We start from the raw sequence: 72,089 nt of genomic DNA, 5'->3' as shown, positions 1-72,089 counted from the left end.
TAGAGATAGAGGTGAATAGTCAGGGGTAAGGATGAGGGGGATTCCACTACATACAGCTATGGGGCTGCCTGCCACTCAGAAACAAATGTTGCATCTATCTTGGCCATGGCAAGTGTATCCAAAAACAGGAGAACTTGATTCCAGCCCCTCACTCCCCACATATGTTCTCTCTTGACCAGGAAAGCAGACCAGTAGAATTTCTGGACCAGTCCAAGTTTCCACAATTGATTTGGGGACTCAGGGAGTAAGGGAGAGTAGTAACTGTAATTTCTCCTGAAGCTGGTTTTAAGGCAGTATCCCTGGACAATTACACTAACAGAGTTAAACACACACACATACACACACATACACACACACACACACACACACACACACACACACACACGCGCGCGCGCGCGTGCAACTGTTATACCAAAAGGTATTTCCAACAAATACTGCTCAATTATCTATTTCACACACATCAATGGGGAAAGGCAACAAAAACACAATAACAAGTCTGGAAACCCTAGAGTCAAGTTGAGATTCAGGAAGCAAACACAAAAGGTCTCTGAGTCTCCATAATAAATGTGATAAAATTGATCTTCTTCAGACGTTTCTCACACCCTTGATCCTAGCAAATCTACTCTTAATTTGTAAACAGTTTCAATGAGTTGAACTCTAGTCTTCCAGCCCACAGGACATTGAAAAGAAGAAAAAAATATAAAGTGTGAAGGAGTAAGAAATGACAACTTATAGATGAGGAAAACACAATAGTATTATGAGAGTTTAAAAGTCAAAAGTCGAAGACCACTAAGAAAGAATTTGTTAACATTCCTTAGTTATCTAAGAAGGCAACAAAATGTCTAATAGGGCTTAGAAAATTTTCCTACCAAAATGATTCAAATAATAATAATAATAATAATAATAAAAAGAGTGTTTCACTTATGAGGAAAGGGTATGAAAGGAAAACGATTGGTTGTTTTGGAAGCTAGAAGCCCTAGGTTTAAACCCCAGATTTACTATTAATTGGCTTTTTTTACCTTGGGAAGATGTTTTTTTTTTCCCTTTCTCTGGACTCAAGTTTGCATCTCTCTTTATAGACAACTAGGTGACATAATGGATTGAATGCTGGGCCTGGAGTTGGAAGACTTGATTTCAAATCTGGTCTCAGATACTTTAGTAACTATCTGTTTCTGGACAAGTCAATTAATCTCTATTTGCCTCAATTTCCTCAACTGGCTATGATAATAGCACTTATCCCCCAGGACTGTGGCAAGGATCATATGAGATCATTATAAATTGTACATGATAAGTGCTCTAAAATAATAGCTATTATTAATTTCTGTGCAATGAGATGGTTGAACTATAGGACCTCTAGATCTCTTCTAGTTCTCAATCTCTGACTCCTAGAACAGCTTGTTTTCCAACCTCATGAGATGAATGAACTGTTTCTTTCTGATCCAAACTAAGAGTAGTCTTACTGAGATGGTGATGATAGTGGTTGGTGTTCTCCATTTGCTATCTGTTCTCCAGTAGCATGGTCTTGTGTTCTACAGTGAGAAGGGATGTGACATTTCCTAAAGCTTTATAAATATCTTCTCCTTTGGGTGATGACAAACATAACAAGGGGCAGAAGAACTACATAAGCTACCCATAGCTTTCTTGTGTGCACTCAAGGACACATAATTTACCAGGTAGGTGACATTTCACTGTATCTTCCAGAAAATAAACCATCAGTTTGTGAACTGATAGATGGAGCCCAGAAGCTAGACTTAGTGAAGAACACAGAACAGAAGGAAACTTGTGATTCCTATCTCTTGACCTGGTTTCAGGTCAAAATGAGTTTGCATCATGAAAGATATATCTTCCTATCCTTGCCTACCAAATTAGACAGTTTTCTTTTATGAAGAAAGGATGATTTTTCCTGTTTGTCTTTTTCTGACCCTCTAGAATTTTCTGCTCTTAGGAGCCAACATCCAGTAAACAAAAGTGAAGACTGGCTGTGGAACATTGAAGGCATATCTGAAAATGAAAAGGTCACATTCCCACTTCTGTGAACTTTGGTCATATTTCTCCTGCCCCTTCATTTTGGTGGATACTGGACATTGTGATTCCTGCTAAGCAGCCTTTTAACATAGCACAAGACACTTCCAGAGTATACTTTCTTTTTCTCATTTCACCTTCTCCCTACCCAGGGTCTAAACCATCCTCTAGTGTCCTTGAAAGGGGAGCTCACAAAGTTTAAAGGGGTAGAGATGCTTATTATTTCACTATTAAAACCATTAAATACTTGTTGCATCAATTTTGGTGTCAGAATTGATTTTGACAGGAAATATTTGCTCAGACTTTGGAAAAACAGAATTATAACTTCCAAATTTTAATTTGATAAATTCACTTTGGAAAAGTTCACAGGTGAAATCTGTCCTGGTCACATTCAATTGCACCCAGGCAATTCAATGGAGAGACAGCCAATGGACAAGAGAGACAGAAACTTTGTGACATGGTACAAAGCAGTATAATATCATGATATATGTAGTTGTTTGATTAAATGAATGCTATGGGGGGAGGGGGGATGTTTGTGCCAAGTTGTTGGCTCTTTGGGAAATATCCTTATTCATTTTTCCAGGAGTATGCTGGAGTCAGATCAAACTGACTTATAATACTCAATTATTAAATTTTAAATGAGAACTTCTACTCTTCAGAAATCAACAAGCTACAAGGCTACAAGGCTTGAATTATTCTTTTGATTGTTATCTAGATAAGAAAATGATGGAGAAAAATGTGTGGCCATCCTGCTATTGGGATACTAGCTCAAACTACAGAGAAATAAACATAACAAGATTGAAATATTGCCACAAAATCAGTCTCATTGACAATCTAATTGATTTTTGATTCATTCATTCATTTATTCAACAATATTTACTGAGTGTCTACTTTACAATGAGGTGAATAAGGCAAAGCCTTTCACCTGAAGCAGCTCACAGTTCATTCAGAGATGCAGTATACAATTCTCCTTCCGAGGGATTCCACCCTCACAGTCCTGTGTCTTTCTTTACTTCTGTCATATTTCCCATCGCATCTTTCATTTTCATTATTTGGTTAATAAGTTCAAGAATTTAGAGCTGGAAGAGATATTAAAAATCACTGAAGCCAATCTGTTCTTTTGCACAAACGTTCAGAGATGCTAAGTAATTTGCCTGAGCTCTGAAGGATCATAATTAACCAGGGGACATCTGAACCACAGTCATTGAACCAAATTCAGTATTCACTTTGCAGGCAAAGTCTGTGCCATATTCATCCCTGCCTCCCTTGCTGCACAGCTCTGCATATGACCCTGTGAATTTTTTGACAACCAACTAAATATCAGGACAGAAATGATAGAACATAAGCAGAGGACGTAAGTCCCACATCCAATTAAATACAAGACAGATCATGAAGTTTTAAATGTTCAATGAAGAATTTTTATAGTAAAGGACTGAGGGGAAAGCAGAATTAAAGAAAGAAATCAATGTGATTTAGCCAAGGGAGGTCTCTTGGAGGAGATTATGTTATATATAAGCTGAGCTTTAAAGTATGCCCAGGATTTAGAGAAGGCATTCTAGACATTCACTCACAGAAGATCCTGCTTCCAATACCACATTATTCACCATTAGTCAATGTTTTTTCGACCTGGTCATAAGTCAGTTCAGTAGGAATTTGAAATATCAGAATTGGCAGTAGGGAGGTGAAAGAGAAAGGCAGAGAGGTTAGCATTCCATAAAATCCTGCTCTTCTCCCTCACCGGATCTGTTATTCTCACAATCCTGCCTTCACAGCACTTATCCCTAAAGTAGCCCTCTTGGTACTGAAGCTCCTGGAGTCCAGAGACAAGGCCCACTGTTAAGTAGAGTCTTGGGCAACCTGCTGCAATAGGAAGCTGTGGTTTCTAATTTTACATTTATAATTTGGAATCTATGACATAAGAGAAATGAAATGTGTGGACTTTCCATTCTAGTAAGACTAGGGGATTTTTTCCTAGCAACTTCATTGATCTGGATATCACTTCCTTATGGTAAGAATGTGGCCCTAAATTCTCCATTGCAGTTTTCCCTTGTATCTTCCTTTGAATGGTGATAAACACTCATTTGAGCACTATTTGCTTAGTTCAACAAAAGATCATAAGATTATGTGATTTCTTTACACCCTCCCCCCATTTTATAGAGAAGGAAATTGAGACCCATAAATGGAAAAGGGATTATCTAAAATCACAAAGATGGAAAGTAGCTATTCTCTTTTTATCTAATAACTAAAAAAGTTTAGATTTTCATATATTCACATATATATCCCTATATTTTTAAGTTTTTACAGTTTTAGGTTTCACTATATATATATATGAAACCTAAAACTTTAAAAACCTTAAAATATATAGTGAAATTTAAAACTGTAAAAACTTAAAAATATAGGGTTGAAATAAAATGACAGAAAATATAGGTTAGACAAATTAAGTTTTATTCTCTAAATCAAGAGAATGAGAAACAGGGAGGGATTAAACTTCCTAGTACTGGCCTCAAGACTGTCAGATCAGAGCTTAAAGAAAGTTAGGAAAAGAAAAACACTTTTTTCTCCTTCAAAAACAACATGAATTTTTGGAAAATCTGTTCTGTGATGTTGAATCATGAGTTTTTAGGAAAGGAAAAAATCCAGTTTCTCCTATTTCCTTGCTGTGAAACAGAAGAGGGAAGACACAACAGCAAGATGCTCACCCAGTTGAGGAGGGGAGTGAGAAGAAGGAGCAGACGACTCAATCAGGTCACTGAGACAGAGACATGACAACAAACCCACCACACAAACACAGTGGAAAATTTGGTTCTGCCTATACCAAAAAGAACACACAATTTAAACAGACCTACAAAACACATAATCAGAGTACCTTGAAACAAATTCTCAAATCAGAGAGATGGCATAGACTCCAGGGAAAACCCACTTTGTTTTTATACTAGATGGTTCCAAAAGTACAACCCAGACAAAGACAACAGGATGCCAGACAAAAAATCCCTTATTACCAGACATTCTCCCGAGGTGCCAAAGACCTAATTAATATACAGGGCCATTTTCCTCTGCCCCCCCCCCCCCCCGCAAAAAGTGTCACATTTAAGTCTAGGGACAAATTTTCAACAACCAGATGACTGAAAACAGACAATCATCACCAAAAGAAGTGGTAATTATTAAAACCAGAGATAAAATACAGAGAATATTTAATTTCAAAATAAAGTAATTGAGTTGAAAAGTGGTAGCTTCACCTTATTTCATGGCCAGTTTTGAACTAGGCTCAAAACGTGTCCTAGCTTTTTTTTAGGGACCCAGTATCTAGCATTGTTAAAACATAGTCTACCTCATTTCTGTTTTTTTTTTAACAAGGCAATAGGATTCAAGTCACTTAATCCCAAGTGCTCAAGGTCACAGAAGCTATGTATTAAGTGTTTGAGACTGGATTTGAATTCAGATCCTCTTGACTTCAGGGTTGGTGCTCTAATCTACTGTGCCACCTAGTTGACCTGTTTACCCCATTTCTAAGTCAAAATTGTCTAAACCTGGGGTGGCTAGGTGGCGTAGTGGATAAAGCACCAGCCTTGGAGTCAGGAGTACCTGGGTTCAAATCTGGTCTCAGACACTTAATAATTATCTAGCTCTGTGGCCTTGGGCAAGCCATTTAACCCCATTTGCCTTGCAAAAAACTAAAAAAAATTGTCTAAACTCATATCAGTTGACTAAAAACTCGTTTGGAATAGAGTATGATTTGAAAAGTTACAGAACTTTCTTCTAAGGAGCATGGCTGAGTAGACAATGAAGATCTGTCCCTTCTCAAAATTTTTGTTCAGGGGGGTAGAGCCAAGATGGCGACAAGAGAGGATCTTCTCTTAGGTGCTCTGTCATAAAACTTATAAACTAAGGACTCTAACTAAATTTTCGAACCCACAGAGGGACCCAGTGAGGCAATTTTCCTACTCAAGGTAACCTGGAAAAGAGGAGAAAGGCTCTGCTCCCCAGGTTGGAGGGGTGGCCCGCCAGAATGAAAGAACTTCAGCCTCCCAGAGGCAGTCCCAGGGCAATGGGAGCCGGGGCTCACAGCAGTGGGGGAGTTTCCTGACCTATGCCCCAGGGAGCACTGGGCACAAATCAGAAGAACAGTGGGGGGACCTTGCCGGAGTAAGCACATGAAGCCCAGCCCTCAGGGCATACAGCAAGCAGCATGGTTGGTGGCAGACCAGATCCAGGAACAGGAAGCAGAAGCTGGTAAGCAGGATCCCCCAGGGCATGAGCACTCTGAGCCTAGGGAGGGAGCAGAGAGAGACTGCCCATCTCTTTCCTCTGTCCCTGGAACAGGATGTTGGGGTTCTGACCAAATTTAGATCCTGATTGCAGGCCCCCCGCATAAAACAGGAGGGGCCCCCCACCTCAGCCCCATGGCAGAGGGGGGTGCTTATGGTCAGACCAGGAAGGAGGACAAAGCCTCACACACTGAGATCCTTGTGGAGGTATCCCAAAAGCTCAGGAAACACCCCAAAAACGGGTTCAGGTTGGGAAAATGAGCAAGCAGAGAAAAAAGAAGAACACCATTGAGAAATATTTTGCCTGTGAGCCCAAGAAGGATCAAAACACTCAGTCTGAAGATAAGGAAGCACAAGCTCTTGCATCTAAAGATTCCAAGAAAAACAGAAATTGGGCTCAGGCAATGACAGAGCTCAAAAAAGACTTTGAAAATCAAATGAGGGAGATAGAAGAAAAATTGGGAAAAGAAATGAGATAGATGCAGGAAAAACATGAAAATGAAGTCAGCAGCTTAGTCAAGGAAATCCAAAAAATGCTGCAGAAAATAGCATGCTAAAAACCAGCTTAGGTCAAATGGATAAAACAGTTCAAAAAGTTATTGAGAAGAATGCTTTAAAAAGCAAAATTGGCCAGATGGAAAAAGAGGTAAGAAAGCTCTCTGAGGAAAACAAATCCTTCAGACAAAGAATAGAACTCCAGGAGATTGCTGAATTTATGAGAAATCAGGACTCAATTCTTCAAAACCAAAAGAATGAAAAATTAGAGGAAAATGTGAAATATTTCATTGAAAAAACAACTGATATGGAAAGCAGATTTAGGAAACATAATTTAAAAATTATTGGAATACCTGAAAGTCATGATCAGGAAAAGAGCCTTGACATCATTTTCAAAGAATTACTACAGGAAAATTGCCCTGATACCCTAGAAGCAGTGGACAAAATAGAAATGGAGAGAATCCACCGATCTCCCTGAGAAAAGGATACCCCCCAAAAAACAACCCCCAGGAATATTATAGCCAAGTTCCAGAACTCCCAAGTCAAAGAGAAAATATTACAAGCAGCCAGAAGGACACAATTAAAATACAGTGCAGCTGCAATCAGGATCTCACAGGACTTAGCAGCAACTACATTAAAAGCTCGTAGGGCTTGGAATATAATATTCCAAAAGGCAAAAGAGCTTAGAATGCAACTTAAAATCAACTACCCAGCAAAACTGAACATCCTCTTCCAGGGAAAAAGATGGACTTTTAATGAACCAGGGGAATTTCAAATGTTCCTGTTAGAATGACTAGAGCTGAACAGAAGGCTTGATCTTCAAATACAGGACTCAGGTGAAGCACAGAGTTTGGAGGAGAAGGGGAAAATATAAGGGACTTAATTATGATGAACTGCATGTATTCCTATATAGGAAAATGACACTGTTAATACTCATATGAACCTTCTCAATTAACAGAGCAGGTAGAAGGGGCTTCTATAGATGAAGCATAGGAGAAAACCAAATTTGAAGATAAAATGTGGTGTAAAAATGGAGTCAATAGGAAAAAGGGAAATGTAATGGGAGAAAGAAAAAGGAGAGGGGGAATAGACCAAGATATTTCATATAATAAGATTTTTCTTTATTACACTGAGCTATTGCAATGATATGGAAGGGGGAAAGGCAAGGGGGAATGAGGGAATCTTCACTCTCATCAGAGGCGGCTAGGAGAGGAAACAGCATATATACTCAATGGGGTATAGACATCTGGAGTAAGCGGGGGGACAGAGGGAAGGGGTGGGGATGTGAATGATGGAGGAGAGGATGGACCATGGGGGGAGAGTGGTCAGATATAACACATTTTCCTTTCTACTTCTTGCAAGGGGCTGGGATTGGATGGCCTGTCTGGGACCATAGAGCCAGGTGGATGCTGGGCCTAAGGGGTGGTATGGGAGCTCAGGGGCTTCTTGACCCTAGGTCCAGGGATCTGTCTGCTGCGCCACTCAGTGACCCTACAGCAGAGTCAGAGTGGAAGGAGAGAGAAAATATAGTACATGGTAGTGGAGAAATATGAAAGGAGGGAGTTGCAATCAGCAATGGCAACAGTGGAAAAATATGGAAGTAACTTTTCTGATGGGCTTATCATAAAGAATGTGATCCACCTGAGACAGTTGGTGGTGTTGGAACACAGACTGAAGCAAATTTTTTATTATTATTATTATTATTATTATTTTTGGGGGGTGCAGGGCAAATGGGGCTGGTGGCTTGCCTGGGGTCACATTGCAGGGTGATCATTGGGTGTCTGAGGCCAGATTTGGACCCGGGTGCTCCTGGCTCAAGGGCCAGTGCTCTGTCCACCACCTGGCCACCCCTACTATTATTACTATTTTATTTTATTTTGGGTCTTTTTTTTTCTTTTTTAGGGTTTTGCAGGGCAGTGGGGTTGGGGTGGCTTGCATGCCACACAGCTGAGTGATTGTTGGGTGTGCAGGGCCGGATTTGGGCTTGGGTGCTCCTGGCTCCAGGGCTGGTGCTCTGTCCACTGTGCCACCTGGCCATACCTGCAATTATTACTATTTTTTTAGTTTTAATTTTAATTTTTTCTTTCCCCTTTACTTTATTGTTGGGGGCGGGGGGAAGAGGCTTGGCGGTTGCTTAGAGGGGGAAACATAATCACCTTATAAGGGAATGTTACAGAACTCGGCCCCTCATTGGGTAAGAGTTCATGGGAGGGAGGACAGAGGGGATAAAAGGGTCTGCTGAGAGGTGGGGGGGGAGCGGGAATGTGATCACAGAAGAATAAAGACTGATTACCCACCTCAGGCGCTCTGTCTGGTTCTTCCCCCATCAAAGAGTGGGGGCCGGAGGTACCCCGAAGACTCATCACGCGTTGGACTGGTGAGTAAGAGGACGGACTAGCATAAAGAAGCTGGCGTTGTAAATAAAAACCCGGCAAGTGGCGCCCGGAACAGGGACCTGATTTTGCTAGGGAACGTCTGAATCCGCTGGTCGGATTCTCCAGACAGCCTCGGTCGTTTCTGACCGGGAGGAAGGAGAGGGCGTTTACTCTCAGATATTGCCTGAAGGACATATCCCTATTGTGTTGACTATGCTTTCTTTCCCCTCCCTTTCTCCTTCTGCTCTAATCACGCTCCTTGCCGTGCTGGCCTGTCTGATTGTGCCCTGCTGCCTCCTTCTTTTTTGCCGAACGGGAACTTTCCAGTTCTGCCACCTGTTAGGATTGCAGCCTCGGCTAGTAGACAGCATGGGGGGCCGGAATAGTATTCCCGCCTTTGAGCCGGAGGAAAAAGAGGTCGTTGCAGTGCAGCTTTATAAACTCTGCGCTAAGCATGGCCGTAAATTACCTATCAAGACGTGCCGTGCTTTTGTTGAGAATATCTGGAACATCTGCCCTTGGGTGCAACATAGTGGGATCCAACCAGATAAATGGAAGGTGGTAGGGCAGCAGATGGCCTCCTATAATGACACCTGCCCGGGAAAACTGACCCCCAAGGATTTTACAGTGTATAAGATAGTGGATGCAGCCCTGCATCCCCAGAAGGTGACTTTGGCACGAACAATCAGCACTCAGGTGGGTAGCTCGTTGGCGGGATCGGATTCAGAGAGCTCACAGGAAGAGGGAAGGCCACCCCCTCCCCTGTATCCGTGGGAGGAACTTAGAAGAAACAATGGGGGAACAAGGGGCCCCCAGGGAGAAGAAAATGCCGCATGCCCCTCCTTACCGAGACAGAATGAAAAGGGGGAGGGCGATGAATGTGGCGCACTTAGAGATTCAGGGCCGGAAGTTTCCGAGCGCGGGAAGGGAGGGGTGCAAACAGTCCTCAGGGGTGGCAGGAAGAGGAGCGTGAGTAGGTGGGACCGGGAGGCTGCTGACGAGGAGGGAGAAGTCCGCGCTGATTGGACAGCTGCCGCGCCCCAGGCTTGGCGGCCCAGCCAGGAAACAGAGGCAAAAAATCCCCCGTGTTCCTTGTCCGCCCTTCAGAGATCCCCTCAAGGGCTCCGCCCATCCGGCCTACTTGCCACCAGTGCCTCCATAGCAATAGAGAAAGGGGAGGAGGTGGACTGGGATGACTGGGGCCTCTACCCGGTATTTATGGACCCCCTTACCGGAGCCCGAGACTACCGCCCTGTCCCTTTTAAGATGCTTAAGGAACTTAAGGAGGCCGTGACTAAATACGGCCCAAGCTCCCCTTATGTAAAAAGACTGATGCAAAACCTCTTTGCTACGCACCCTTGGACCCCTGCTGACTTTGACGAAATTGCAGCCACGTGCCTAGATGCCTCCTTATATTTAGCTTTTAAGGCTCAGGCCCGCAGAGAGGCCTCTAAGCTGGCAAAATCCCGGGGTTATACTCCCCTGGATTTAGCCACTGACCTCCTGTGTGGAACTGGAGCCTATACTGACCCTGCTGTTCAGGCCCAGTATGGCCAGTTTGAGCTAGAGACTGTTAAAGAAACACATGTTGCAGCTTGGGATAAGATTGGAGCCATGAAAGGGGGGAGAGCCACACAGAAGTTGGTTGGGCTGAAGCAGAGAGCAGATCAGACACCCCTCTCATTTGTGAACGAGGTTAAAGAGACAGTGACTCGTATAATGGGAGACACCCCGGGATCTGATCTACTTATGAGACAATTGATTAAAGAGGGTCTTCGCCCCAAAGGGATCGCAGCCATTAGCAGCCTTCCCCCCGACGCTTCATTAGAAGAAATTGTTGACAAATTGCTGGACATGCCCAGCGAGGATTCAATTCAAGCCTTAGTGACTGCCATGGAGAACCGGGAGGATAGCCTCCTGACCGCCCTTCACGGTATGCAGGTGAGACCCACCTGTTTTGGGTGCGGAAAGCCAGGGCACCTCAAAGCACAGTGCAGGCAGCGGCCCCCCTCCACTTCAGTTCCGACCTGTTATTCCTGTGGAAAGCCAGGTCATATAGCCAGGTTCTGCCAATCCAAAGGGAAGTCGGGAAAAGGGAAAGGGAGGGGCCCGGCCGCGGGGCCCCCCCCCGTGCTCGAAGACAGCGGCCCCATTACTGTGACTATCCCCGTGAGGGTTGACTATAGAGAAGGGACACAGCAGAGAGAGATCGGGCCTTGGGAAACCTCGATGATTCCCATTGAGCTAAATATTTTCCCAGCGCTTATCACAGGGGCTGAGAGATGTGTGGACTTAGTCACCCATACCCAGGTCATTTTTGGTCCCGGAAGTCCCACATCCATAAGGGTCACAAACCCCCACCCCTTTCCCACCTTGGTAAAACAGGGCCAAGAGGTAGGAAAGGCGCTGCCCTTGCGGGCCCCTCCCGCTCATGTGAACTGGGTCCACCCGGTCAGCTCTGGGCGACCACTGTTAACCGTCACGGTGGAAAATCAGAAGCTCGAAGGGATAATTGACACTGGAGCCGATTGCTCTGTCATAAATAGGGGACAGTGGAGGCGCGAGTGGCCACTCCTACAGAGCCCTCAAGCAGTGACGGGGGTGGGGGGCAATAGATCTGCCACGAAAGCAGCACACGCCTTACGGTGGTCAGCTTTGGAAGAATCTGGACTCTTCACCCCACTGTGCCTACCCGACCTCCCTTATGCATTATGGGGTAGAGATATCTTGAGCCAGCTTAACCTGACACTTGCCACCCCTGATAGCCTGCGGGGAAATTAATTGGGGCCACTCTAGAGATGAGCTTTTCCCCCAGAATAACATGGATTAATAAGAAACCTATTTGGGTTGAGCAGTAGCCCCTGACAAAAGAAAAGCTCATCGCCCTCACAGACATAGTAATGACCCTCCTGCACGAGAACAAAGTGGAACCGTCCCTTAGCCCGTATAACTCCCCCGTCTTTGTCATAAAAAAGAAAGGGGGGAGTTGGAGAATGTTGATTGATCTTCGGGCAGTAAATGCCAACATGGTACCCATGGGGACCCTCCAACCTGGTCTCCCTATGCCCACTGCAGTCCCGCAAGGGTGGACTATTATAGTGATTGATGTTAAAGACTGCTTCTATAGCATTCCCCTCCACCCGGAGGACAAAGAAAAATTTGCCTTTTCCCTCCCCGCGATCAATTTCCAAGCCCCCAGTAAACGTTATCAGTTCACCGTCCTACCGCAGGGAATGGCCAATAGCCCCACCCTGTGCCAGCTTTACATGGATACTCTGCTACATCCTATCTTTTTAAACAGAAAGGGGGAGTTGGCAGGTCACTGACCCATTCAGACCTGTCTCAGGTACTATTTACCATGAATTTCCTACAAGTCAGGGATGACGGCACTACAGCCGCCCAGAGATTTTTCTCCCCAAAAGGACATGCTAAGAAAGAACCAACGCTCCTGCCCTCTCCCACCAAGGCCCTACCAGGCTCTAAAGTCATGTGGAGAGATGAAGAGGGAGGTTGGCATGGCCCTGTAACGGTAAAGAACAGAAGACAGGGCCACCTGTCATTTCATCCCGAGGATAAGATAGAAGAGCCAGAAAGATGGCTCCCTGTTTACAAGATAAGAGACCTTGATTAATGCCCAACCCTACGGGGTGAGAGGAATTTCTTTCTTTTTCAGGCCTTCTGATCATCGTAGGGATCCTTGGAGGTGCTCCATCTGAAGGAAATCCGACATGGGGAATACTCCGAGTTATTCCCTCTCCCCTTCCGGTAGCACGGAACTCCCCGATCTACCCTCGCCTGCTAGTGACCAATACATCGATGGGGCTCCCTTCTGCCTCGGTGGGGCCCCTCATGTGTGGCCACAGGGGAAGACATCGAGGATCCCATACCATGGAGGGATTGCCAGATGGCGGGAGGATACCCCCTTGAGGGTGAACAAGGACGCTGATTCTGGGAATCACCCTACTTGTTGTCTGTTTCTGCCGCCTAGCTAGGCGACAGAGGGGCTATATGCTTCTTACTCAGAAAGCCTTCATGGCCATGGAGACGGGGGAGGATCCCCAAGTCTGGCTAGCCGCCATGCATGACATGTGACACCTAGGGGTAAGACGAGGTAAACCCCAAGACGGGCAACTTCTCCTGACCCAGCCACCTAGGACGGGCAAGGTCCTGGGTTGAAGGAGATGACCTAAGACAGGGTTCCTCGCCCCCGGCGGATCCCCAAGTCTGGCTAGCCGCCATGCATGACATGTGACACCTAGGGGTAAGACGAGGTAAACCCCAAGACGGGCAACTTCTCCTGACCCAGCCACCTAAGACAGGCCCTGAGGGTGTCGGGCGCCTAGGACGGGCAAGGTCCTGGGTTGAAGGAGATGACCTAAGACAGGGTTCCTCGCCCCCGGCGGATCCCCAAGTCTGGCTAGCCGCCATGCATGACATGTGACACCTAGGGGTAAGACGAGGTAAACCCCAAGACGGGCAACTTCTCCTCACCCAGCCACCTAAGACAGGCCCTGAGGGTGTCGGGCGCCTAGGACGGGCAAGGTCCTGGGTTGAAGGAGATGACCTAAGACAGGGTTCCTCGCCCCCGGCTATCAGAGGCCAGTAGAAATGACACCGCTTAAGGCTAACCTCAGCACCGCTTAAGGTCACACCAAGTGATAACCTTGTAAAACAGAAAGGGGGAGATGTTGGGGGCGGGGGGAAGAGGCTTGGCGGTTGCTTAGAGGGGGAAACATAATCACCTTATAAGGGAATGTTACAGAACTCGGCCCCTCATTGGGTAAGAGTTCATGGGAGGGAGGACAGAGGGGATAAAAGGGTCTGCTGAGAGGTGGGGGGGAGCGGGAATGTGATCACAGAAGAATAAAGACTGATTACCCACCTCAGGCACTCTGTCTGGTTCTTCCCCCATCAAAGAGTGGGGGCCGGAGGTACCCCGAAGACTCATCACGCGTTGGACTGGTGAGTAAGAGGACGGACTAGCATAAAGAAGCCGGCGTTGTAAATAAAAACCCGGCACTTTATCACTGAAGCAAGTCTATATTTTGGGGAGCAGGGGGTATTTTGTTTACTCTTAATCAAGAATATTTTATTAATGTATAAAAAGCATTATTTATACAAAATGAGAATAAATAAATATTAAATAAAGCAAACTGCAAAAAAAAATTTCTGTTCATATCAGAGTCACAGAAAAAAAACTGTTAAAAATCTTAAAAATATAGGGTTAAAATGAAATAACAGAAAATATAGGTTATACATTTTAAGTTTTATTTTCTGTGATCTTACCTCTCTAATCTATAGGTGATAGTTATTAAGAAAATGATCACACCTGAACTGGGAAAAAGTTGAATTTTTATGGAAAAACAGAGAATAGGGAAAATCAGTAGCTTCCTTTGTGGCCTGACCATGAAAGTCACACATTATTAAGTTGCTCAAACTGCTCCCTAAAGACTATTATCCTTGTATAATATTATCTGATTTCATCTTGTTTCTTCCTGGCAGTACAAGTCTCCCAGCATCCTGATCATTGTCTTCCTGAGTTTTCTTACTAAATTGACAAGGTGACTAATATTTGAAGGCAGAGCACTCTAAGAATTTAATCTTATTATACTTAACATAATATATATATACACACACACATACATGTGTGTATGTAGATGTGCTTCATTCTAAGTAAATTTGTATATGAACATCTATATTTTTATAGATATTAATCATGTCATCTCTTTTCAGTATCTCATTTTAGACTTGGAATCATAGAAACTAATTGAGCTGCAGAAATACACGCACACTGTTCTGAAGTTGTATTTAACAATCCTGGGAAACAATAAGATGTTATTCTGAGAAAGAAACAAAGATTTCCATATTTATGACAGAGTTCTAAATATGCATATTTGTGTGTGTGTGTGTGTGTGTGTGTGTGTGTGTGTGTATCCTAAAGAAGTTAAAGGTAGAAAGAAAGGTTATATATGCTCCACCCCAAATAAACAGATTAGCACTAATGTAGTACCTGAGGAATGGAAAAAAACAGATATCCATCAACTGAGGAATAGCTCAACAGATCCTGTACATGAATAAAATGTTAAAGTTATATACTATAACATAAGAAGTCATTAGTGTGAAGGATTTAGAGATGCTGGGAAAGACTTACATGATCTAATGCAAAACCTATGCAAATAATGACTACAGCAACGTAGATGGAACAAAAACTTCCAAACTAAATATTGTATAATTATAATAACAAAGCTCAATGGAAACTTTGAAATCGTCTCATCTAACACACCCTCATTTTACAGATGAAGAAATAGGCTAAGAGATTCTTCTTTCACTTTATGGGGGAGTTTATCCAAGTCACATTTTTATTTAGTTCCTTCCAATTACTTAAGTGCATTTACGTATTTATATTTCTCTTGATTCCTATGGCTGCATTTTACATTTTCTACTCAGCTTTGGTCTTTTTATTTAATCCAGAATGTTTATATAAGATATAAGATATCCCATATAATGGGATACTACTGGATAATGAAAGTCTAATTCTTATAAGATTATATGTACACATTTTTATATGGGTTAGACCATCATTGGATGATTCCCCAATATATTTGAAAGTCTGCTATTTTAATTAAAGTTCCATTCTCCCTACCATTCCCCTGACTCATAGTCCTCTTCTCAGTTGTTGTTGCTATTTGTAATCTAATTTTGTTGTCTTTTTTTTAATGCCATCTTAGAAAGTCAGTGAGTGGTAAGATGCTTCTGAATAGTGATATTCATGCTTAAAAAATCATAAATGAAATGCTAGTCAATAGACAATAATGCCTTCATAGAAAATTATAACAAAATGAGATATATGTTCTTGATTGTGTTCTTAAGATGTGTTCTTAAGATTGATGACTCATCAGTATGTGACAATTTGATGACAAGCTTTCAGCAAAGCTAACCTGTCACTCAAAGATCTATGCTGCTCAGCTTGGCAACTACATTCCTGATTCAAGCTCACCAGAAAACATGCCCCAACAATCTCAATGCTGCTAAGTGAGTAGTTACTTCATAAAATGCTCCATTTTGTTTTTTAGAAACATTACTAGTCAAAGATCTGTTATTCATCTCCAAAAGGACTCCCTGTAGTTAGGGAGAGTTAAGTCTGAAGTCTGCAACACATTCCAAGGGACAACTCCTCTCTCTGGTGAACCCATGCCAGGGATAACCTTCCCTTCACACAGAAAAGAGAACTCTCTCCCAAGATCCCAATTCTCCAGGATTGGTTGCATTACTTCTTTTTTTGGAATCCAAATGCAGGTTAAATTTGGTTCTGGTCTCTCATTTTCATTCTGTAAAGATCTTCATTTTTAGATGTCTTACTTGTATGCAGCAAATTGTTGGGTTGTATTTTTTATCCATTTTAATATTTTTTACTTTTATCAAAGTTTTTTAATGAAGGATTTTAATTTTTTAATTATATAAATATTTTGTTTTCCAATTATATACAATAGTAGTTTCTCCCTATCATTTTTGGTAAGTTTTGAATTTTATACTTTCCCCCCTTCCATTCCCCACTCCTTCCCACAGAAAACAATCTGATAATCTTTACATTGTTTCCATGCTATTCATTGATCACAATTGAATGTGTTGAGAGAGAAAAACATATCCTTGAGGAAAAAAATATATTAGAGATAGCAAAATTATGTAGTACATAATACAACTCTTTTCTTAAAAAATTGAAGGTAATAGTCTTTGTTTTTTGTTTAAGTTCCACAGTTATTTCTCTGGATAAAAATGGTGTTCTTCATTGCAGATACTCCAAAATTGTCATTGATTATTGCACTGATGGATTGAGCAAGTCCATTAAAGTTGATCATCACCCCCATGATTGTGTTAGGGTATATAATGTTCTTCTGTTTCTGCTAATCTTGCTTCAGTTCATTGAAGTCTTTCCAGGTTTTTCTGAAATCCCATCCCTCCTGATTTCTACAAGAACAATAGTTTTCCAATAATATGAGGAATGGCAATTTTCCTTCACTATACGCTGAAGTATCGATCCAGGCTTTTTTATCCTCAATATTTTCAGGAAGCTCAATGATTCTTAAGTCTATTCTCCAAGTCAGTTGTTTTGCTTATGAGATATTTTACATTTTCTTCTATTTTTTCATATTTTTTTGTTTTGTCTAACGACTTCTTGTTATCTCAGGAAGTCATTAGTTTCCACAGATTCCAATTGTTTTTTTAGAGAAGAATTTTCTTCATTTGTTCATTTTGCAACTTCTTTTACAATTGCTTAATTCTATTTTTGAAGGAGTTTTCCATTTTCCCAATTGTGATTTTGAGAGAATTATTTTTTTTTTCAGGTTTTTGCAAGGCAAACAGAGTTAAGTGGCTTGCCCAAGGCCACATAGCTAGGTAATTATTAAGTGTCTGAGACCGGATTTGAACCCAGGTACTCCTGACTCCAGGGCCAGTGCTTTATCCACTATGCCACCTAGCTACCCTGAATTATTTTCTTTTTGCGCTTGTCCAATTGTATTTTCAAAGGATTTGTTTTCTTGTTGCAAGATGTTAATTTTCTCTTGCATTTCTTTTCCCAATTTTTCCAATTGATTTTCAAACCTCATTCAGCACTTAGGGAGATCTGCTGCCCACACCTGAGCCTGTGGGGTGTGTGTGTGTGTGGGGGGGGGCTGTTACTGTGTTCGTTCTTGGAAGTGTCACTTTCTCCCATAGGGATGGGGGGAGGGGACTCAACTAGAAACAAGGGGACTCCACTGAAAACACAGAGCATGTGGCACTGGTCTAAACCAGCAGAGTTGACTGGATTGATCTCTAACCAATGCACTAGAGCTCTCCCTCCAGCCTGCCACTCCCACAGCCAAAACTTCTGTAGCTGTTCTCAGGTTAGTCCCCGGGCCTCACCCCACTCCCCCTGCACTGGCTCTCTGCTCACTGGCCCCTGCTCACCCATACTCCCTTGAGACAAACCTCATTGGTAGATGTTCTTCTCTTGGTTTTGTGGAACTAAATTCTGTTAAGAAGCTTGATTCATATTAGTTTTGAGGGAAAGCCAAGAGAGCTTAGGATAGTGCCTGGCTTCTCTCCACTATCTTGGCTAGAAATCGCCAAAGTTTTGGATACATTCAAATTTATGGCTATGATTGTTAGGTTTGTATTATCTCCATCTTTTTGTATTGATATTTATTCCCTTCTTCTTCAGCCAATGTTTTGTCCTTGTGATTAGTTGCGCTTCACTATTTTTAGTTTCAATTTCCATCATCTTTAAACCCACTGCTATTTGATTACCATATCCCAAATTTCTTGAATTTAATTGTCAATACTTTTTCTTTTTTGCCCCTTACTCCCTCCCACTTTTGATCATTCCCTGTTTATATCCAGATAAGAGTGTAAAAGTTCATAATGTTAGACTATTCTGATTTTTTCCCCCTCCCATTCAAGGGAAATATTTTTGCTTATTCCGCCTTCATTTTTTCTTGACCCTTAAGGAGAGGAAAAGTTTCTGGGAAATTTGAGCCCCCTCTTCCATCCTATTTCTTTATCATTATATCCTAAATCTTATATAGTAAAGTCTTTTACTTCTGTGTCTCTTAGCAATTTTAATTTGCAAAGGAAACTGGATCAGATAGAAAGAGGTACTCATTCTTATATCATGAGATACAGTACTTGTCCCTGATTTCATGATCTCTAACTGCTACTAAATTTATATTTTCTTGTCTATGACTTACTGACTCCAAGTTCAGGACTTTTTATTGTATATAAGACCCACCCTACTAAATTTGTTCCCTCTTGCAGCATTCTATGCTCTTGTCTTCTTTCCTCTCACAACATTTCCCACCCCTTCCACTTGTAACCTCAGTTCTCCAGTGTACATGTGTTTACATGGGATAGAAAACAAACATATCAGTAAACAGTGTTCATGAATTATGCTACTATTCTGGATTGCTAGTTGTCACTAGGGATCTGTATATCCTTCTCCTGGGGTGGGTGCAGTTTTGGAAATTTTTTTCTTACATTTCCAGTCTATTACCCAGGCAAGGACCAATTGGAGATTGAGGCAAACTTTAAGATCTCTATTCTCTAATATGAACTATTCTCCTATTTCTCTTTTCTCTGCATTTTGCAAATCTTCCCAAGTTTATCTGAATCTATCCTTTTATCATTTCTTAAGGCACAATAATATCACATTCATTCATATTCCATAATTTCTTTAGCTACTCTTCAATTTCTGGATACTCACTTTGTTTCTATTTCTTTGCTACAACAAAAATTGTTGCAATGAATGTTTTTGCACATTGTTGTCCTTTATCTCTGTCTTTTATCTCTTTGATCTCTTTGAGGGTATATTTCTTCTGGGTACTCAAAAGTTAAGAGTATTTCAGTGAATTTTTGGTTATATTTGCAAATTGCTTTCCAGAAAGCTTAAACTAATTCACAGCTCCACTATCAGTATATTAATATACCTCTCACCTCCAACACTCCTCTAACAATTATTATTTTCCTTTTTTTTAAGAACAACATCTTTGTCAATTTGAGGAGGATGAGAAAGAACCTCAAAACTGTTTTAATTTTCATTTCTCTTGCTAGAGTCTTGGAGTACTTTATCATATGGATATTGATAACTTGCTTCTTTTCTTTTTTGAACTGGCAGGAATCAATTTCTAAATGGTTTGGAGAACCCCTGTCCCCTCAGCCCAACAATATTTCCTTAATATCTCTTCTGAGGACTCAAACTGGAAGACTAATAATAGATTATCCTTTTGTATACTCCAAGCACACTTATGCCATTGTGCCCATCTTATACACAGTTGATACAAAATACTCTTTTTGGTGCACTTTTCATACAAATTTCTGAAACTGTTGTCCCAAATCCTGAACTTGAGATATGTATTAATATGACAATGATGTGGGCTGCATGAATAACTTAGGTGGGAATGTACTGACAAATATTTAATAACCAGTTATGAAAAAAAGTATACAAACATACTTTTAAGTTTAAGTGGCATTATTGACATTTTTATCACTTTCTTAAGTCTAGGAAAAAATCAACAAAAAGTAAATTAGGCTCTAATTTGGGTGTTTGCCAATTTTAGAGAAGTAAATCTTCACACTCAACTTTAACAATCAGCTCTAGCATGTTAATATGAGCTGTCTCCAACACTCCTTGTCTAGGAAAGTGTAATTTGTTGCAGTAACCTAGCTCACTGTCCTGGTTTTAACACATCCACAGAAAGGAGTGTAGTATGTATCTTGGCTACCAATGGCTTAATTTTCATATCACTGGCCAAATTTAGAAGGTATCCATTGCTTTCCCAAAGATTACAGCATTCTTGATGCTCATTAGAGGACATTTACCTATAAACTCATAGACTGCTCTCTTTCACACTATAGAGATAGCTGGGAAGTTTTAGTCACCTTCAGTAGCTAGCTATCTTTGAAATTTAGTCTAGGGGAAAACAAAAGGAATATCAATCTGAAATATTAAAATCATGGATTCTCTCATCCTATATTAATTTTGGGAAATCTCCTGCTTTTTGTTGATCAATTTCTTCACAAAATTTATATAATTGGTTTATCAATGGACAAATAGTTTATTAAGTCCAGTAAAGTAATAGAAGCAAAACTATATATTTACTAAATATTATATAGCAAATTAAATACCCCCCCCGGCAGTCCCATAATAGTTTCTCCAAATTTCTCAGCTGATAGTTCATGAAATAACTAAAATAAGGGGAAAAATGGACTTTGGAACTTACCAAAACTAGACCTGCAAAAAAAAATAGATAAAATGAGGGTAAGAGAATGGGATAAGATCAATCTACCAGATTAATCTTACCACCAACTTAAAGTTTAAGGCAGGTGCAAATCTGGACTCTACTACCACTCTGGTTCTACCTAGCACACTAGCACACTGATCTATCTAACTACCACAATAATTCAGTCCTATCTCTGTCCCATGATCATTGTCGTCATCAGTCTTTGACCTTCCCTTGCTATGTACAGCTCAAGATGCAGAAGCAGTGGCATCTTCAAAAAGAAGAAAACAGTTGAATAGTAGGAAACTCCTAGTCATTGTCTAAATCACGAGAAACATGCAGTTTAATGTCAAACTAGAAGTCTCTTTAAATGCAGAAAAAAGAAACTAAAGGATTTTTTTTGGTGTGTGTGTGTGTGCAAAGATTTTCTGGCCTTCCAACTTTCTCCCTGATCAACTCTTTTTAGACTTGAGAGGGTTCATTAGGGTTCACATCTCCTATACCATTAGGTACCTATTATATGTTCCTCCATATTATATGGGGTATATAGAGTACTCTAGGAGGATTAGCACCTTTGGTGTGAAGGCTTGCCAAATCCTTTTCAGGGTTGCTCATCTGCATCTTGGTGGACATCATTTCTCATTTGTGTCCAAGAAGCTGTGGTATGTGAAGTGATCATTTCTATTGGGCATTCAAAAATCAAAAGGGAATGGTCTCTGCTTGTCCACAAGGAGTTTACATTTTACCAGGAGGATATAATTTGTACACAGAGGAGAGATAGTCCTGTATTATGTATGTAGAGGGAAATATGACTTCTGAGTGAATGAAAGAATGCTAAGCAATGTGCTCAACAGATTGCTGTAAGGGATTTATGTCAATCAGGTCCAGTGTTAAAATAATTCCTTGTTCTGGTGCCCCTGACTAACCTCTCCCTTTTTAGTCCATAAGTAGGCAATATAAATGACAATAGCAGAAAATAAGATTTTAAAAGGGAATATAGAAGTCATGTACAGACCATCCCAAGATAGAGTATAATCTGTAAACTCTATTATATATTAACCAAAAATCACATTCTAGCTATATGTATTTAGGGTAATAGGTAATTGGGGAAGCCATCTAGGTTTTGCTATTAGGATTTTTTGGTACTAGGACATGTAAATCTCAGATAAGTTCCAGATAACCACTATGTGACCAGGTGAATATCAAATGTTATGAAAAACTTTGAGATGATGTGGGTATATCTACTTTAAAGTTTTACTGACAATTAGAGAAGATGTAGATATGATAATGAACTAACCCCAAGATGGCATGGATAAGAAATAATCTGTCCCTCCCCCCCTTTAAAAAACCCTACAAAACTGAGAATTCAAACTCCTGCCCTCCTCCCCTGAGCACTCTTCCATGTCTATCTGGTTACAAATTGTTGCTCCAAATCTAATTCATGGCTAAGTGAATCATTCTCCTGGTCTTTTTCACTCCCCATTGTCTTCTTGCCATCTGCTTCTACATCCCTCCCCCTTTCACTACTTGTCTGTTTGTCCTTGTACCTTCTATGCCTAACTAAAGTATGATTGCATCCTCACTTCCCACAGCCATCTGGCAATTACTCAAAGAACAAGACAGCTATGTTACCATTTCATAATATCTTAAATTTACAATTCATCTTTAGACATTCTTTGAAGACATATGAGGACAGGACCCTTGATAGGCATTTGAAACACAAAGACTTCTGAATGGTGCAGTAAAACCTTCTGAAAGGCAACCAGCTATGGGAACCAGTCTCATTCTGCCCTCAATATCTAGGGTTTGCAATTTTAGAGACCACTCTTGAGTAAGATCATTTTTTTCCTCATTTCTGGGTTGAGTCAAGATTCTATTTTGCTCCCAGCTTAATAGCTCCTTTATATTTGATTCTCTTATTTTTGGCTTCTCTTTGCTGTTTTATTTGGGTTAATAAGTATACTCATTATTCACTATTTATGATGGTTTATGTTACAAACCCCAAAATCTGAAACACTTATGGAAAGAAATTTGCTAGGTCATTTGGTAGAGAGAGTCAGAAAGAAATGGCGGTTCCCTCTACTAATATTTATGAGTTTACATTATAGAGAGTTTAGGCTGTAAGGGTGTAAGGACATTTGTCTGATTGACCTCATTAAGGCAGTTAAGTAATCTCCAAGAGAAGGGGCGTTTGAAATGTATATCAATAGATAACTCAATCTATTGGGGGGAGACCCAAAATATAAGCTTTGGGTAGACCTAAAATAAGCACTGGATAGGACCTAAACATTCCTTATAACCTTTCATTTCCTCTAGAGTGTCTCTGACTTCTATGGTAAGTTCTTTAGGTTAGGCATCTCTCTAATCACATAAAGCTAGGCTGAAACAATATTAATAAATGTTAAATAATAGGTACCCAGTATTTGGTGAGAAGTGGCTAAGTTGATTAAAAACTAAGAACTCCATTCTCCCCTTAAAAGTAATAATGAAATCAGTTTGGGGGTCTGCCATTATCATGGTGTTGTAGGTACAGCATTGGGCTTGGAATCAAAAGACTCATTCATATGAGTTCAAATCTGACCTCAGACACTTGCTAGCTATGTGGCCCTGGGGCAAGTTACTTAAATCTGTTTGCCTCAATGTCCTTCTTTTAGTAGGAGAGATCTCCCAACCTACAAACCACCCTAGCTAGGCTACTGGTAGTAGATACAAGCCTCTTTCTACTTCTTAAGTATACACAAAGTAATATTCAAGATAGAATATGATATATGCTTTAAAGAAAGAGTGAAATTTTAAGGGAGATTGATATGATAATGAAATACATTTTATATATGAGGGATGGGAAAAGGGTGGGATCACCTTTGCAAATGTACAGAGGACAGAAGATGGACTGCTGAATACTAGGAACAGCTAGGGAATCTGTTGACTGGTTTGAAAAGTTGTAAAAAGAAGCTAAGAAGACATATAATGAGAAGTAGATGGAACTCATATTACAGAGGGCTTTATTGAATAGTAAAATGATTTTGTATTTACTCCTATAAACAAAAGGAAGTCTTGAAGAGTTTTGAGTATAGAATGGCATGGTTAGATGTGTATTTTAAGAATATCCATTGGTATGATTTCTCTCATCACATTCAATTTGGATCAATGTACAACACGGAAACAATGTAAAGACTGACAAATTGCTTTTTGTGGGGGTGGGGTGGGGGAGGGAAGTAAGATTAGAGGAAAAATTGTAAAACTCAAAATCTTTAATAAAAAATTTTTTTAAAAAAAGAAAAAAACAATATCCATTGGAAAATGAAATTGATAAATAAATTTAATTTTTTAAAAAGAATACCTATTTGGCTGTGTATAAGATGAAAAAATACTAGACACAGGCAGTGCAATTAGGAAGTTCTTAAGAGTGCTCAGGGGAAAGGAGATAGAGAGTAGAAGAATAGAGAGGAGAGGTGGGAGATGGAGATAAAATAGGCAAAATTTGTCAACTACAAATTTGAGTGTACAGGATAACAGAAGGGAAAGTGTCAAGGATGATAGGAAAGGAAACTAAAAAAACAATCAAAGGCAATGAGTATTGCCCGAAAAATCTTCAGAGATATTTATCAGGTTTGGATGGTCTTAGTGATCCAAATGTGCACCTTGGGGCAGTTGTGAGTCTGGTTTTTGTTGCTTCCAAATCTTCCTCCTTTTCTGGATCATTTGTGAGTAGGTGGTTGTAGAGGAATGTTGGATTCCTGCTGACTAGCTTATCCTTTACCCAGATGAACTTTGAAGAGGCAGGAGGCAAAGATGGAAAGTTCTCTTAAAAGTTCTCCATTTATTCAACCAAATACAAGTGCTTAAATACCCTTTTCACTCCCAATACCGAGGCATTCTCTAATTATAAATCAAACAATTCCTGGTGCTTGCAGACAGCAGGTATTAAAAGTTTACTTAGTACTCCCACAAACAACAGTCCCTTACAAATCTCTCTTTTCTGTTCCATCTGCAAGAGGGCCCATTATTTTCAGACTCAGTAGGATCAGAAGGAAAATCTTGTATTGAAGCATTATCAATTTCACTTGTTATTTTTCCCCAAATCAATTAAATTCAAAAACCAAACCAAAAGGAGTAATATTTAACACAAGTAACTGTTTGACAATTATACCAGTTTAACATCAAAATAGATCAGCTTACAAAATTTAGTACAAATATCTCTTTCCCAAAAGAAATTAGTAAATTATATGATCCAATATTCCCCCAAATCCTAGAAATACAATTTATCCCAATATAATTTCCTTCTTATTTACACACACACACACACACACACACACACAAACAGACAGAAACAACTCTGCTGAAACATATTTACCAAGCTGAGATTGATACCCTGGTCAGTACCAGATCTCAGAATATAGAAACATTTTCCCACCTCTCCAGGTGAGTAGAGAGATGTGAAAACATCCTATTGATGATTAAATACACATATACACACATAATGCACTTTTGGAATCAAAAAGAATTTCTTGAGGAACCTCACATATTCATGAAAGTCTTGAAATAGCCAAAGAAACTGAATGCATTTTTGAGCAACTTCACAAAACTCAGAATTAGCTATTCTATTACAGAAATATTAGCCATAGGCACAGGTTTCATTCCAAAGATAAAATCTGAATTTCCCAGTCCCAGAAAACAGTCTTCTTTCCCTTTTTTCTTAACTGATTAACCATGATGCTTCCCAATCAATAGCTTAAGAAAGATATGGTCATTACCCAACCCCTCCCTCCTCCCCAAACGAGGAAGAAGGCATGGGTTGATTTCTAAAATTTTTTTTGGGGGGGGGTGTCTTTCATGCAGAAAAGCATGCATACCTTCTGAGATATAGGTTTGAGTTTCGAAGTTCTAAAAAGGAAGGTTCACCCCCCCCCCCCACGCCTGCTGCTGCCGCAGAGGGGTGGGGATGGCAGAGAATGAGAGAAAGCATTTGAAATTACTTGAGTTGTTAACAACAGTACAATTTGAAGTTGTTGCATTTTCTGAACATTAGCCAGCACCATTTACAGACTGTTGGTAGCTATTGGTAGCATGTGCCATTTTTATTCTCAACGTAGGAAATACAGTTAGTGTGTACTTCATGGCTTTCTGGTGCCAGAGCAAGAGTCATGAAATGCTTAGTTGTAGACTGGAGAGTGAAATTCCTTGTGGCTTTGGGAGAAGAATTTGTTGTAGGCGTCAGGGTCTGTGGCACCAATGAGGAATCTCTGAAGTTGACTGTGGATTTAGGGGTTTGGGTTGTGCTTAGCACACATAGTGCAGCCAGGCAGGCAGTGATGGCCAAAAGGAGCAACCAGCAGGTCCCTTGCATCCTGTTTATGGCACTGGTGCTCCGTCCCCCTGTGTATTGCCTCTGAGACTTCACTTCCCAAGTCAACAGCAGCTCCAGTCAAAGAATCTGTGCTAATTTTTGCCCCTAATTGACACAATATATCTCTTCTCCATAATACTGTAGGAGTCCTTCAACTATGAAAGGAGTGACAGCCCCTGCTTTATCTTCTTTTCTCCATTTCAAGGGTTGACAAGAAATTTCTGTTCCTGTCAACCCCCAATGCCTACTGTATTAGTATAGGCAGCCTGTTCAGGTCAAGCTTGTGACTAGTTCTTCATGGGAACACAGTCCTATCTGCCCCAGCGTCAATAAAGCCTAGGAAAGCAATTCCTTCTACTTGGATAACACAATGAGTTTTTTCTGAAGAAATCATATTTGTAAAAATAATTTCATTGTAGCTTCTCAGTTTTGGCCTCCTTTTCAACTCACTTTTCTTCGTATTTATATCAGATTTTGAGAAAACACATAACTGAGCTATGCGTTGGTTCTCATTTATGTAGCTATCATCATCATTAGCATTCACTATTGCAATAGAGAAAATTTCTCCATTCATGTGCTTTACTAAAGGTATAATGTAAGTATACTCTGGATTTGGTAGAGCCAAAATGATTTCAAATTCCTTATCCATTAAACAAAGGGTGAATTTCCCAGCACTTTTGACCATTAATAGTTTGGTATGGGTCGGCTTGCTGCCACCAATATTTTTTTAAATGTCCAGGTTTTCCACAAAGCAAGTCCATTTCTCTTTACTTCTCATGTGCATATTAGCTAGTGCTTCTGCTATTCATGATAAACCTGAGACCCTACTCTGTCACATCTTTGAATCATTTCCTCAATGGTGGCATCCTTTATTAAGCCAATCATCGCTTTCTAACAATCACAGTTGCATTAGCCCATGCTAATTGTTTTATTAATACATCTATTCCTGCTACATCTCTTCAAATTCTTCCAACTACCTCCTGTAACTGGGCAAAGAAATCCACAAAAGCCTCATCTTTTCTTGTCTGATAAGTGCAAATGGTTCTGTCTTTTCAGTTTGTATTGGAATATGTCCCCAAGCATTCTTTACACAGGTAGCAATTCTTTCATATGTTTCCAACCCAAAATTTAGTTGGTCTGCATTGTTGAGAAATTTACCTGTTCCACTTAATTGTTCATAATATGTTGTGGCATTGGGACCTTGTGCATGCCTCAAAGTCATCTGTCTACATTGTTCTATGAACTCTGTCATCTAAAAGACAGATTGTCTGGGTGACAAACAGGCTCTAACTATCTGCTTCCAATCATTGGGTGTTAATATGGAGTATGCAAGAATATCCAATTGTAACTGGACAAAAGGTGATCTTGGCCCATATTCCCCCACTGCCTTCTTTAAATCTCTGACTGCTTTTATATCTAGTGGCTTATGTCTTCACCTGAGGTTTCCTGGATTAAAAGGATCCGGCTCCTCAATAACAGGATATAACTGAAACTCAGCTCCTAAATCCACCATACTTTCTCCCTGATCTCTTGCCCTTTCAATGGCCTTTTGTAATGCTGAAGTTTCTTCACTATGTACTGTAGGGCTGAGGCTTTTCTTGATATTATTTATTTCTTCTACCTCAGGCCATGGATGTGAATACACTTTCCCTTTCCCTCCATACCTCCTTGTTCCAACTTCCTTAAAAATCTGCCCCATGGTAATTTGTTACCTCTCTGAAGTCTTTTGCTCAGGGATGTCACCTGGAATTTTTTCCTTGCTTGTATCTCCTTGTCCTTATCCCGAACTCCAATCAGATAGCTCTGAAATCAGCTTTTTTCTTGTCTTTGGGTCCCTGTTCAGGTGCCATTTGTTGGGTTCCTGCTGACTAGCTTATTTTTTACCCAAACATTGAAGAGGCAGGGGAAACAAAGATGGAAAGTTCTCCGAAAAGTTCTCCATTTATTCAACCAAATACAAGTGTTTAAATACCCCCTTTCACTCCCAATCCTGAAGCATTCTCTAATTAGTCAAGTCAAACAATGTCTGGTGCTTGCAGACAGCAGGTGTTAAAAGTTTACTTAGTACTCCCACACACAACAGTCTCTTACAGAGGAACAGGATGATGATGATATTACGGATTGGTAGTATCTAACTATAGTATGAGTTTATCTTTTAGATTCTCCAGGTTAATCCAAACTCATAGGTTCATAAGTTGCATCATTACCACATCTTTCACAATTGTTCTCTGTAGTTTTTCCAGTCTTTGTAGATTAAAGATCTCTTCTTTTTGTTTAGAAAGGAGGTAGGTAGTTAGACATTCCATGCTAATGTCTCCTGCCCTTTAGGTGCCAGCAAATTGGCTGCCCTGTGTTTGCAAACAATAAAATATAGTAATTGAAGGGCATTCCATCTTGAAGTTGGTAATTCTTCAAAGGCAGCCCCCCTGAGACTCCTCAAGAAAACACTTTCATTTTTTGTTAGGCATTTGTCTCTCCAATGCATTCCTCTCCAGATAATTAAGTAGCTCTTCCTGAGAAATACCCACAATTATCTGTACTAGGATAACCTTAGGCTCTTTTTTTTGCTTCAGGGCAAGTCTTGTGACCTAAGTCTATGCCTGTTAGCACTAGGTCACTGGTAGGGTACACCATTGTTTTAGGGCATCTAGGAATCCTGGGTGCCATAAGATGCATATCATGTTAGTTCCTGCTCTGAGGTACCCTTATGGTATATCCATTTTCTTGATCTCTTTATCTTAGAATAGGGATGTCCAACCTTAATTTAAAATTTTTATTGAAACAATAGACACTACACTTCGATTTGCCATTTTAGTAAGAGCTTTGTGGTAGCTTGGTTTAGTTTACTAAAGCATTTAGTAAACTCACAGGTGGGCCTCATAAACTTGCCCTACAAGCCACATGCTGGCCACACTGCATTTAGGACAGCCCTATCTTAGAATATTGGTGCAGTCTCACTTCTAGGTATCTCACAAATTATGATCCATCTGCTATTTATGGAAATTTCTGGAGACTTCATGTCACCTGATGAAAGTATCCATTATATACAGGTCTGATTGTCATATCTCTGCTCAAAATCCTCTCATGGATCAGTTTCACATTAAAATCCTTCACAATCTGGCTTCAACATTTCAGATTAGTTTGCTCTCTGCCCTCAAAAATTCTAATCATACTGGCCTAAATGCTGCTCACCACACTTGTCATTCTGTCTCCCATCTCATCAAGTAGATTGAGGATTAGAACAGCAAAATCCATTAAGAGGTCATTGATAAAGAATAAATTAGTTTCTGTCAAGTGGAAGTCAAAAGTCAGATTAGTAGTTGGAAAATGATTTGGATAAGAGGAAATGGAGGCTAGAGGTTCTAACATTTTGGTTATGAAAATAACAGGGAATGTAAGATAACCTGAAGAAATTGCAGATTTAAGTAAAAGTTTTCAAAAGGGTAGGGTAGAATTGGATAAAATAATTACAATTAGCAGTGGCTAAGAATGATTGAAGGAAAGAGAGAAGGAAGCAAGGATTGATTTTTTGAGGCAAATTTCCTGGAGAAGATAGGAGATATGACCAAATGCACAGGTAAAGAGATTAGAAGGGTTTTAAGGTGTGAAAGTAACTATGCATTTTAAGACTAGATTGCTCTGAGGGGAAAAAAAGGCCTTTTATGATGTATCCTTACCAATAAGTCCTGACTCCCATCCCCTTTCATGTGTTCTTGAAGATTTGGAAGTTATAATTCATCAGAGTTCATGAGTTTGAGTTCCTGGACTGGTTTTTGGTTTGTTTTGAGTGGAAATTGACTTGAGCACAAATTCCTATCTAGTTTACAGTGTTTTCTACACTCATGATCGATCTTTTACTTTCAGGGGTCTCAGATATAGGCAGATGCCTGTTTTCTGGGGGGGGGGGGGAGAATAAATGGTGAACTGTTCCGTTAATTAACTAAAGGATTATATATGGTCAGTGACACTGGGAAGTGGAAGTCTTAGAATGGGCAGTCTGCCCAGTTTCAGTACTAATAAATATCCTGAAAGTGGCTTTGACAAAAACTACTGTTATCTAGAGAGTTTGAGTGTATGTGCCACTCCCACCCTCCTGCACTTGAGTAGGAGTGGGAGGGGGCTGAAGATGGAGTTGAGAGGAGATTTTCTGAAGAGATTAGAAAAACAAAAAGAGGAGGGAAAGCTGTTAAACTATTAACAAGTAAATTTATGAATCTATAAACAATTATGTTTCAAAGAAAACTATTAACATTTAACATACAGGCCAAAAAGATTACAATATATCATACATAATACAAAAAATGTTTTTCTTCTTAGGAAAGGAATCTCTTAAAATGGGGATTGCAATACAGTTTCAGTAGACATAAATAATAATTACTTCAACAGTAATGGCTTCATCTATCAGTTAGCCTCATTTCAACAACTAGAAATTCATGTCTTAATAGAACCTCAAACTAGGAGATGAATTATAGATTTGAAAATATGCAGCAGAACTCATGCAACCTTTCTGGAGAGAAATTTGGAACTACACCCAAAGGGCAACAAAAATGAGCATACCCTTTGATCCAGCAATACCACTACTGGGTCTATACCCTGAAGAGATGATTAAAAAGGGTAAAAAGATCCCTTGTACAAAAATATTCATAGCATCCCTGTTTGTAGTGGCAAAGAATTGGAAATCAAGTAAATGTCCTTCAGTTGGGGAATGGCTTAGCAAACTGTGGTACATGTGTGTCATGGAACACTATTGTTCTATTAGAAAACAGGAGGGATGGGAATTCAGGAAAGCCTGGAGGGATCTACATGAATTGATGGTGAGTAAGATGAGCAGAACCAGAAAAACACTGTACACCCTATCAGCAACATGGGGGTGATGTTCAACCTTGATGGACTTGCTCATTCCATCAGTGCAACAACCAGGGACAATTTTGGGCTGTCTGCAATGGAGAATACCATCTGTTTCCAGAAAAAGAGATGTGGAGTTTGAACAAATTTCAAGGACTATTCCCTTTAATTTAGGACAAAAACCAGATATCTTATCTCTTATACTTTTTGTTTCTTCCTTAAGGATGTGATTTCTCTCTCATCACACTCAATTTGGATCAATGTACAATATGGAAACAAAATAAAGACTGATAGATTGTTTTCCATGGGGGGGTGTGGGGGGTGGGAAGTAAGATTGGGAGAAAAATTGTAAAACTCAAAACTCCAATAAAATCTTTAAAAAATTAAAAAAAAAGAAAATGTACAGCAGCTATGGAGAGTAGGAGCTAGGATTCCAGATCATAAAAACAATATGACTGGGTAGAGAAAAATACTACTTTAAAGACTTTTTTTCTGACCAGTTGTCTCCCATGCATATGCCAAAAATAATTCAATCAAAAGACATAACAACAAAGATAATTTTGCTTGATTACATCAATGGTTAATATAAAGTGAAGGTTTCATTCATTATTTATTCAACAATGCTTATTAATGTACCAGATACTGTGATAAATGCTAGAAATGCAATGAATCAATTTCTGCCCTTGTTATTTTTGTTTTTATTGGAGGAAAAATAACCTGTACAGAAAATTAAATTCAAAATACATATGAAGAAAATAAAAGGTAGTTTCTAGGATCTAGGGCACAAATGACTGGGAAGATCAGTTTTGGCTCTCATATAGGAAATGGTATTGAGATAAAATTTGAAGGAAGCTAAATATTCTACAAGAGGTAATCTAGAAGATAAATTCCAGGAAGAGGGGCTTGTATGTAAAGAAATAGAGACAGGAGATATGGTTTATGGCAGTGGTGGGTGGAATGAGCTCCTACTGGATAATGAGAGTCTATTTCTTGTAAATGAGCAAGCACTATCAAACAAGGCTTGATTTATTATTTTTTGTTGTTCTCTAAGAGATTTAAGAAAAGAATGAAGAAATGTTAGTACAGATTAAGGTTAAAAATAACATGGGTGTTATTCTTTCTTGCAAGCAGGTTGCTAAACATTTACCAGGACACCCTGTTTATGAAAAACATTAAGAGGGCAGTTTGGCCATAATGTAGAGTACATGAAACAGAATAATAATAAGACTAGAAATGGAAGATAGAGTCAGACTGAAGGGCTTTAAATACTACAGAGGTATTCCTAGAGGTAACAGGGAGCCACAAAAGCTTCTTGAGTAGGGGAGTGGCATAATCAGACAAACTTTAGAAATACCAGTTTGTCAACCATGTGGATTTGAGATTGGAGAGAGGAAAGATCAGGGAGATCTATTAGGATTTGCAATAGTAGAGATAAGAAGTAAGGAGGCCCTGAATTAGGGTGGTTGTGGCATGAGTGTCAGATGCAAAATACATTGTGGAGACAGAATTGACAAGTTTTGGCAATCAAAAGCTCATTAGTAATCTCTATAGAGCCATTTGAATGATGAGGAAAGTTGGCTTGTAAGGAATTGAGAAGTGAGAAAGTGGAAGAAGAATATATTCAATAAACACTGATTAAGCCCAACATGAGCTAATTTCTGGGGACATAAAGGCATCCCCTGATATCAAGGAGCTCACAGTCTAAGAGGAGATAGTTTACAAAGAAATATACTGAATGTGACAGGATAAATTTGGAGATAACAGAGAGAGGACATCAGTATTAAAGGGGTTGAAACAATGGGTGGAGATATCTTTTTTTTCCTATGAATTCAGCATAGTTTGCCAGTATCATGTTCCCTAAAGGTGTTTTCCACTGGAGAATTTCCAAATTGAAGATTTCCTTATAGATACTGAGGTCTTCCAGATATTCCTGTTTGTAGATGAGATTTGTGCTGACTGTATTTAGCTCTGAAACACTGCAGAATCCCTTAAATTAGATCTACAGTCACTCAAAAGAGTAGGCCTGATGATCCACATGGGAAAAACAATGCCTATTGTCCAAAGTCCAGAAATTGGGAACAGATGATCCCTGGAGTTTTTCTATCAGCATTAATTTTTTTTTTTTTTAGGTTTTTACAAGGCAAATGGGGTTAAGTGGCTTGCCCAAGGCCACACAGCTAGGTAATTATTAAGTGTCTGAGACCGGATTTGAACCTAGGTACTCCTGACTCTAGGGCCGGTGCTTTATCCACTACACCACCTAGCTGCCCTAATCAGCATTAATTTCTATGCAAAATGGACCAAGCCTTACCAACATAATTGAGGAAGAGGAAAAACCTTTGGGAAATTGCAGAGTTCTTGGAAATAAAATGACTTTGACATAAAGGTCCATGATTGTAAGTACACTAATTTTCAGGTGATGATGTATAATAGCAAGTGGTAGAATATAATGGTCTCAACCAGGCTTCTGAAAGGTCCAACCGCTGCTCCAAATTCTCTCTTCAGAGGATAGGCAGGGTAAGAGTATTCTCCTTCCACATTATCAGAGGTTGGGGAGGCTGTTATGATGCCCCCAGGCATCCCATTTCATTATTGGAAGAAGGCCTAGTTCATGGAGGACTTAATGTCATATTATGATGACATAGGATCTTTTTTTCCCCTAGGTCCTCCTCCATAACCGAGTCCTTACCATGATCTCCTTGGGGAGGGGAGGGTTGTGGCCCTGTCAATAAAGGGAAGCCTTTTCCAGTTGCAGGCCCGGAAAGAGAACGGGAGTTGGGACGGAACTAATCTTAGGGCGCTTGTTTCCGGGCGAGCCGGTTCCGTAGGCGGGACCAGACGCGCCTGCGCAGTCGCCAGGAATCCTGGCCTGAGTCGGGCTCTCCTCTCTGGAGCGCGAGCCCTGGGCTCCTGGCTTCCGGCTCGCCATTCTCCGCGCCGCCCTTGCACAGGCGGGAAGGTACCACGGACGGACAGGTGGGAAGGGGCGATATTTCCCGGCGTCATCTTAGAGGACTAAAGGTGCTAACCGCCTGGTGTTAGCGGCAGCACAGCAGGCACGTGTGTCGAGGCCTCCCTGGTTCGGTTCCCCGCCTCCCAAGTTGGGCCATGACCCGCAACTCTGGGGCCCCACGAAGAACTTGGAGGTCCTGGCGGGCAGTCGTTGGCGTAGGTGCCCGGGGGAGGGGGAGGGGAGGGGACTGTGCCCGAGGCTTTCCGGAAGTGACTGGAAATTAAGGTCAGCCCTGTAGAAAGCCCAGGTGCAGCCCTTCCCCCGCGGCACCCAGGAAGCCGAGGGGCGTCTTCTCGGTGGCTACACACCGCCCCCCGCCCGGGGCCCACGATGGGATGACTAGCCGCCCTAGATCAAGCTAAGGGGCAGCTAGGTGGGGCAGGGGGAGGGACCGCTGACCTTGGCGCTGGGAGGGCGGGAATCCAAATCCAGCCCGAGACACTTGCTGCTTGTGGCCTTGGACAAGTGGCTTCACCCTGACTGCCTCCCATCCAGAGCCATCTGCAGTTCCTGATCCGCATCTGGCCCCTCTGGACCCAGATGGCTCCGGAGGAGAAAAGCGAGGCTTATCCCCTCACTCAAATCCAATTCATGCGCTTGTCATGGTATCATCTACCTGATGTGATCCTCTTCGAAAATGGAAAAAAAAAATGAGGAGATGAAGGATATAGTACTTGCGCCGATAGTGGAGGGGAAAAATTATCTCCCTATTAGTGGGAATCTGCAGATTATCTGGTAATATATAGTCATGTCTTTCTCCACCTTTTTCTTCAAATCAACAGTCCTCTCATTAGTCGTTCTGTTGCACTTAGCATTTGTTGACTTTCCACTGAGTGTGACTGGTATGCTTTGGGACCAAACAAAAACAGTGAGAGTTCTGTTCCTTTCCCAGAGGAAGTTGAAGTCTAATGGGTAATCAAAACATGAACTCTTCTTCTCTGTCGTCCTATATGTTATGATCCTGGAGTAAGGTGAGATTACTTGTAAAAACAGCAGTTTTTCTTGCAGTTTAGAAAAGGAAGGGTCTATACGGGTAAGGAGAGTGTTCTAAGATATGGACCATGATATATATAGTGTGAGGAGAGTGAGAGAATCCTTTGCTAGAGTATAATGAGGTTTATCTGACAAGTGTGCATCATGAGTTGGAGAGAAATGTAGAAGGCAGTTTGATTTAATGTCCATTGAAAGCCATAATGATTTGTATGTAATACTTCACATTAAGTGACTTTATTATTTAATTTTGAAAAGGAATAACGTCAAGATTGAGGTATTTACTATTCAAAAAAATTTTGTCTCATTTATCATTCTTTGAAACTTGGAATTGATCTTTTGGTTGATGTGAACACACCCTTCAAATTGCTCTCCTCTTTAACTTGCTTCTTCAGGGATGATTTGGTTAAAAAAATTAATGCCCTATAATCAAGCTGGTGCTGAATCTCTATAAATTTAGGCAGATCCTGTGATTATCCAACACAGTTCATCACTGGACCCATACTCAAAAGTCTTTCTGACTTGGTAAGACAACCAGAGCTTAAACACTGCCAGTGTAATCTGTGAATGTCCTGTATTATCTCCAAGTCATAATGAGGCATCAGAAGCAGGCTTCAATAGAAGTTGGTACATTGATTGGAATCTGTTTATGTTTGTCATTTTTTAGTCTTTGCACGGTTTGGATCGATTGCTTCCAACATGCAGCCTTTAAAATATGTATTGAAAACCAGTCAGACTCTGAGGCAGAGTCCATTGTCTTCAGTAATCTGGCAGATCCTCAGAACCTACAGAGCAACAAGTCTTCTCAATGCAAAAGTATATCCAGAGTTAGAGAAACAGCAAGATGACAGAGTCCAAAAGGATTTCAGCTCCAGACTGGCAGCAGGACCAACATTTCAGCATTTTCTAAGAAATGCTTCAACTCCTCAAGAGAAATCTGAATCCTCTGCAGCTGTGGAGGATCCACCGCCTTATCTTACTACAGAAGCCCTTATAGGAAAAGGGAGAAAAGGTAAGGTCTGCTTTTGCTTCCTTTGGTACCCTTTAGTGGCAACATAGAATTTGCATGTCCCAGATCTTAACTTTCAAAAACTGTAATAATATTTATTACTGTTACATTAATTTTTCTTCTCTCTTTTGTTTTACTTTAAAAGTCCATGACATTTAGTGACTAAGATAAAAGTCACTCATTCTTCAGTGTGACTTTTGGATAGTCTCTTGCCAGAAGGTATAAAGGAATAAAGAATCATTTAGATTTATAAAGTTAAACAAATTCATTGTTCATTTTTGAGCTGGAGATTCAGTAGAAACTTAGTCACACTTCTTAGCTTTATAGAGAGTTTTATGAAAATGATATTGCTTTTTTGGAAGAGAAGGATCACAGATCTTAAAGCTGATAGCAACCTCAATAAATTATCTTGCTCAGTTCCATTTTCATTTTATATGTGAGATAACTGATATATTGTGATGATGTGACTCTGACCCTTTGTTTTCTTCCTCCTTTGTACTGTATTTAACATAGAATTTACTTTCCCCCCCACAGTTTATCTAGAGACTTATGGCTGCCAAATGAATGTTAATGATGCAGAGATTGCTTGGTCCATTCTGCAGAAGAATGGCTACCTGAGAACTAACAGTCTCTATGAGGTATGATATCATTTTAATTTTTCTTGTATACTTAGGTTTTTATGGATGGTTTTGTTCTTAAATCTGGTTTGAATCTTGGTCACATAGAACAAATGTTGAAATACACTTCTCTTAGTAGTTTTGTCATTTGATTTTACTTGACTTTTTCTTTGTTATGTAGGAGAATATTAGTTTAAAAATATGGTGCTTATTAGGAAATAATTTTTGAAAAACAAAAACATTTTTTTTTTAAATACAAGAAAAATTGTAGTTTGGGTAGCACAGTTAGGCAATAAGACATATTGGTTTGTAGCTTGTAGGAATGTCAGCTCCAAGGTAAGGTTTTTAATTGTGGATATGTGAGCTTGTGAGCCTATTGGTAGGTGAGGGAGAGCATTCCAGAAAATACCTGGGATTGAGAGATGGAGTATCTTGTTGATAGAAAAGCAAAAAGGCTAGTGTCACTGCATTGGGGAATAGAATGTAAAAAGACTGGAAAGGTAGGGGGATAGGTTATAACTCTACTTGACTTCAGTCTGTTATATTCTACTTCAATCACTTTCCTGAATGACAGTCTGAATCATTAATTATATGTTGGACATTTTAAACATCATGCCCTATAGACATCTTCAGTTGAACATGTTAAAAACAGAACCAAACCCATTCCTCTTTTGAACTCTTTATCACTGTTAAGGACACCATCATCCTTCTAGTTACTCAGGTTTGCAACCTTAGTATCATCCTTGATTCCTTATTTTATTTATTCCTTAAATCCTGTTATTTGCCACATTTTGTCATATCTACTTCTATAACATCTTCCAAATCCATCTACTTTTTTGTTCATACAGCTATCACCTTTGAATACCCTTTTTTTACCTCTTTCCTGAACTATTACGAGAGCATTCTAATTGGTTTCCCTATCTTATCTCCCCCATCTAGTCCACCTTCTGCATAACTGCTAAAGTGTTGGGTTTTTTTTTTTGTCCACAGTCACTCCCCATTCAGTAATACTTCATTTGTTCCCTGTTGTCTCTAGGATCAAAAACAAACTTTTCCCTTTGACACTCAAAAGTTCTTTATAATCTGATTGCAACTTAACTTCCCAGCTTTATTTAGAGTTACTCTCCTCCACTCTTCAGTTCAGCCAAATTAACCTTCTTACTGTCTTTCCTACATAATATTCCATTTCCCATTTCTGTATTTGTGCACTAAATGCCACTAGGGTTGGAGTTTTGAGTGACAGGATTAGAAGACAGAAGCCTCAAGAGTAGAAAACAGTATAGTTCAACTGATTATCTGTAGATTCTAGGTCTTAAAGAGAGGCAAGGGAGGGCAGACCTAGAGAAAGAACTTGGAATATTTGGGCAGGGTAGAGTGATTGGAGGTTGTCATGAGGATGGAGAATAGATGGAATTTGTAGAAACAATTATTTAAGGGAATCCATGACTTCAAAAATAATCATTTTTTCCTTTTTTTCTTGCTCTCATCTTAGGCTGATGTGATTCTTCTTGTCACATGTTCAATCAGGTGAGGATTTATTCATTTTAGCAGATGAGAATGATTTATTGTCTTTTGTATTATGGAGTTCTGATCTACCAATTGTAGGATATACAGTGCCTGGTACTTAAAAACATTCTTAATAAATGTTATTGATTGATTCATTGTAGGATCTAATTCTTTTTCCAGGATAGGGATGGGTGTGCTCAATTTTCCTCACTCTTTAGATAATTCTTATGATCAACAAAACACATCTGTTCTAGAACTAAGCATATATTGTAGGTTCAGAGGACTTCTTTTTCTCTCCATTTGAAGTTACATGCCTAGGCCTTACTAGCATCCTTTTCTAGTTAAACATAGGTGTTCTGTTCCTGTTTTTCTTTCTAACTATGGTTGTGTTTCTTTGTATTTTAATTAATGCTCTTTTGAAATGTTCAGTTTCCAATGTTCCTCTCCCTACTCCCAAAGAATCTCCCTAGTATTAAAATTCAGTTGTGCAAAATAAACCTATCTGTTGGCCATAGCCGAAAATGTATTCTACATTCTATACCTGACATCAATACTTCTTTACAAATGGTCAAAAGCTTATTTCATTGTCAATCCTATGACGTGACTATTAGTTAACTCCTTTGAACAGTTCTGATGCCTTTCAGTGTTGTTTTCTTTTAGGTTCTCAAGTAAATTGTTTGTTCTGTCAACTCATAAAAATTTTCCATAGTTATTTTTCCACTACTGATTACATTAAAGTTACCTTACATTAATGATTCTTCTCTGCAAGAGCACTAAGAGGACCAAAATAATTTGTAATATTATTTTGTCTATCTTCAGTTAAAGGGTGGCATATTTAAATATTCTGATCATTTCAATTCTAACTTGATTTATTTATTTATGCTACAGGGAGAAGGCTGAACAGGCTATCTGGAATCGTTTAAAACGACTTAAATCTGTAAAGACCAGACGTCTCAAATCACAGGTTCCTCTTCGAATTGGGATTCTAGGTATCCTGAAGTTTGGAAATGAAAGGCATTTTGATGGCTTGGGTTCTCTATTACCAGATGTCCTATATTCTCCCTTGGAGACAGCCACTAACTCTGAGCAGACTCAAAAAGACATCATTGTGTCTTGACTTCACTATATGAAGATCTTCCATAGTGAAAAATTTTGTATATTACGGTATTAGAAAAGAAAATAGAGTGACAATATGTAGTTTCTATGAATAAGTAACAGTCTTAAAGAATGAAGACAACACATGGCCCTGTGTACACAGGGAATAATCTGATAAAAGAAGACTAAAGTAGGGCAGTGCCTTAAGTACCTCAAAAGAGTATCATTTTATTAATGTGAGTACTTTCTTCACAGGTACAGATCTTAACTCCTTCACACCTTAGTTGAAAGTATTCAGGATTGCTAGGACCAAAAAAATTATATGGTGGCTGACCTCCTGGTTATAAGTATTTTAACTTAACTAGCTGGCTCTTGGGATTTAGAGCTGAAAGGAAGTATCTAGTCCTATCCCCTCCTTTAATAGATGAAGAAATTGAAACTTAATTCTCCTAACAATAGGCATAGCATATAGCTGGTCCCTTAGACCATATTCTACAATACCACAACTCTCTTCTAGCATACCCCAGAGAGGTCTCCCCCCTTCCCATGACTCATCAGAATAGCAATTTAATGAAAACTTGCTCTTCTTAGCCTCCAAATGAGGGCCTGAGACTTCTCCTAAGCCAATCCTTGATTATTCCAAAGAGAAAGGGGAACGAGTCCAGGATCTATGATTGCTTCTCACACCTTTGACCTAAAACACATTGTTGAAAAAGAAGTGGGGTGGCTAGGTGGTGCAGTGGATAGAGCACCAGCCTTGGAGTCAGGAGTACCTGGGTTCAAATCCAATCTCAGACACTTAATAATTACCTAGCCGTGTGGCCTTGGGCAAGCCACTTAACCCCATTTGCCTTGCAAAAACCTTAAAAAAAAAAAGAAAGAAAGAAAAAGAAGAAGCACTGACTCTGGAGTTATAGGACCTGGCCTCAGGTTCCACCCTGGAGGTTTATTACTTGTATAATCTTAGATAAGTCACTTAAACTTTCTGGCCCTCAATTTCTTCATCTAGAGTCTTATCCAGACCTAAGTTTATCTTTGATTCATGCTATTTTAAGTTTCCCTTAAGATTTACTTAACTAGCAAGATAACATTTTTAAATTTCCTCAGTTATTTCATTAATCTGTAATTGTATTGATGTTGCCACTCCTTCCACCAATGAGGGTTGGTGCATATATGTACTTTGATTTAGCAAATTTCTCTGAGATTTGTTGTGTTTGAAAACAATCTATCAACTAGTAATAAGGGTCTCTGTCTTTGCATGAGAGATACACAGTCTATCAACAAGTCCCTTCTAGCATGGTAGGGCTTGTGCCTCCCTGACCTAACTTTTGGGAAACCAGGTTAGCCTCTACATCACCATCAGGCTTATTGTCCAATGCCCCCCCCCACCTTTGCTTATATATATATTTTGCTTATATATCTTCCATACATATATGGAAAAGAGAATTTATTCCTGGAATCCACAAAAATGTCCTCCTTACACCATGGGGTAACATATGCCAGCTTCCATTTCCCATATTTTTAAGAGTTGTACTTACAGGGAAAGAGGTGGAGAGGGAAAGGCATAGATATAGTTGTAGGAAAAAAAAGTTAAATGAACTCCTGGCATGTCATTTTTGGCCTATAAATTATTACAGTTAATGATCAATTTTAAAGTTCATGTATTTAAAAGGTTTCTGAATAGGTGGCTGTTTCCTTTTCTTCAGGCATTTGGGTTCTTTTTGATTTGTGTAGAAAAATATTGATTGCAAGATTATTTAAGTTTTGGTCACTTTTAGAGATTAGCTGAATGTTCTCAGACATGTCATGTATATAAATTTTACAGATGGATGTGGGTTTGTGTGCTTAGCATGAGGTGTGAGAACAGATACCATCCAATGCATAACTATTTATGTGTCCCTCCCCAGGATGTATGGCTGAAAGGTTGAAGGAAGAGATCCTGCAGAGGGAAAAATTGGTGGACATTATAGCTGGACCAGACGCTTACCGGGATCTTCCTCGGCTGCTGACTTTAGCTGACTCTGGCCAGAGATCTGCTAATGTTCTGCTTTCTCTAGAGGAGACCTATGCAGACATCATGCCTGTCCAGACAAGTTCAAATGCCACGTCAGCATTTGTGTGAGTCATGATTGGGTTTGGAGTTCTTTTAATGAATCATGTATTAAGTCAGATACAAAGAATACAGAACAGAGCCCTGTGTTCTAAAATTTAATTCTTAAATATGACAAGTTTCGGCATGTCTCTAAGAGCTGAATTTGATCTTGTGTGTATTTGTAGCTTTAAAACAAAACAATGAAATATGGTAATTTTGTGAAAGTTTAATTACTTTTTGGATCCTAGAGATTTTTTGGTAATTTCTGATGATTTTCCTTAGGTCAATTATGCGAGGTTGTGACAACATGTGTAGCTACTGCATTGTTCCTTTCACACGTGGCCGTGAAAGGAGCCGACCAATTGCCTCCATTCTTGAGGAAGTGAAGAAACTTTCTGAGCAGGTGATATATTGCTTGTGCATTATTCCTTTTTAGCATTTGGGGAAAGAAAGAGATGCTGATATTGTGCATTTGGTCTGTAGGTGAATGACAAGGAAGTGGAAAGAGGGAATTTTTCAAGAAAAGTCAAGTAAAAGGGCAGTTGATTTATATATCTGTATTTATGTGTGTTTAATTTCTTGCTGTCAACTAATTTTCCTTTTGTCTTCAGACATACTGAAGTCTTCTTTATCCTTAAATATCCTTTAGGATCTTCTCATTTCTTTAATGTACCATCCTAAATCTCTCCTTTCTCAGCCAAACTCTTTGAGAAAATAGTTTGTACTTACTGCCTCTTTTTCCTCTATTCTCCCTCACTCTTTGGTCCTTTGTTATATAGATCCTAAATTAAATTGAAACTGCTATTTCCAGAGTTAACTATGATCTCTTAATTGGTAGATCTGTAAGTTTTTTTTCAGATATCTCTTAATTGGTAGATCTGGAAGTCTTTTTTTCAGATATCATCCTTGGAAGTTACCATGAAATTTGAAGACATGAATGTTGGTAGCTCATTTTTATTCAAGTCACTTATGTGTTATTTATACTTGTTCTTCATAATTTCATATTCAGTTAGCATGATCAGATACACATTCATTTAATGTGTTCAGATTAGGAGGAACATTATTTGAAAACCATTCTGCTTCGCAAAATAATGATCTCTCTCCTTTTTCTATTTTGTCTAAAGTTCTTAATCACATTAAGAGATGAGAAACTGGTTTTCCTGGGATTTGGAAAGAAGATGGCTTTCTTTTTAATATTATCTATTTAATATTAATATTATTTAATGTAACATTAAAGTTCTCTTTGGAACAGAAACTTACAGGAAGAATATGACCCCTTATTATTTTAATCTTGCTCAGAGGTTTAGAATAATGGTTCTGGATCACTTTGGGAAGGTATATTGGTAAGCCTGCATGGCAGTCATACCAAAATAATTTTAGCTACATCTGCTACTTAAAATATGAAATAATCACTTAAAAACTTAAACTTCTGTTTTATTTTTCCACTTTATTTCTCAAGTAGTGGTTTGTTATATAGGTACAATGAATATTTCTTAATTTCTCAACACGTCTTTGTCCCATTATGTAGGGCCTGAAAGAAGTAACACTTCTTGGTCAGAATGTCAACAGCTATCGAGACAACTCAGAGATCCAATTCTATAATGCCACACCTACTAATTTGAGTCGAGGATTTAGTACAAATTATAAAATGAAGAAAGGAGGCCTTAGATTTGCTGATCTTCTTGATCAGGTCTCCAGAGTTGATCCTGAAATGAGGATCCGCTTCACTTCTCCTCACCCCAAGGATTTTCCTGATGAGGTAAGTATTGAATCCCCATGAGGAAATGATATTCTGTTTTGATGAAAGCATTTCCTTCCTTCAGAAAGTCCAACATCAGAACCAAGAAGAAATCAGATGACTTACAGTTTATTTCCTACCTTTGAAATCTGTTATTCCTTTTTAGAAATGTAAAACTCTTCTCTGGATAAAGAAGGAAGACTGAACCTATAATGAGCATGAGGTTGGGGCCAACTATTGGCTAAGTGAGCCTTGGGAGGAGAGACAGGGCTGAAAGTAGGATAGATCACTGAAGTTTTGATAACGCTTTTGCTATTGCACTACCCAAGGAAGGATTGACTTACCTGTGCTAATATCTCCTCATGCTGTCTGTTGAACTAAATATGGGACTAATTTTACTGCAGGATGCCACCATAAAAGTTTGACCACATTCCAATGAACTTGAATTTATTGTGAGACAATTCAGCCTCGGAAACATAACATTTCCTTCAATAAAAGTTTATGCAGCCAACTATTTAAGCAGGTATTATTACTCTCCTCTGACAGTGGCATTCTACGGGTTTTTTCTTCTATTTTTTAGAAGGTTTTATGTTGTTATGTCTGTAATGGTGGAGGTAGGAGAGGCTGTCAATAGGTCTTACAGCCCAGATAGTCTACCAGCATTTATTAAGTTATGCCTAGTTAAGTGCTATGATGTGTGAAGTTAGAACCAAGTTAATCTGAAAAGAAATAGAACTGTAGCCAAATACAAATTTGAACCCCAATAAATTGAACAATAGTCTATACCTTTTGTGGTTGTTGATATTTATGATATCTTTACTGGTATTAATAGTGTAGAGGACAGCTTGGAATCCATGGCCCCTACCTCTTTGGTCGTTATTGTTTCCATACTATATTATGCCATTTTGAATTCTTAGTAAGAAAATGACTCTATTTATTTAAGAAAATTCAACCAGATTTCAGTGGATAGTTTGAAATTCACAATGATTTTTTAATGACATTTTAGCCTTTAATTTCACCACCCTCCCTGATTGAATTTTTTGCCTAAGCACTAGCAACCTGCAAAATGATTTTACTATTTTATTTTTTTTCTTCCCCTTTTGGTTTTGTGGGAGTTCTGTGAGACACTAGAAAGAAAGAAGACAAAACTATAGTCTAGGCAATCCATGGCTAATAGTATCTGTACTTCTATATGGCCAATTCTCACTTATTCAAGAATTGACGATGAGGAGTAAAAATTTTTAGCTGTTGGCCATAGAAGGAACAATTCCATTTATTGAAAGCTTAATGACCCACCCTCTTTCAATTTTTTTCTGTGGTCTAGGTTCTACAATTGATCCAAGAGCGGAACAATATTTGTAAACAGATCCATTTGCCAGCTCAGAGTGGAAGCAGCCGGGTCTTGGAAATCATGAGAAGAGGGTCAGGCTTGTTTGGGACCATTGACTACCATTATAAATTGCTATATATTTTCACTATTCTTAGTTTCAGCATTGCTATCAAATCAGCAGACTTTGGAATCTAGCGTATACTTGGTAAAGCAGAGACTTGGCTAGTAGATATATTTTTATAGTTTTTAACATTAACATTCTCAGACCCTGGGATTTAAATTATAGCTGGTTTATATATCTGTTCTCATGAGGATTAACATCACGGAGTTAGTAACTTGAGGAATATAATTCAGTACAGAGCAAACTTGAATTGTACCAACTGGCTTGTTAGCTACCTTGGCAAGGACTTTTGGAAATCACCTTAAATGTTTATGTTTTCTTTTATATATTAAAAAAGAAGTGAAGAGAATTAACAGTACCACCTACTCCTCCTCCCCATCTCTAGATTTTTGGTTACAGTAGGATTTTTCTAGACTTTTACTTAAACAGTACTATAAATACACAAACCTTTTGGGATGTTATTTTGGTGAAACAGAATCAAATTTTGACAAACTACAGATCCCTTACATAATATATAATTTAGTTCACAAGATCATAAATTTAGATATGGAAGGGATCTTAAAGGCCAAGGGGCCACTTAGTCCAAACCTCTCATTATATAGATGAGCTAATCTTTTTCTTTGTCTCCCTTTATAGATATACAAGGGAAGCTTATTTGGACTTGATTCATCATATCAGAGAATCTATTCCAGGTAAACTATTGTGTTTTGTCTTTTTAAGTGATACCCTTGTTTTTTCACTTCAGACATTCCTTAATGTGTCCACCCTTTCCAAACATTCCCTTATTATAAAGAAAAAACAGTTAAATCAGGCTATCTTAACATTTTTTGTGTTATGTTCCCCTTGGCATTTTTGTAGCTCCTATGAACCCCTTCTCAGGATTTTTAAAATGAATAAAATAAAATATATGATTATGAAGGAAGCTAATTATGTTGATGAATAGCTATCAAAATAGGAAATAAAGAAAAAAAAGTTCACAGACCTCAAGTTAAGAACTCTGAATTAAGCAAGACTAGATGAATAAGCTGCAGGCTGCACTGGAGTTTTCTTTCTTTTTTTGTAAGCAGATAATGTTTTTCATCACCTGTTCTCTGGAATATTGGCCATTGTGTTTAAGTACATCAGTCTTTTAATGTTGTTTCATTTACATGATCACAGTCATTTTGTATATTAATTTACACAGTGGGTCTTCTCTTCTGGGAGAGCATCAGTTTTTTTTGTTAAGGATAGCCTCTTTTTTTTTTTTAATGGTTTGGTAATATGCCATTACGTTTAGATGACACAGTATATTCTGCCATTTTATTATCTGTATATACCTGCTTTATCTCCAGCTTCTCATTCTAGGTTAACATTCATTTGCCTTTTTGCTGGTCACATATCTCCTAGGTGGCCACAATTAGTCCCTAAAGCAAACAATTTCGGACACCCACTTCATCATGCTTACCTTTTATTCTTTTCAGCTTCCTCATTTTCTTAGCAAATATTTATTTAGCATCTGTTCTGTGCAGTGTTCTTTGCCAGATATTGGGAATGTAAAGAAAAAGAGTAGCATGACACCTTTATTCTAAGTTCTGTTTTAACACTAAAAAGATCAGAATTTCAAATTAACTCAAAGGACTAAGTTGCATCAATTGAAACAGAACTTATTTTATCTACAAAGAAATAGAGATCAGATGAAAAGTTTTATTTCAAAGCCTGACCCTTCTAGAGTTTAGACCTACTGCACCCAAGAGAAGCAAATTGTTTCTCTTTAGGAGAAAAGTTCTTCACTTCTATATTCTAGTTTCAGATCAAATGGAAGAGAGATCATGCTCTCTAAATGCATAAGCAAAGTCAGGAATAATTAATCATAAATTCAGATTTCTTGCAACTAATTTATGTTAAAATATTACATATTATATGGTTTTAAATTCTGGAAATGAATCTTTTTCCTCTTTGAGATTATAAAAATTATTTACCTGGCAGTTTGTACCTGAGTATTGTTTATATTTTGTGTTTACTTCATGGGACAAATTGTAGCTGTTTTATTGACCCATTCTGTGAAAAACTTTCTTTGGTGTTGATTACAAGGAAATTACCAAATTTTCTAAATATTGTATGAACAGTGTGAAACTGAAATTCCAGAGGCAAACATCATTGAGTCATAATTAAAAGTAAAATCAATATGGAAGCGTGGACTTGAATTTAAGTCTGAAATTTTGAATTAAAATTCTTTATTTAGCTAGATATAATGCCAACTGGGAATGCATGCCAATTATAGCTGTAACATGACTAAATAGGTCCAATCTCAATTTCCAAACTTTATGGAATTTGTCTGTAATAGGCTCAGAAAATATGAAGTAGGCATTTAAATGGTATTCCAGGCAGTAAAGACTCTTCTTAGTATGTGCCTAGACTCTTGTATCTGTTTCTCGAGATTATTATCAGACTATACATGGAGTCCTGTGCTTTCTTTTGGGAACACATTCTAGGGAGAATGCAGAAAAACAAGAACACATCCAGAGATGGGTGATTAAGATGATAAAGTAACTGAAGACCATGCCATTGTAGGCTCAGGAGAAGGAACTGGAACTTAATTGCTTTGTATTATTTTTCGGAAAGTTGTTACTTAAGAGTTGTACTTGTCAGCATAGCCCAATGAAGAGATAGCATAGGGAGGATATGGTAGTCAACTTTTAAGTATATATAAAAGGCTAGTAAAAGTGTTCTTGACCCCCAAAAACAAATTGGAAAGTTTTATGTTAAAGTTATAGAGAGGAGGATATGGATTTGCTGTAAGGAAAAGTTTTCTAGCAAAAGGAATGAACTACCTTGGGAAGTCATAGATCCTTGTAAAGGCTAGAGGGCTTCTTGTCATGTTGCAGTGGGGACTCCTGATTACATATAGGTGGGACTAGATGTCCTGTCCTTCTTACTCTTAGTTTCTGTGATTTTTTTGTATGGCAGGAGTAAGCCTCAGCAGTGATTTCATTGCTGGATTCTGTGGTGAAACAGAAGAAGATCACCTCCAGACTCTGTCTTTGCTTCAGGAAGTCCGCTACAATGTGGGTTACCTTTTTGCCTACAGTATGAGACAGGTGAATTCTGGGAATATAAAACAGATTATCTGTTAGCTGGTACCTAAAATTAATTCTCAGCCATCCTTGCTTCTGGGGGTTTGGTAGACTTCCAGGTGGGAAACAGAATAACAGAAGAGTGACCCTCGTGAATTCCATAGCACCTTGCATATGGTTGTTTGTGTGATAAAGAAGCTGTACTCTTGGTATATGCTGCTGTATATATTGGGAATTGAATTAACACAGGTCCTTTCTGACTCTCTCCCCCTATTGTCTCATTGTAGAAGACTCGAGCATACCACAGGCTTCAGGATGATGTTCCAGAGGAGGTGAAGCAGAGGCGACTTGCAGAACTTATCACTGCCTTCCGAGAAGGTGCCGCTGAAGCAAACATGGCTGTGATTGGTCACACACAACTTATCCTTGTGGAGGGGGTAAGAGCCTCAGCAAGCTTTTTATCAGTTGTATAAGTGAATGCTTTAATTTCTGCCTGTTCAGTGGACCTTCTTCATTGCTTTTCCAGTATAGAGATGGACTTGCCAATTTTCCAGTGACAGGAAATTCCTTCCAAGAAGAATGTAAACATTTCCCTTAATTATGTTGGTTTCAGATTGGTCCTTGCAGGGAAATTTTGCAAGGTAACCAAGCATTTGTGTGAATCAAATGGTCCTGAATCTAATCTGAAGAATGCATCTCCCAAGTAGAAGGTGTTAGGGATTTAAGTAGCACATCAAGGATAGAGGTTCTAAGAGCCCCCTGCAACCCAGAATTCTAGGTGATGGCTTAAGGGTGAATGTACTTGCTTGGCAGAGTGGATAGAGGGCAGACTGTGGGCAAGTCCCTGTAAATGCAGAGCCAGGTACATTGATCTGCATTAACAGAGATTCTTCACTGGGAGTTCCCAAAGACATCACAGATACAACACTACCAAAAAAGAGTGAAAGTACTTAATAGTAGAAGATAAGGATCATAAGATTTAGATCAAATGAGGATCTTTATGTTTCCTCTGTGTGTGTGTATGTGCATGTGCACGTATGCGTGCACTTGTCTTTTTACAAAGAAAGCTGTTTTGGAATGAAGTATCTTTCCAGAAAATTTTACATCCATAATAATTTGAAAGTTGCTTTTGCTAAACTTCATGGACCTTATGAACTTGGTGTTAGACTTAATATGACAAATGGTCAGCTTTAGACCTATCTTATCTCAGCACTCCTGAGCTCCAGGAATCCACCAGTTCAGCCTTGTCAGTAGCAGACAATATAGGCAATTCCTTAATTCTTATAAATTTTAAGTCAGTTCCATATATATGTATATGTATATATATATATATACATATATATATGTATATATATATATATATATTGGAAAGGAAATTTTTATTTGGTTTTTTTTGCTTCAGTTTTTCTTCCCATTAAACTGTTTCCTTCTGATTTTGTCCACACTAGTTTTGTTTCTGCAAAACCTTTTCAATTTCATTTAATCAAAATTGCCCATTTTATGTTCTGTGATCCTTTCTATTCCATATTGGGTTATGAATTAATTTCCCTTTCCCTAGATATAAAAGATAATTTTTTCTTTGCTTATCTAAAATGTTCATGATATAATCTTTTCTAAGTCTTTGATCTATTTTGGAGGCAGTCACAAATATATGGGTGTTATATTTTGTCAAGTTTTTTCTATTGATATGCTTATGATATAATCATTTGATTTTTATTTTACTTGTTATTATCATATTAGATTTATGATAATGATTTTTCCCTAATATTGAATCAGTCCTTCATTCCTGGTATAAATCCATTCTGGTCATAGTGTATGATATAATCTTTGTGATATGGTACTATATCTTCTTTACTAATATTTTATTTAAAATTTTAGTGCCATTGTTCAATAGGGATATTGATCTTTTCTTTTTTTCCCCCCTCTGTTTTTTTACTCTTCCTGGATAAGATATCAAGACTTTGTTGATATTATAGAAGAAATTTTGTAGGATTGCTTCTTTTCCCATTTTTTTCATAGAATTCATTTATAAATTTTTTATTTCAATTTTTAAGTTTATTTCTGACTTAATGTTTAATTATAGCTTAATTTTTTAATTTATATTTTAATCTTCTGAGTTTGAACTATTTTAAGTTTTCATGTTCTATTAATTTGATATTTTGTGTTTTTGTAGACATTCATTCTAATATTGGTGGTTTATTGGCATATTCTTGGCTAAAATAGTTTCCTATAATTGTAGTTTGTCTTCTAATATTCAGCCTTTCCTCCTTTTTTTTAAACTTTTCTCCATTCCTCTTCCACTACCATAAATAGGAAATAAAGGACAGCAATCATTCTTGATTAATTAGTTATTCTTTAATGTGACAAAATTGCAATATATCATTTCTCAATAAACAACCATTTATTAAGCATTTTCTAAACTCTTGTCACTGGGCCGAGTAATTGCTCTCAAGGAGCTCACATTCCTAGGGGAAGATTATTGATAAATACAAGGCTGGCACAAGATGTCTTTCTGTTTGTTTACCTATCTGTTCTTCTGTCTGTCCATCTATTAGTCCATCTGTCCATCCCTGAGAAAGGCCCTCTGAAGGAGGTGGGATTTGATCTTTCAAAAACATTTTTTCCCAATAAGCAAAAATCTTTTTTCCTCCCTCCTTTTGTAAAGAGAGAAAAACAACATTCATTACAAATGTACAAAAATCAAATAAAACAAATTTCTGTACTGGCCATGATCTCTAACCCCTCCTCACCAAAAGAAAAATAACTAACCAGCATTTGTTACTCTGCACCTTGAGTCTGTCACCTCTTCAAAGCATAAGTCTTTTGGAGTCATTGTTTTTTTTGAATTTGCTCATAACTTTTTTCTTTTGCATGACTTATTATATGAATAGTGCTTTTTAAAATTGATATTTTATTTAAATTTTCAAATTATATGCTATGGAATTCACCCATTTGCATATTTATAAGTCATACATTTTTCTACCACCCTCCCTTTCCATCTCCTTCCCCTCAGCTCAGCAGCAAACTGTCTGGTAAAAGTTGTATATGTATACTTGTACTTAAGGTATTTACAAATTAGTCATTTTGTGTATGAGGAATTAGAAATAAGGAAAAAGAAAGAAAACCTTTTGATAGGAAGGATAAAGATAAGAGAAGTTTTTAAAAAGTAAACATAGTATACATTCAGATTCTGTGGTTATTTTTTTGCCTTTATTTTTTTCTGGATGTTAATGGCATTGTTCAAAACAGGTCTCCCAGGGTTATCCTAGATCTCTGAACTGCTAAGAGGAGCTGCATCATTGAATGAAGTTTTGAAGCTGTGGAAGAGACAAAAATAGGAAAAGACCATATTCTGGTTATGGAGGACAGCCATTGCAAAGTCAGAGATGGAATATGACTTACATGACTTTTGGGGAAAATGGTATTAGGTTGGATTGCAGAGTGCATGTAGAGAGGAGTGAAGAGTGAGAAGAGGAAAAAAAATTAAGGAAGAGTTATTATGGGGCAGCTTGGTGGCTCAGTGGATAAAGCACCAGCCCTGGAGTCAGGAGTACCTGGGTTCAAATCCGGTCTCAGACAATAATTACCTAGCTGTGTGGCCTTGGGCAAGCCGCTTAACCCCATTTGCCTTGCAAAAACCTAAAAAAAAAGTTATAGCATTTAATGCCAATTAGAGGACTTTATATATGATTCTGGACTTAATAGGGAATAGATAAGTGTGGAGTGATTTGATTCTCTGCTTTAGAAAAGCTACTTTGTCAGTTCAGCAGAAGATGGATGAGAATGCAGAGAGACTTGAGGCAGAGAAACTAGTTGGAAAGTTTTGCTAGTAGTCCAGGTATCCTTAGTGTGACTATATGTGGAGTAAAGATGGTGAAAATTTAATAAATATATATTTTATATTTGTTACCATATCATAACTCAATTTAATCTTATTTTACAAAGCATTTAATGATTCTACTGTACCCTAGCTTGATGTACTAGAATGTACTATGCTCTCCATCCACTATACAACACTTCACCTGGAATATACTGGTGGAGTGGTAAGAATACTGGATTATGATCATTTATTTTTTCTAATTATGGTAATGAAGTTTCTGACAAGCAAGTGTGTCCCTGGAACATGTCATCTTTACTGTGTTTCTGTAATTTTGAGATTATTTTATGTTTTAGATCAGCCATGGCACTCTTTCTTCCTTGTATCTAACAGCTCTTCTTTCAATTGTAGGTTATACTTGAATAAGTACTTTTGTCCTAAGTCTTTATAGGTAGCACAAGTGTTGTCATGCCCATTTTAACTATAAAGAAAGGGCTGACTGGTAAGTGGTAGGTTCTTTCCTATTAGAGGTTGAATGACCTTTTAGTTAATGTATTATAGAAGGGATTCTTAATCAACTGTTGATTAGACTAGATGTCTTCTTGAAGTCTTGAAAATGTTCATGATTTTCTCAGGGTCACACCATTTATGGTGTAATTGGAACTTGAGTCAGGTTTTTCTGATATGGATATTCTTACCACTCCACAACCACAATCAAGGAGCTTTGTGGTATGATGGGTGGAGTGCTGTCATTGGAATCTGGAAGATCCTAGCTTTCAGTTCTGTCTATGCCATGTATTGATTATGTGATTTTTGGGCAAGTCACTTAATCTCTCAGTACCTTAGATAACTATTTAATACCCTCAGGTGCAGAACTGATGCTGATCTATGTTGGTGGAAAAAAAAAATTCTTCCTGAGATTTGCCAATATAATGAAATTACAGATTCAATCTTTCCCAAAAAAACCTCACCAACCCATATTCCTCAGCTTTGTATTTATTTGTTTACATAGGTGAATCCAGTGTTTTTATTAAATGTTTTCCATTTGAAGGTACCACAACAGGTGAATAGAAGTTGATCGCTGTTCTCATTCTGCAATTCTTTCTCACCTTCCTCATTGAATCTGAGATTCTGTTAAAATAGTATAATCTTGCCACACTAAAAGGAGTTATTTTCATTCTTTTTTTTGCTTCTGTGAATACAATTAATTTTTAGTATAATTATGTACCTTAAATTCATTTTTTGAGTTGCACTTCAAAGTAATCTGGTACAATCAGTAGAGGAAAAAAGTCCCTTTCAAACATATCAGCCACTGTACCTTACCTAGTCTTTTCTCAAGGACCTTAAGTGAACCCATTTTCTTCCATGATGGTTCCCTTCATATTTGGATATCTGACTATTAGAAAGCTTGCCTTATATCAAATCTAAATTTGACTCATTCTTTTACCTCTTATTTTGGTTTAGCCATCTGAGACCAAATAAAACAGTTCTTATTCTTCTCTAGGATAACTCTTCACATATTTGAAGACAGTTCCCTCCCTTAGCCTTATCCCAACTCCAGATTCCACATCCCTTTGTCTTTTTCTTCAGAGTTTGGTCAAGGTCTTAATCATCCTAATTATTCTCCTTTATTTATCTCCAAGGTTATCAATGCTGTTTCCAAAACATGGTGCCAAAACTGAATATATTTCTACTGATATAATCTGACCAGGATGGAATATGGAGAGACTATAAATCCACTTAATTGCTAGAACTAGAATCTCTCTTTACAGAGGATAAGATTTCATTAACCTTTTGACTATACCGTATTACTGAGTATGTGGTCCACTAAATCCCCCAGACTTGATAAACATTAAGAATCCTTTCTAGATTAAAATTGCCCATTAGAAAAAATTTTCACCCTCCCACCCACCCTTCTCTGACTGTGAGTGCTAAATAACTGAAGTGTGATAAAAATGGAGAATTTCCAGAATAGAATTGCATTCTATTTTTCAAGGATCTTGTAGACCTTGATAGACATGTCTGAAAATGGACATAAATCTTTTCAAATGTTATGATTGTCCCATTTCAACAAGTGTTCAAATGTACGTTCAATGTTCTCTGCCTCAGAACATTAAAGAGAATTAGTTGGTTGCATGAGAGATTCAACCAGGTTTCTTCTGGGTCTAGGTTTTTATGATCTTGTATATCCTATCTTGGCAGTACAGACCCAACATCTTTTCTCTTTGTTATTCTTGTAATATCAAATCATGTGTTTGCTCTCTGACCTCAGAGGTAATTTATAATTCTTGTGCTTTCAATCACCAGTCCTGTCCCATTAAACCACTATGCCAATGTAGTGTTGTTCTTTAAAGCTGTGGGGTGAAAAGAGTGGTACTTTTACTACTCTTCACCTTGGCTTGTGAATTACTCATTGGTCAGTGATGCTGACCAGTGAACTCATCATCAAGGTATGCTCTGTTTGTTTCTATATTTCTTCATATTATTAAGATTTTCCTTGACCTAAAGTAAGTGACTCTGTATTATTCTCTTCTTCGTGATTGCCCTTTCCTCTTCCTCCTACTTATCCAAATCTTGTCCATTCTTCAGGGCCTACCTTAAGTCAAATCTTTTCTGTAAAGGTTCTGTGATCACCACAGTTCTACTAGAATTTCCTCTTCTCTGATCATTAACTTGAAAGCAGAAGGAAATGTTTGGGTTAATTGAGTCAGGGCCCCTCATTCTGAGGATGAGGAAACAGACTTTAAGAGATTAAGATCTCAGAGACAGTTTAGTAGCAGAGTAGAGATTTGAACCTACATCTTCTGATTTCAAAACTAATACCTCATTGCACTACACAGTTTAGCACTTGTTTATCTGATGTTGTCTTTTGCTATTCATTGTTGCTCTGTATGATTTAATTTTATTCCTTCAACTGATATTAAGCTCCTTAATCTCTAACCTTCTTTGATTTTAATCTATGGGACCATTGCTTTTTGTCTTCTTGTTGACTGTAGCTCCACAATATTTGAATTGTCTCTTTCTGGCTGCTTGTAATAGTTTCTCCTTGACTTGGGAGTTCTGGAATTTGGATATATATTTTTCATGTTACTATAATAATCATTTCGTAAAAGGAAACATTATCTCTCCCCTCCCCAGAAAGAGAAACTACAAGAAAAAAAAGTATTCAGATACCATCAGCTCTGGTATAATTCTTCATTATAAGTTCTTCAGAGAAATCTCTTCAATATTTTTTCCCCAGTTGTAATTGCTTGCTGTAATACCTCTCATACTGTTCTCCCTCAGTCCATTCTCTATTCTCTCTCTCCTTTCACCCCATACCTTCTCAAAAATGTGTTATATCTGACTACCCTCTCCCACAAGCTTCCCTCTTTTATACTACCTACATCACCCTCTCCCCCATCCCCTTTCTCCTATCCTTTTCCTCTCCTATTTTCCTCCAGGGTAAGATAGATTTCTTTCTGTCTCTGACCTACTTCCTCTGAGAGTAAAGCTCACTCACTTCCTCTTACCTTCCCCCTCTTCCATTCCACTGAAAAAACTTTTACTTGCCTCTTTATATGAAATAACTTATCCCATTCCACCTCTCCTTTCTTTCTCCCAGTCCATTCCTTTCTCACCTATTAACACTATCTTTATAATATATTATAGCTTCAAATTCAGCTCCCTCCTGTGCCTAAATGGGAAGGTTCATATGAGTTATCAGTATCATCATCCCATTCCGAATTATAAGCAGTTCAACATCATTAAATCCCTCATAATTTGCCCTCCAAGCCTCATGAGTCATCAGTATAGATGCTGACAAATCCTGCATCATCCTGACTGTAGCTCCGCAATATTTGAATTGTCTTTTTGTTTTTGCAAGGCAAAACGGGGTTAAGTGGCTTGCCCAAGACCACACAGCTGGGTAATTATTAAGTGTCTGAGACTGGATTTGAACCCAGGTACTCCTGACTCCAGGCCTGGTGCTTTATCCACTACGACACTTAGCCGCCCTTGAATTGTCTCTTTCCGGCTTCTTGTAACAGTTTCTCCTTGACTTGGGAGTTCTGGAATTTGGCTGTAATATTCCTGACAGTTTTCATTTTGGGATCTTTTTCGGAAGGTGATTGGTGAATTCTTTCAGTTTCTATTTTACCCTCTGCTTCTAGAATATCAGGACAATTTTCCTAGAGAATTTCTTGAAAAATAAAGTCAATTTTTTTTAGTCATGACTTTTAGGTAGCCCAACAATTTTAAAATTATCTCTCCTGGATCTGTTTTCCGTGTCAGCTGTTTTTACAATGGGATACTTCACATTTTTTTCCTTTTTCATTCTTTTGGTTTTGTTTTATTGTTTCTTGATTTCTTCCCTTAGCTTAGCCTTAGACCAACATTTTAAGGAATTATTTTCTTCAGAGAGCTTTTGCATCTCCCTTTCCATCTGGCTAGTTATGCTTTTTAAGGCATTCTGCTCTTTGGTCTTTTGGATTACTTTTTTTTCCCCATTTGACCCAAACTGGTTTTTAAGATGTTATAGTCTTCAGTCTTTTTTTTGTATCTCCTTTACCAAGCTGCTGACTTGGTTTTTATGATTTTCCTGCATTGCTCTTATTTCTCTTCCCAATTTTTCCTCTATCTCCCTTACTTGTTTTTTTCAAAATCCTTTTTGTGCTCTCCCTTAGCCTGAGACCAATTCATCTTTTTATTAAAGGCTTTGGATACATAAGTTATGACTTTGTTTTGTCCTGAAAGTGTATTTTGATCCTACATAGGACCAAAGTAATTGTCTATGGTCAGATTTTTTCCTTCTGTTATTTGTTCATTTTCCCAGCCTGTGACTTGATTTTAACCCTTTGTTAAGGTAGGACTCTGCTTCAAGGGTGGAGGGTGCACTTTCCTAAGCTTTTGAAGGTTTTTGCAACTATTTTCAGGAACACCCTCCAGAGACCTCAGTTCCTCCAATGTCTTATGGGAAGCTCTGATGGCTTTCTTGCCTGTGCTCTGGTCTGTGGATGATCACGAGCACTTCCCTCTGCCCTGGAACTGTGAGGAGGGTCCCTGCTCTGCTATGGAAGTACAGCTCCTTTTCCAGATACTAGGGCCCAGACTGATCTGAATATGGGCAAAGCAACAGAGTCCTGCCTTAGATATGGCAAAGAGATCTATGCAGTCTCCCCAAACTCCTTACCATCTGTGAACTGAGCACTCTGGAAGCAGCTGCTATGTGGCCCCCTACTAGGGCTTCTGCAAGCCTTCTCCTTGTTGAACCGGGATCCACTCTCACTCTGGTGCAGCAGTTTTCCCTCTGAACTTCCAAGTTGTCCTTGGCTATTCTGGGCTAAGCGGTCTGGAAATTGCCATCGTTGACATGGACCCAGGTCTCCCCAGGGACCCAGGTACCCTGTGGGCTGTTCCTGGATGGTGTGGGCTGCATTGCAGCCCTTTCTTACCCTGGTGTAACAGACCCTTCTCACTGATCTTCCAAGTTGTCTTGGGCTGGAAAATTGTTTCACTTAGTCTTTCTGTGAGTTCTAGAATTTGGTTAGAGTTGTTATTTAATGGTCAAATGAATGGTTTGGAGGAGAGCTCCCGGGATTTCCTGCCTTCACTCCTCTATTTTGACACCATTTTGGGACCATGTCTTAAAGACTTCTTCATCCCTTGCTTTACCTAATTATTTAAATCACATTCAATACATTTTAGTTGAATGGTAGTATTCTAATCTTTGAATCTCTAATAGTTACCTTTTATATTGTTTCCAGTGATTATCTAAATCAAAATCAGTTCATATTCTGCTAACTTCTTTTATTAGAATCTGTGATCCTAAGTGTCTTTGCATTGTGTTTGTCTACTTTGCCTTCTCAGTATATCAGTCTTTTCATGGTATTTAATAATTAAGGTGACAAGGAGCACAATTCTCAGCAGTAGCTTGGTTTTTAATTCATAGCCCTACATGTCAAAGTTTTGTTTGCTGTTCACTAACATTCTTGGGTATTCACCCATGAATATAAGTAATTATTTTTTTAAAAAAGTTTATTGTTATTTTAGTTTTTGCATTGCCATAATTTCCCAGGTGTGGAAATTCTTTTCTCTCTCCTCCCTAGAGAACCAATCTCTCTTAAGAAAGCATTTTTTTCTAAGGAGACAGAAAAATCAGTTCAGCAAAACTAATCAAAAAATCAAGTCTGAGCCTATTTAGTATTCTATACTCTTGCTTTCTCATCTCTGGAAAGTAGAGATGTAGGTAGAATATTCATTCTTTTTTTTTTATGACAAGTTTGAGCATTATAATTACAAAATGTTCAGTTTCATTGTTTTTGTTCTTTACATTTACTTTTGTGTAGTCATTGTGTGTATATTATATTTGTTTCTGCTCATTTCAGCTTTTGAGTTCATAAAAGTTTCCCCTTGCTTCTTTATATCATTCATATATATATATATATATATATATATATGTATATATATGTATATAGTTTCTTGTAATAAAAAGTAATGTTCCACTAATATAGCTTGATTTTTTTAAAAGCCATTCACCAGTCTCAAGTTATTATTCTTAATATCATTTACATCCCTATACTATAGGTAACCCATTTTATTTCTCTCTGCAGCCCAGTAAACGCTCTACCACAGAGTTATGTGGAAGAAATGATGGAAACATCAAAGTGATCTTTCCTGACGTAGAGATGGAAGATGACACTAATCCATGGGGCCTAACTAGAGCCCAGGCAGGAGATTATGTGTTAGTGAAGGTATGGATCCATTTTTAATTTTAAGTTTTCTTTAGAAGATGAACGTTTTATTTTTCTGTTAGACCTATTTCATTAATCATTTCAATAATGTTTTCATCATTTGTGACATGATATTTATCTTGCTAAAATCCTAATTACTCTAAAATGTGTTTCTCAGTTCTTATCTTGACTCAGTGTTGGTTGATGCTGGGTTTTGCAATGGTTAGGGGAAAGAGAGAGTAGAAAATACACTTAGTTCTCTTCTTGGCAGAGCATGAGATATAGAAATACTAGGAGCAGTAGAAGAAAAAAGCAATTTTTTGCTTCTACCTCTTCCCCTCTCCCACTTTAAAGGAGATGGAGAATAAACTCCATTTTATCCCCATGCTTCTTACTACTTTACATTCTTATTTCTCGTCCTCATCACAGAAGCCTCACTCTTCTCTCTTCCCTCCAGAACTTTGACAGTTGTTCCTTGACCTGCATCTCAGTTCACTTCCTATTTCATTTCTTTGCCTTTTCTTCCCTTCCCATTTCTCCATCCACTTTTCCCCTTTCTGCAAGCCCTTACCTGCCAATGCACTATTTAGGGCATCTTTCTCAATATCTGGGACACTAAAACTTAGAACTTCTTAGCAGACACCACACTTCTTTTCCACAAAAGTCCTTCCCCCAAAGAACTATATGAATTCTTTATGAATTGATGCTTTTGACCCTGTTGACTTTATTTTTTCTTGGATGGCTTTTTTTTCCAGATTACTTCTTCCAATTCCCAGAGCCTAAAGGGTGTTGCTCTCTGCCGAACATCTCTGCAAGAGAACTCAGCACGTTGCTAATCTGAGTTGACAACTACCAAGTTCTTCTGGATGTTCCCTTGTTAGTAAGGTCGAGAGAAGATTCTTGTGGCTACAGATTGGACTTGATACTCTCTGAGATCCCTTCCAACTCTGAAATTCTGTGATAAAATATCACTGAGTAGGGAGAAGTGACTGGTTACAGCAGTAGTGTTCTCTGATGGGAAATCACATCAATTAGGGAAGTAAGTTGATGAGAAGTAGAAAATGGATCTTCTGAATTTATTTGCTAGATGGAAGCATCTCTAAGTATCACTATTAAATGATTCATCTACAGTTAAAATGCTTCTTTTTTTATTCTTTCTCTTATATAATTTTTCTTTAGGTAGGTTTTTAAGAACTATGAAATTCAAAGTTATTTGTTGGTCCTCAACATCTATCACTTTTCTGTTTCAGTTGATAGGTGATAGATGTGTTAATAATTTTCCACTTTATCTTGTAGGACACAAGGATTCCATCCCACTGCTTGGACGTCTACCCCATGCTGCCACAAATATTCCCTTTTTCTCCTGACCCCAGTCCTGTGTGCCCTTTCCAATATCCCCTTTATGTGTTTTCTCTTGATTGAATGTATTCTTTTTAATTGAGGAATTGTCTTACATTTGTATCTCCAGCAGTTAGGACAGTAACTGCTATGTAACACTAGCATTCTTGCCCCTTCCTCTTCTCCTTCTTCATCTCCTTCTCCTTCTCCTTCTCCTTCTTCTTCTTCTTCTTCTTCTTCTTCTTCTTCTTCTTCTTCTTTTTCTTCTTCTTCTCTCTCTCTCTGTCTATATCTCTCCTTTTCCCTGAGTAGTTAAGAGTACAAGGGAACTTTAGAGGTAATTTAATTCAACTCCTAAGAACCTACTACAGTGTTCCTACCAAGTGTTTTTCCAATCTCTGTTTTCATATCTCCAGTGATAGGGAATTCACTACTTCCAGAGGCAGCCCATTACATTTTTGGATGCCTCTCATTCTTAAGAAATTTTTTTATTTTGAAATAATTTTTTTTTCACTGTAGTTCACATCTCTGTCTCCCTTTAGAACTTGAGACCTCGAATAAATATAATCCATTTCCTTCATTGTGATCCTTTAAGTAACTCCAGATAGAAATCTTATTCTTCCCCCACTAAATCTTTTCAGGTTAAACTTCTCTAAATTCGCCAAGTGAGCCATCTGACATTCAGATCTCCTTCCTTCTTGATCACCCAATACATTATCAATGTTTTATAAATATGGTCCTGAGATTGAATGTTTTTTATTTAAATGTGATTTGATCAGGATAGAACCCAGTAGGGCTATGAAGATAAGCCATTCATTCTGAAAATTATATTTCCATTAGTGAAGCCCAAGACTTGATTCATTTTGTTTGTTTACTCTGCCACTATAATTGACTTCTATTGAGCCTGCTTCCAAAAATACTTCCACATCTCTTGCATATGAATAGTCTTATGAAATATTCCTTACCCTTGTGCACTAGGTCAATGCCTTATTCTATTTCCAGTCTATGGTGTATATTAAGCAGTCTGGTTAAATCAATATGGCCAATTACCTGCAAGCCAAACAACTGATGCTTTTATTAAAAATTAACCACTTAATTTTTGGAAAAAATTAAGTTCATTTATTTAGGAAACAGTGACAGAAGTACAAAAAAAATGTACATGTTCCCAAGACTTACAGCTTTTCACCCACTTAATTAAAAGTGACTGGTTAGATTAAAATGTCAGTAGTTAGTTGTGCTTTGACATTCAAAAACTTATACAATTTGTGGGTGTTCTTGACTCAAATGACAGAGAAAAAAGTATGTTAGGACTTGATCTTCCCATGAAGACTTGGTTCAGATTGATTGTTTCATTTACTTGCTATGAGATCACCCTGAGGAGGTGGGCAAAAAGAATATAATTATTCACAATATAACTTCTAAAGTTACAAAGTACATGCATTGGCTCATTTGTTCCTTACAACATCCCTATGAGATCATTGTTCCATATATTAGAAAACCTAGGCTCCATGAGATTGTGATTCTTTGAGTTTATATAGTTGGTAAATGGTGAAATTGAACTTGGATGTCCATTGTTCTTCCCATTGCAATGATTAGTAGGTATATTTTGCCTAGTTCCAAGGGTGTTCAGTCATTTCAGTTGTGTCCAACTTTTCATGACCCTATTTGGAGTTTTCTTAGCAAAGATAGTGAAGTAGTTGACCATTTCCTTCCCTAATTCATTTTATAGATGAGGAAACTGAGGAAAACAGGGTTAAGTAACTTGTAAAAAGAATCCCCCAACTAGCTGGATTTGAACTCAGGTTTTCTTGACTCCAGGCCTATCTCTATCTATACCTCCTGACTGCCTGCTGTTTCAAGAGGTAACATTACTGATCATTAGAGGTAGGAATTGAACTTAGATTTCAAGCCCAGAACTATATCCATTATACCATGCTGCTGCTGCTCATGATCAGTATAACAATAGTAATAATAGATTTCTATAGATTTACAAGGTTTTAAAAAAATTTCCTCATAAATAGCATTTGAAGTAGGGAGTACAAATAATATTATTACCTCTTTAGAAATAAGGACTCAGAGGCAGAGTCACACAGTCTCTAAGACAGACTCTTTCTGCTCTACCAGGGTACCTTAGTCTCTTTCTTGTGCTTCCTTTCACAGGTCTCTCTTAAATTCTACTGAGTACTAGTTAAGTAATGCAGTTCTGTAAAATACCTTAAAACAATGAATTTATCATTGAAGTGGTCATTGTCAATCCTACAGTGGTGGAAGAGCTCAACATTCTAAAATGAGAAAAATAAAGTGATTTAGAAATAAAAATTAGCCCTGGCAATTGTCTTGACTCTACACAATTGTTTCATAGAACATTGTGAGCAGGAAATTTTCTTCTCTACAGTCTGGTCCCATCTTATTGAATCTGTTCCCCTCCCATTATAGTTAATCAAGACCTTTTGTTTCCCTGTGCTTGAAATGCCTGCTCATTCTTTCCCCCAATCAAATTGCCACTCTTACTTTGAGCTCCAGTCACAAAAATTAGAGATATAATTGGTCTTATCCACAGAGTTAGGATTTAAACTAGGACCTCAAAATCCCATGTTGTTTTCTACTATTGTACAGGTCTCCTTTGACTTTCCCAATGACTTGTTGTCTAACTTTCAGGATCTCTGAATCTGATCTCTCTTCTGAATATTCATTGAAAGTACATGAGCAATCTTGATGCCATTCTGTGTTAGAACAGAGTCAATATTTAATAAAATTTTGTTATTACTTAGTATATAATTCATCATCTTCACTTTAAGTTCCCCATTTTTTGACTGTTCATGAAAAGAAAGCAACATATAATTTGAGGACAAAGCAAGAGTGTTAATAGCACCAAGAGTAATTTATTTTTAAAAATCTTATTGATATCTTCTGTTTGTATATCACCTACATTTCTCAATGTAAGTTTCCCCAGAACACTTCCAAGAGTACAATTCCTTATAACAAACAATAAGAAAGAATGGAAAAAAGCAGTTCGACAAAACAAGCACCACATTAAAAGTCTGATAATGCATTTTATGCTTTAAATCCATAATGTTCCACCTCTACAAATAAAGGGTGTGTAGTCTACTCATATGAAGAGACTGTAGTGTAGAGGATAGGAAGATCTGAATGTAAACTCTGCCTTAGATGCTTACTAGTGACCCTGAAAAAGTCACATCTCTCAGGCTCAGTTTTCTCACAAATAAAATGGAGGAAAAGCTCTTACTATATGTGGTATATAATTATTATTTTATTATCCTTTAGAACCCAACTTATACATTAAAATTTTACAGCAATCCTAATTATTTCATTGTTATTTTCTTTTACTTTATTATAGATATTACTGTGTTTTCCTAGCTCTTCTCACTTTACATTATTTAATAGAAGTCTTTCTATATTGTCACTATATTTATTATTTCTCATAGCTTAGTAATATTCCATTATATTCATGCATCACAACTTGTGTAGTTATACCTCAGTTGATTGACATATACTTTATTTAACCAATAATAATTTCAACTTGCTTTTATTTATAGTCTCTTAACCTTCAAAGTACTTAATTTGATACTCGAAAGAGCTATAATTTCATCTTTTGGACTAATCCTTCCATTAACATAGATCAGAACCCCTTAAAAATTTATGTGACCTGGGAAGGAGGGACGTAGGAAAAATAGGGGTCTCAAAAGCTTACAAAAAGATGAATGTTGAAAACTATCTTTGCATGTAATTGAAAAAAATAAAACAACATTCAAAAAATAAAGTTTATTTAAAAAAAATTCTGTGATCAAGAAATTCAATCAACAATCTTGGTGAGCTTCTATGTACTTGCAAGTCCCTATTCCAAGTCTTTTTGGTTCATTAAAACCTATGATCGTTTGTGTATCTTTACTGAATGTAGAGTCTTGACCATGCCACAATAAGATGAGGGACATGAGTACATTTATTCATACATTCTCCTTTAATCTTCATAACTATATGAAGTTACTATTCTTACTAAATGGGGGGACTGAGACTTAGCCAGATTAAGTGACTTTTTCCAAGGTCACACAGGAATAGAATACAAAGAGATGGTCTAGAACCTATATCTCTTAAATCCTAGTTCAGCGATTTTTCCATGCTACTGCTCTAATCTTAAGATAGTTGTCACCTTTTTATTGCTACGGAACCCTCAAGGTATGACTAGAATTTCATCTCCTAGCAAGATGAGAATCCTGCGTAGTTTCCACTTGCTCAGAATAAATTCATAATACCTTTGAGCTTGCCCCCTGAGGTTTTAAAGTTCAAGCCTTCCACAGTCTGGCAGTAATTTTTTCTTTTTTCCCTACCTTGGCCAAATTGGATTTCTCTTACATCTAATTACATTCTGCCTTTGTCTGTTTCTGTTTCTTCCATCAAGTTGTCCTCTCTGCCTGCAATGCCTCCTTTCTTTTCCATGCCTGTCAAAAACTAACCATCCTTCAAAGTCAAATTGAATATCATTTTCTTCATGAAATCTTCCCTGGATCTCTTTGCCCACCATGGCTTGTATCCTTAGCATTGCACTGTGTTTTACATCTCTCATATATTTATCATGTATTGTACAATAATGATCTTTGTATTTTGCTAGATTATGAGCTTTAATAGGATAAAGACTGGATCTTATCTAAATCTTGTCCTTTCCTCAGGACCTGCACAATAGATAATGTTCTATTTAATAAAAGAAAGAGTGAGTGGGTATGTCTAGGTAAAACTGATTTTCTCATTTATCATCCTGGCTATTTGGTTCATTGTGTCTGGTGAAATTCACAGAGAAAAAAGATGTAGGGTGCCATCCTTCTATGATGTCTCCACATTTGAATCTCTGAGTATTATTTAAAATAAACATGCAGAGAGAAGAGAATAACTTCACTTGAAAGTCTCTTGGAAGAGTTTGTGCTGTGATATTTACAGGGGTAAGATGGAAGAAGATGGTAAACTGAGAAGGCAAATCAGATTACATTTTGGAATTTCTAGATTCTTAATGCATTGCTTCTATCCAAGGTGTTTCTTCTGATTTTTCAAAAAAATCACTTTTTATAAAGGACCCTACGTTAGTTTCATGCTAAGTCTGATAAGCTTTTCAATCATCTGTTAGGACATATAAATACCTGGCGAGCTTTAATTAGCTATATAAATGTGGTGTTGGTAGTGATGATAGTGGTAGTAGTAGTGGTGGTGCTGGTAGTAGTAGTAGTAGTAGTAGTAGTAGTAGTAGTAGTAGTAGTAGTAGTAGTAGTAGTAATAGTAATAGTAATAGTAATAGTAGAAGATGGTGGCCTATGATACCTAGCAGTAGTGAGAGCAACAAGAAGCAAGAGTTCAGTTTATACTAACATTTATAAGTAGACATATACACAGTTTTTAGAATTGTAAAGTAACTCAGAAATCATCTAATATTACCCCCTCACTTTATGAATGAGAAAATTAAGAGGCAATGAGACTTAAACCATGGTCACATTGGATGAATGGATAGAGAAAGGAAAGAAGGAAGGAAAAAAGAAAAGGTAGCTGACACTGTTATAATTATTATCAAAACTGACAGAAGTTTACTAACTTGCCCAAGATCATGTAGCTAAAGTGTTAAGACCAGATTTGAACTTCCTGATTCCAGGTCCAGCCTTCTCTCCACCAATTAACGTGGATCATCAGTAATAACTTGAGCCTTTTAACTCTGAATGCAGGCCCCCCCCCCTTTTTTTACCATGCTACTCCATCTCAAAGGAATTTTAAAAAGCAGAAACCTTCTTAGATGAGTTCAGAAGGAAAGGGACCCTTTGCAAGCCACTGTTGACAGTGCTTACCTTTATAGAGCTTTTCTTTGCAACATCAGTCACTACTGCCTTGACTGTGCTGGAAGAAAATGCTACAGAAACCTCACCCTCTGTAGGGATTGGAGGAGAATAGGCGCCAGGCACTGGAATTGATTTATTTTTATGATTGATCTCAATCTAGAGAGAGAGAGAGAGAGAGTCAGAGTCATTACTTCAGGTTCTAAACAACATATCCCTTCACTTGGATATTGGACAAGTCTTGCTATAATAGAACCCAGCTCAGCATTGTCCTTAAGGACTGTTGGGAAATCAGGGAAAACTCATTTAACAAGTATAATAAGGAGATACACTCCATTTGGAAGCACTGCACTGCATTGATCTCTAATCCATTTCCAAGGACTCAGCCTTAGTTTTCTCCTTTGTAAAATCAAGGTCTTTTTCTTAGATGATTTCTAAGGTCCTTTGTATCTCTGATATGCATAAGGCAGTAGTATTCATTTGGAAAGAATACAACTTGATTAATACATCTGCCATTTACTACTAGTATGACTTTGAGAATATATTTTATCCTAGAGTCTTAGGTCCAAATTGAGGGGTTTAGACTATATAACCATTACAATATATACTTTATGATCCTAGAATGTTAAAATTTCATGAAATAAAAGTTTTAAGGTTCTTAATCCTAAAAAAGTTCAGCAGGAGAAAAAATGAGAGAAGCATGTATTATTAAACCATTGGGAGTCAGGAAAATCTTAGAAATACAAGAGAGGCACTATGGTGTAGTAGGTAAAAAGTAGACTTTGAAATCAGAGTAAATCTTGCCTCTGATACATAATGTTGGGTTACCCTAAATGGTGACCTAAACCTTCCATGCTCTAGGAGATTCTCTAAAACTGTCCATTGCAGATGAAGTCCTGAACTGACATTGGGAGAGGAAGCTCCCTCATCTGGATATTCTCTAAAACAAGGAAATTTGATCCATTCCCTTATATTTACTTTTTTGGCTGACCTCTTAGCAAGTTACTCCTTGCTCTCTGAGAACTCACTTATCTAAAATGAAGACAGGAAAAGAAGTATTTCTTCCCCTTCTTCCTTTGTTGAACTATTGGTAGGGAAGGGTCAACACCATTTTATACTTTGCACCTAACCTGGAGAAGAAAAAGAAGTGTGAGTCAACCATTCTGATAAGGGATAGCATGAAAGGTGGACCTGACACCTCTGGTCCAACATGAACAATCCGTAATGATGTAACCTTTGGCCACCTGGCTTCCAAGAAGATGGTACTTTCTGCAACACGAGGGAGTGAGATGGCATTCTTACTGTTACCCACCTTAGAGAAAGTCATATGTTTCTCCCAGGGCTTCAGATTGCTTAGCATCTGATGGCAAAATAGAGCTGAATGAATATCAGGAAGCATTATCTTGTAAGAATTGGTGATCCTCAAAATTCTATGTTGAAAGTAACTCTTCAGGTCAATTCCATAGCTTTATAATGGAATCAAGTCAATCTCAAAGTATGTACTAAATATTCCTATGAATCTAACATCCTATAAGTTTGTATAAATCAATAAAGAAAAGTTGATAGGTCATTGGCCAATGAAGACAAGTCAGGATAGGGTTAGCACCCCAGTGTGAGCTTTGAGTCACCAGAAGGCATCTTGAAGGAGGAGTATAAGGACTTATAAGAGGGACCTCAAACAAACTGCCTACTTCATGATTGACCCAGAAGATGAAATTACACAATGTTAGCTGAGATTGATTTCCTACTCTGCCGCCACCTTTCTATATGACATTGGATAAGTCATCTGTCCATTTATCCTCAATCCCCTTTTCTATATAAGGAAGGCATTGAGTTTGATAGTTTCTAAAGTTCTTTCTAGTCCTAACCTAAGATGCTGTGGTCCTGAATATAAAGATAAGTTTAAAGAGCTGAAGTGGGTAAGGAGAGAAAGTGTTTTTTCAGGGTAAGATGCAAAGGGTTCAAATCAGTGGACAATACTGTAAAGGGAAGCACTGCAGTATCCCTATGCAGATGTTAACACCTATACTGGCTATGTGGGGAGATACTCAAGGACAATGGAGGGGCTCTTGAGGCAGACTATTCATCTCATCATTTTCTTATGGTCTGACCTTGTATGTGACAGATTTTTTAAAAAGTAAAGCATCATGCTAGTTGAATCACCAGACTAAATCAAAGGATTGGACTTGAACTCTGCTCTTTGGAAGCTTTGCTGTCAGTTTTGATTCTTTGTTTAGAGAATATCCCTGACCTCTTATCTTTTAAGACTGGGGGTTCCTAATCCTTTTTGTGGTGTGGACCTCTCTGGCAGACCAGTAAAGCTTTGGCCTCCTCAAAAATCATATTTTTAAATGAATTAAATAAAATGCATGAGATGACAACAGGAAACAAATATCAAAATATTAAAGAAACACTTTCTCATACCCCTGCTTCAACATCTAAGCTAAGGATAGTTTTCCCTTACCCTTGCCCCTCAAGACAACATAAAAAGACTTCCCTGGCATTTTCTTACCACACAGTGCTATTACTACAAATTCAATGAGAAAGAAGACAGAATATGTTACCTTTTCCTAGGGACAGGGTTTAGACCATTATATATGGCAAAAGGTGATAGTTTGAGGTCTTATTTTTCTTGGAAATTGGAGAAGGATGTAATGCTTTAGTCTTAGAAATCTATGACAAGGCAGGTCTATTTTTTCCTTCTAACTAGCACCATGACTGATTTCAGGATTGTAGGTGGGTCATAGGGCATTGAAAGGAGTGAACCCAGCCACCAAGGAAAAAATGGAATGTACATCATGACTGAGGTTAATCCCCATGCCCTTCTATTATTTGTCTGTATCAAATGGTTGAAGGGAAGCAGGAATCCACTGAATTGACAGTCACCTGATGCACATCACCTAATATTTATGAATGCTAGATATGGGGCCTCACACACAAGGGGGTGCTTGTTCCTGATTGTTAAATGATTTGAACTTTTGGATTTATGGCTGGGAGTATTCTGTTAGGAAATCATTGCTTTATTTCCATGAGTATCAGCCCTCAAAGTCATGTCTGCTGTGTTTCACAGTGCAATGAGGGCAGGCATAATGCTGGGCTTTTGATGATGGACTTATTCAGTACAGATTCTACTCAGCCTCAGCTTTTCTTCAGAGCTGATAATGAGCTGACCCAAATCTACATATTTAGAACAGCCCAGATATGTTAGAGTTATCAAAGTACTGGCACATTTATAAGCTCACTGATAAAATTCCCCAGAGAGGGATTGGGCAGGACCCCACATATTGTTAGAGCAGTTCTTAAGATCTTTTCAGTCAGGCAGTCAATAAATGTTGATAAAGCACTTACTTTGTACCACTGCTCCTATACCAGTGCTCCATTGTGTAGTAGATTCAAATAAAGGGGGAAACAATGTATAAGTAAATATATCTTATAACATATATGTACTCTGAATGGAAGATAGTCTCATAGGAAATGCACTGGGAATGCTAGGAGGTGACAGTGAGTGCTGGAGTTGGGCAGGGCAAGCTTCCTGCAGACAATGGGATATGAGATGAGTCTGGAAGGAGGCCAGTAGTCTGAGTCATGGAAGTAGAGCATCCTAAGCATAGGGAACAGCCAATGCCAAAATATAGAGTCTCAGGATATGTTCAAGAAACTTCAAGGAGACTGGTAGAGTTATATAGGAAAAGAGGTGGAGTAGAGTGAAGTATAAGACCAGAAAAGAAGGAAAGAACTAGGTTGTTATAATCTTTAAATGCCAAGCTGAGGCCGCCCCTCTGCCTCTGAGTCCGCCGCCCGCTGCTGCTCCTGCTGCATCCACTGAGAGAGGAAGAAAATGGCTGTGTCATCTACTTATGCTGACCTTGGAAAATCTGTCAGGGATGTGTTTACCAAGGGCTATGGATTTGGTTTAATAAAACTGGATCTGCAAACAAAATCTGAGAATGGACTGGAATTTACAAGTTCAGGTTCAGCAAACACTGAGACCAGCAAAGTTTCAGGCAGTTTGGAAACGAAATATAAATGGTGTGAATATGGCTTGACATTCATAGAAAAGTGGAACACAGACAATACACTGGGCACTGAAATTACTGTTGAGGATCAGCTTGCATGGGGATTGAAGTTAACCTTTGATTCATCCTTCTCGCCTAACACTGGGGAAAAAAGTGCTAAGATTAAGTCAGGATATAAGCAGGAACATATCAATCTTGGCTGTGACATGGATTTCGATATATCTGGACCTTTGATACAAGGAGCTGTGGTACTTGGCTATGAGGGCTGGTTGGCAGGCTACCAGATGAATTTTGAAACTTCTAAATCTCAGGTAACCCAGAGCAACTTTGCTGTTGGTTACAAGACTGATGAATTCCAGCTGCACACCAATGTGAATGATGGTACAGAGTTTGGGGGCTCTATTTATCAGAAGGTGAACAAGAAATTGGAAACTGCTGTCAATCTAGCCAGGACAGCTGGAAATAGCAACACTCCTTTTGGAATAGCAGCCAAATATCAGATTGACCCTGATGCCTCTTTCTCTGCTAAGGTGAACAACTCCAGCCTGATAGGCTTAGGTTACACCCAGACTCTAAAACCAGGTATCAAACTGACATTATCAGCTTTGCTGGACAGCAAGAATGTCATGTCAATGCTGGTGGCCACAAGCTTGGTCTAGGACTGGAATTTCAAGCATAAAAGAAGTTGTACAATCACATAATTTTAAAATATTTTGCAGGATAGCTACCTTCAGAAATTAGTGTACCTTTTCATGTTGTGTGTCTGGGACACAAGTATTGCTATGTATCAATCACGTTAGACCTCCAGGTTAAAGATGACGCAGCTTTTAAATGTTATCCTTTCAGAGATACAGAAGAAACCCGATTCAGAAAAAAAGATCCTTTCAGTTCCAGGCTTTGAGGGGATATGTGATGATTCTCACAACAGCTTCCAGAATTCTCCAAGGATTGAAAGGGTGCACATTGAGCCACCTATTTTATCTAGAGATAGCTGCTAGTGGAAGGCAATGACATGTAGAAACTTAGTATGTGTCAACTGATTACATGAATGAAATTTTGACTTTCTGAGAATTCATGGTCCATTGCAGTCAACTTGGCTACATATCTATTCACTCCTTGATGGAGTGAAAACTGGTCTGAAAAGGGGACTCTTTTTTTTTAAAGTCAAATCCTTATGAATTGTTCCAGTCTTGATTAGTTACTTCTGCCAAAAGTTGTCTGCAGAGTCCTTTAGGTGTCTACTTTGTACCATTTTGTTGTGGAGCCAGTTTGATGTGATGAAGCCAGTAATGTAGTACTTAATTCCCAGTCTCATTGTGGTTCCATTCACATTGGCTGAGTTACATACAAAGAGGCTGCTAGGACAAGAATCATAAGCAGGGAAGAAGAGTCTATAACTGTGCTCACATAGTGACATCACTTGGAATCAAAATTGGACTTCTGTTGTATTCTGTTGTATTCTCATACTAATTTTTTAAAGCAATTACATTTTAGTCTTCCATATTGTGTGGAATTAGATGCCTTCCCCTCCAAATACTGTACTTACCACCACTTAAAAATACAACTTGAATAAAATATTGAAGCCTCTGCAAAAAAAAAATGCCAAGCTGAGTATTTTATATTGGATCGTATAGGTAATAGTCATTGGACTTTATTGAGTTAGTGGGGAGGGGTAGTGGCATGGGCTCAACTGAACTTTAGCAAAATCACATTGGCAACAGAAGATAGTAGACGCTTGAGACTGGAAGATCAACCAAAAGGCTATTGCAGTGATCTAGGCATGTTGCAACTAGGGTCTGTACCAGATTTGGCAATGTTGAGTCAAGAGAAAAGGAAGAGATCATATCAAAAGAGATGACATAAACACAGATGATCATTTTAATAAGAAATTGGATACATATAGTGAATGTAAGTGAGGATGACACTATGGTTGTGAGCCTTGGTAATCATTGATACTATAGGAAAATGGGAAGAGGTAAGGACCTAGGGGGGAAGGTAACATTCTTTTTTGGATAGGTTGAGTTTGAGATGCCTATAGTTCTTGATACCCAAAAAGTGATTGACATCGTAGAGAGAAAGACATTTAAAGAAACAGACAGAAAAATAGATTGATTGATAAATAGATAGTATCTGCATAGATAATTGGAGTCAAAAAAGCAACCAAAGGAGACAGTATTATTAGAGGGAAAAGTAAAGAGGAAGCATGGTTACAGTGGTATGCATTAGATAAAGAGCCAGCAAAGGAGACTGAGAAGGAATAGTCACAGAAATAGAGGAGAACATTAAAAATGAAAAATGAGACTCTGAGAGAGGTAGGGGCTTGCACCAGGTTAACAGCTGTAAGCTGGGATCTTTGGATTCCTTGAACCAGGGTCTTTTATTCTGCTATATCCTGTCTCCTGTTACACATAAGGTTTCCCAAAAAGTAAATTTGTAATGTATCTTTAATAAGCTGATTTAATTGCAAGATAACTAAAAAGCAAACAACAATGTGCCACATTTCATTTCATTTCTAAAGAGCTCCAAACATATCTATCCAGGACATGAACCTTAGAAAAGGTCCCCAGTTAGATTTGGTTTGTGTTTCATAGTGTAGCAACTCTACCCCTTTCTTATAACTTATCCCTTTCTGATAACTATGCCAGCAGCTGGATGTGAGTGTAATTGAAAATATTTCCTCCATTAATCAATTCTTCCATTAATGATCTCTT

General features: G+C 38.3%; 1 protein-coding gene and 1 pseudogene across 2 annotated transcripts; both read left to right on the top strand.

The window, feature by feature from the left end:
- Positions 1–33,967: 33,967 nt before the first annotated feature.
- On the top strand, positions 33,968–59,807 carry CDK5RAP1 (CDK5RAP1 mitochondrial tRNA methylthiotransferase). Of its 2 annotated transcripts, none has more exons than XM_074211903.1 (14): positions 33,968–34,081; positions 35,776–36,120; positions 36,652–36,755; positions 38,227–38,261; positions 39,129–39,229; positions 41,243–41,453; positions 41,710–41,830; positions 42,956–43,186; positions 44,490–44,587; positions 45,253–45,308; positions 47,563–47,693; positions 47,957–48,106; positions 58,077–58,217; positions 58,952–59,807. In XM_074211903.1, the coding sequence occupies exons 2-14, from the start codon at positions 35,808–35,810 to the stop codon at positions 59,030–59,032; spliced, it is 1,773 nt and encodes a 590-aa protein (XP_074068004.1). In that variant the 5' UTR covers positions 33,968–34,081; positions 35,776–35,807; the 3' UTR covers positions 59,033–59,807. The 2 variants fall into 2 exon arrangements, with proteins under 2 accessions (XP_074068004.1, XP_074068005.1); XM_074211904.1 differs by lacking the exon at positions 33,968–34,081 and adding an exon at positions 34,285–35,633.
- Positions 59,808–69,198: 9,391 nt separating this feature from the next.
- Positions 69,199–70,964, top strand: LOC141517707 (non-selective voltage-gated ion channel VDAC1 pseudogene; annotated as a pseudogene).
- The last annotated feature ends 1,125 nt before the right edge of the window (positions 70,965–72,089 follow it).

Source organism: Macrotis lagotis, chromosome 1 (genome assembly GCF_037893015.1).
Source record: "Macrotis lagotis isolate mMagLag1 chromosome 1, bilby.v1.9.chrom.fasta, whole genome shotgun sequence".
Lineage (NCBI taxonomy): Eukaryota > Metazoa > Chordata > Mammalia > Peramelemorphia > Peramelidae > Macrotis > Macrotis lagotis.
The sequence above is the reverse complement of the archived record's forward strand: the minus strand, read 5'-3'. Positions and strand labels throughout refer to the sequence as shown.

Excerpts from the sequence above, each read along its gene's own strand:
- CDK5RAP1 (XM_074211903.1), top strand. The coding sequence starts at position 35,808 with ATGCAGCCTTTAAAATATGTATTGAAAACCAGTCAGACTCTGAGGCAG. Across the intron at positions 48,107-58,076 it reads AACTTATCCTTGTGGAGGGG|CCCAGTAAACGCTCTACCAC; the intron begins GTAAGAGCCTCA and ends TTCTCTCTGCAG. Across the intron at positions 58,218-58,951 it reads GAGATTATGTGTTAGTGAAG|ATTACTTCTTCCAATTCCCA; the intron begins GTATGGATCCAT and ends TTTTTTTTCCAG.